Consider the following 72,089-nt stretch of genomic DNA (forward strand, 5'->3'; position numbering starts at 1 on the left):
GGATAACATCTGCTGTATGTTCTTGTATGTTTTTCCTAACTGGGCAGGCCTGTATCCTAGATGTGCTGCCAGAAAAAACATATAAGAAAATAATCCTTATGTGGCCTTAAGTTAGTCACAGCTTCTGTCCTCAACCTATCTGGTCAGTCCATCTTAAACTCAATTTTGGAGCTTATTCATTACACATTTTCTAATTCCCACACTCCCTTACTATTTGATCTGCAGGTTTTCTACTGCTTTTATCATTTTGGCTCTGGCTCATTTCCTCATCTATGATTAACATGTACTGGTTTGCAATTTTGGATTGCTTTATGTATATACGTTGAAAAGTCCATTGAGTCCCCCTGGGCCCTACACTGCAGACAGGTCTGCACACTGATGTGACTGGCTCTGTGGTCTGTGGGTCAGTCCTCTGTCTTCCACCTAAGGCACAGCATAATATTAGCTGTCTCTTAAACCTTAGAATTAAAGTGGTCCTCTAAGAAGCAATATGACAGCAAGTCACTTCTGGAAATATCTAAGACACTATCCAAAATTGTGTATGTGTGTGTGGGAAAGTGGATATTGTACATTTGGGGACACTTAATCTCTACTTTGACAACTTGGTTGTAACTTTAGAAAATAGGATTGGATTATAATGTTAATAATATAAAAAGTATCAAATACATTGTGAATTGTATGAAAGTAAAAGTCCCTGATAATGAAGTGTGACTGGTCCACATGGTAGATACTATAGAGCATGAGTTGGTGTTTAATCAACAGTACCCAAGGGAGAGAATTCGGGGACTATTTAGATCTCAAGAGTGGGCCAGGAATGCTCCAACTTGCTCATCATGAATTGAATAATCTCACAAGACTACCCATGTTCCTGAACTCCAAGTTTATGTTCCATAGAGCACTAAAGATTCTGCTCAAAAGTGATTTCATCAAAATGAGTGGTCTTGCCTGAGATGCATGGAAAGCCTATTCCAGTGTTTCTGTTGCTGTGTTCCCAAGAGAACTTCCTTTACAGCAGTGCAGCTTACCACTCCCAATGCAGCCATGGACAGAAGCTTACCATTCCTCTCAGTGGGGTTCAGTCTTAGTTCTTGGAAGAAATACTCGATTTTAAAATCTAAAATGTGTCATAGCCTTTTGATTTAAGATTTAAGCATGACTATTATACACAATGGTCTCACCTTAATTAAACTAACTCATTCCAGGATTTCAGCTCAATGAACAGCACCAGCTGCACACTGTAGACACTCTAGGCTGATGGAATTTGAAAGCTTGAGAACAGATCCATGAAACTGTGCTAGTTTTTCAGAGATTTCTTTGGAACACACACACACACACACACACACACACACACACACACACACCCTGTCTGTCTTACACACACCTTCTCACACACATGTAAATCTGCATAGCTACAAATCTGAAGTGGTTCCTGCCATACAGTTATGCCATTTACCTTTCCATCAAGAAAGATGACAGTTTAAATATTTCTTGGAGTTATTCATTAAGTGCTATTTTTCATAGTAAATTTCCATAAGACATCTGTTGTTCTGGAGAATTTTCAAAAATATTGTTTTGTTTTGTTTTGGTTTTTTTTTTTTTGAGAATGTTCCTGTATATGCCATTGTATGTAACCTTTTCCCTTTTTCATTATAAATTATTTCTCACAGGGTATTTCATTTGGCATGTGTTTTATTGCTTTTGATGGGAAAAAATATTCTCTAATTTTGAAGATTCAACACTCTGCTTTGCCTTTCCCTTGACTCCAAATGCTAAGTCAATTTTATTCATGGTGCAGACAACATTCTCTTGTGCTAGTAGGTCCCTGAGTTCATATCTGACGTTAAATCACTTGTGATATAGGCCACTGTAATAGTCCAAATATAAAAACTGTGGTGTCTGAGGTTTCCTTTAGAGCTATTCTCTGCCCATTTCTCCCCACAGATACTAAGATTACTCAAACTGGGCCACATTCCTATTACTCAGGCAGAGCAGATCTTTGTGGTCTTGGTTATTTCCTGTTCCTTCTGCCCCTGCACATGGCTGGCTCATTCTCATCCTGTTATTCTCAGCTCAAATATCATATCATCAGAGATGTCAGCTGTGCAGATTCTACCTTCAAGTGGCCATACCTACACACATCTCTGCCCCATGTCCTCTATCAATACCCTAAGGTCTAGAATGATAAAAAATCTGAAAGCAAAAACATGTATTCATAACACAATATCAACAGCAAAGAGAAAGGTTTTAACACATAGAAGATCCCAAAACTATACTTAAAAAAGCCAGCTGTATTACCGAAAAAAGTATAAAAACAAGAGACAAAGGACAAGCTTTTCTGAGAATTTAAAAGAAATACATTTGGAGTAAGGCATTTTTTTTTTACATTTTTGATATCAATTTTTCAAATTAATGAGATAACAATGAATAATCCAATAAAAAATAAACAAAAGCCACGAACTAGAGAAAGACAACAAGTAAAGATATGAAATATTCCAGCATACTAAAAATAAAAAAGATATTCAGATTAGCATAAATTAATTAAACTTAAATCACTAATCAGATTCAGCAAAAATTTAGTTTGATAAATTAAAATGAATGTGAAGAAACAGGCACAATAAAAATTTGCAAGGGCAATTTGAAGTATCTTTTAAAACTTTGATATGGTAATTTCAAAGGTAGAATCATTTTATCCCATAAATATGTTGGAATGGATATATAGCAACAGTAGTCAGCATGAATTGAGTATTTACAATGTGCAGGAGTCTGTTTTGAGCACTAAAAATCCCATTTAATCCAGCCTCAAACTCAATGATCTAGGCACTACTTCTTTTACAATATTGTACACGAGAAAAGTGAGAAGGCAGAAGGGAAGAGTCTTGCTCTAGGTACTCAACTAGTGGGCAGCACAGGTAGGATTAGAATGAGGCCATCTGGATGGATACAAGGCCTGGGTATTGAACTTCTACAGTAAACTCCATGGGCTGCTGGTAGCATGGCCAGTAACAGTACAAACCCAGAAACAATAAAAATGTTATTCATAAGAAACTAATTGAAAAACAAAGTATGGCTATGTAAACAATGGAGTACTATAGTAGCTAAAGGAATGGGGAAGATTTACATATACTTATACATACATGTCTTATACATATACTGATATGGACAGTCATCCAAGACATATTAAGGACAAAAGTGAAAGCAAATGTGTTCAGTGTAATCAACTAGTATATATACATATATGTGTATGTATACATGTACTATATATATGTACTATATATATATACACAATATACATGTGTTTATGCATAGACAAGTTTGAGTTCAGGACATTGAGGATTTTTTTTTTCAAGTATGGCCATGAGCAGATTTTATTGCTTAAAACTGACCCAAGCAACTATATTTGTATGTCAGTAAGGAAACCCTAAATCAGTGTTTCCCAACTGCTTTCTCATTTCATAGGATCCATAAAAAAATAATAATAAAAAATAATGATATGTTTAAGGCATACTGAGAAGGAGATGCTTGAGATCAGAGGCTGTGACCCAATGGCCTTGAAGCTGAAGATGATTACCTCCAATGCACATCTGTAACCCAGTCTCTGCCTGTAGGGATTTACAGCTTGCAGGGGAAGGATGGTGAACCCAGTCTCTGCCTGTAGGGATTTACAGCTTGCAGGGGAAGGATGGAGGCAGGGACTATTTCTGAATCTTGGGTATCTTGGTGCAACATCCATGCAGAATAACAGTGGGAGATCAGCAAATGTTCATGGTCCCCATATCCCCATTTGGCAAATGGGAATCAGATTTAGTAGTGGTCATTTTTCATGGCATTTTTTAGGTCCAGATTCCATGATCAACACAAACAAGGCACTGGTTGTGACCCAAGAGCACTCTGCTCTGAAAATGGTGGCATTTTAACTAGTTAGATGCTTGTTCTGCAGTTATTATTAGTGTATAAATTGCCCTCAAAAGAATCCTTTAACTTATAATAAAGTATGAACAAGCATGGATGTGCCTCAGCATTTGTAGGCAGACTGCTAAATCAAGGCATGATTGCAGCAGGATAAGTGTGACTACGCACACGCAGGCAGACAGGACCTGCCTGCCACTGGTTTTGTGACTACATTTTCATTCATGAGAAGTTATACTTAGAAAAAGAAATTTATAAAAACATGTAGAATGCCTGCTATTTCAGGCTTTTGCAAATGTTTCTTTATATAATGCTCACAAATAATTTATTTTGGAATAAAATACTGAAAACATTTTCTAAACCAACCAAACAATAAATGAAAAAGGTTTTTTGAGTCAAGGGAAAAATCAGGTGTATTTAGGGCTGTTGTATATGCTTGTGCAGATGGTGTAGCACCAAAATGCAACTGGGAGCTGAACTTTAGCCTATTTTCTCCTCTCAGCTGTATGCATGGGTGCAGAAGAGCCTCAGCTCAGCAGAAGTGGCTCAGAGGCCCAAAGTAGTAGCCCTGGATGATATCCTTGCATCAAACTTCTCCCTCTAGCAAGTGTGGAAATTGTGATACATTGAAATGGACAACAAACACTCTGCAGCCTCTCCCCTTAAGATTTTGAGTCTACTCGGCATTCCTTAAATCTGGGTCAGCCTTGTGATTTGTTTTGACAAATAGAACTCAGGGCAAGTGATATTGTGAGTCACAAGGTTAAACCCTAAGAGCCTTGAAGTACTTCATTTTCCCTTCTTAGGACCCAGATGCTTTATAAAGAAGCTTAAGCTATAGTACCCATGTGGTTGAAAGAATGTATGCAGAGAGAGGCCGGCTATAAACCAGCACCAATCTTTGGACATGGCAGTGAGACCATCTGGACCCATTCAGCTCCATTTTGGGCCACCAGATGTCTGTACCCACCATCAGTGTAATCCCAGTGGAGACTAGCAGAGGAACTGCTCAGCTGAGCCCAGACAAATAGTCAACCCACAGAACTGTGAATAAATAAATGTTGTCTTAAGACACTACGTTTTGCAATAGTTTGCCTCCTAGTACCACAAAAACCTGAAACAGATACATAGGGTGAGATTAATCAATTAGGTTTTGTAGATTACCATCCTGCTTACTTATGTACTCTGTTAAGAGTTTTATCTCATGTTAACTCTCTTTTCTGTATAATATTGATGATATCATCATCCACCACAAAGGGTAGAATTAAGTGAGAATACATATATATCTAGGGCAGTTGGGTGGCTCAGTTGGTTAAGCATCTGCTTTAGATGAGGTCATGATCCCAGGGTCCTGGGATCAAGCCCAACATCTGGCTCCCTGCTCATCAGGGAGTCTGCTTCCTCCTCTCCCTCTCCCTCTGTGTGCTGTCTCATAAACAAACCACACACAAACAAATACATATATAAAGTTTATAATACTTGACATATAGGAACATTAAAGAATTCCAATTATTTTAGACACTGATTTTGAATTTTATCCTGAACATTGAATCATATCTAACATAGCATCTTTACATCAAATACTATTTACAAAGTAATACTAGAAGAGCAAGATGCACCAAAACACAAAGCTGGAGAAGATATGGTTTTATTATTAATATAACTCATAATCATATAGCAAATGCTAAAAACAATGTAATATGGTTTAAAACATCATATCTTATAGTTCTCTATAAAAATGAGCTTTTTAATCCTACTAATACCCACCTTTATGATTCCTCAGCCTATCAGATCATTAGGTTACCTAGTAATAAATCTCCCTAAATTATTGCCTTTCTAAGATTTCATATCCAGAAGCTCCAACTCCTGATCCCATCCTCTTTTATTTCCTCATTTTATTGAATCTCACTTCTCAGTCCCCTGAGTGAGAGGACTTATCTATTGACTTTCCTTTCTTTCCTAGTCTCTGGGCCTCCCCTACCTTGTGTTATATCTTCCTGGACCTGGCCCTAGTACACAGCTTTTCTCTCCTATGTTACTGGTTCTTAGTTGGGAAAGGAGAAAATGTACTCAAACCCAAGTCTATCTGCCTGATGTACAGCAAAGCCAATCACCGAGACATGGGCAGGCCTCAAATCTGCCTCCTAGAAGAAAGAAAGAACAAGTTTTTGATAATCATGGGAGTTGAGATTACATATATTGATGGAAAAGGGCAGAGAAACATGATTATTCATGAGGAAAGATGAAGCATGCACATTGAGCAAACATATATGTAATATACATCCCCTGTTCACTTAGGGTGGAGACTTAACCTCAAAATGAGATGAAATTCAGACTCTAATATCAGGAGGTTATATTAGGCAAGGGAAATGGGTTAGGGCATGCTCTGAAAGCTAATATAACCTGAATGGGGTTTTGGGCTCATTTTCTTGGATATGGAATGTGGGGCCTTGCTTGTTCCTAGGCTGGAACCATTTCCTTGAGTTCAGGCTTCTGAAGAGACAGCAAGTGAGTTTATTAGTGGGATCTGAAAGGGAGAAACAGTTCTCTGAAAGACAAGCTTTAAACCTTTTGCTAGTTTCAACCGTATTAACCCTACCGGGCATGGTTTCAAAAGCTCAGGAACTGGCCCAAGTAAGATAAAATATAAATGGCTGGTCTTAGGCATTGAAGTCTGCAGAATCAGAATTGACAGGAGGCTCCATAACTAACACAACTAAATGGGATGCTAAGATATTGAAAGGAAATACACTGTGTTCCAATCAATTCTCTTGGTAATGGCCCTCTTTAGTGACTGTATAAGAATGGATTCTCTAACAAGTTAAGGATTGTATTCCCAGTGTGCTCTGGACTAAGCATAGTGGATGCCTAGTAGCTACCAGAGCTGTATCTGGGAAATGGAGAGCCAGCTCCATGTGATTTGGTGAAAGTTGCTTCCTCTCTTTCCACCCCAGTTTCTTCATTAATAGGCCACGGATATGGTAGTCTCCAAAGAAGATCCCTATCAATTCTTTCTCACCATAAACATACATGCTTTCTACCCAATAAGAAACATTCTATCCCCTCTCTCCCCTTCTTTAGAATCTGGGCTGGCCTTGTAACTTCTTTTGACTAGGACCAGATCCATAATTTGAGGATCCCAGTGCAAAATGAAGATGTGGGTTCCCTTGCATAAAAATTATTAAAAATATCAAGATTGCAATAACAGAGCATTAAACTAAGCTCAGAGCCTTTTTCTAAGCAAGGAGCTTTGTATTACTGCAGAGGTAATATACCTTTGACCAACAGAATTATTTGGAAGTGACAGTGTGTTGGCTCTAGGCCTTGCTTCTAAAAGTTTGCATTGACTGTAAAATGGGCTTTTATATGGGGTTAATATATGTACTAAGTGTTATCATATGTACTAGATTTATATAAAAAACATTTTTGTGAATGTTGTATGCATTTAAATTAATTCAACTACCATTTTACTTAATTGCACTTACACCTGACAGTCAAAAAACAGGGAACATTGGACTGCCTCATAGGAGAGACACTCCCTGGTGCAATACAGCTCACAGGACAAAAACAAACAAACAAACAAACAAAAAAAAAAAAACAGGAAAGGGCTTATGTGTGAGCAACAGACTTTATAATCTTCCATTGAAGTTACTGATAATGAGATAAGAAGAACTAACACAATTCAATCCAAGGTCATGCTCTAGGTTTCTGGAATGTGCTAATTATGCTACTCTGCTAATCATGCCATACTACAAATTATCTGGTGTGAAAGATTTATGGTTTTAGAAATAAATGGAATTTAACAATTTTATTATTATGATTAATTATAGATGAGTCAAAATTGTGTAAAAGGATTTATGGAACCAATTCAGGCTAGTGTTTAAGTGGCTTGGTTCAAAATTACAAACTATCACCCTGGAAAATTTGAGTCAGGCGTCAGAGTGGAGACTTTATTTTAGAAGATTTATGTGAAGATGGACAAATAGGTCAGGAGACAAGTAGAATGTGCTAGTTTAATTATGCAAATTCTCTGTCTTTAAGGTCCTTCAGGTGCAGATTGCTGTACTTGGAACTGAGCAAACTGGACACAGATATGGGATGTAGACAGAATTCCTTCATTTGACCTTTTTATAGACTAGCACAGGGGAATGCTGCCCAAATTATAGTTTAATAAATCCAGGCCAAGAAAAGTGTACTTATAGTATGTCCTCTTGATGATCAAAAAAGGCCATAAAAAGGAATATTTAAGAAAACGTTTAAGAGGATTCCTGGAAGAGAAAACTATTGTCTGGGCTTTAGCAATTCACTGTGGAATTTTGCTGCTGACTTGTCATGACTGGCTTTGGGTGACATTAGGTATTTTGGAGTTTGGATACATGGGAAAACATAATATGATTCTAGGGAGCAGGTGGATGACATCTAGAAAGATATAGGGAAAAGCATATCATTAAAACTAAAAGAAAGGACCCCAGTAGTTCCTGGGGCTCCTAAAAATTACCTTAAACACCCCAAGCAAGATCCAAATTGAAAAGCAACTCTGGAAGAAGTGAAATGCCAAGAAATCCGGACAGAAGTGCTTACTTTTTTCCACCCTTTACCCCGAGAATATGTACTGGACATCTGCCATAAAGATAGAGGTAGGATTGGAACGATAAAGAAGAATGGGACACAGTTCTTGCCTTTGAAGGTCTTGTGGCCTAATGAGCAGAGAGGCAGGGGGTTGTAGATTCTAAATATAGCAGCAGAAGTCATGTGCGGGATGCATGAATAGAGTATGTGGGAATTCAGAGAAGAGGGCGAATGCCTCCCATGGATTCACAGAAAATGTGAAAATGCAGCTCATTGCAGAAATATGAATCAGAGTTTGCCAGATGAGGGAAGAGAACTTAGGCCGTGAGCACAGGGGACAATTATGACAAGTGATGATGAAATCAGCTTTTCATAATCAACAGGAATTTATGTCACCTCTTCTGAAAGTCAAAGTCTCAACTAAAAAGAAAAATCTTCAATGTCCCACTTCTGTTATTTCTTTTATAATTCCTTTTTTTTTCAAATGTGTATGTGGATCTCCTTTCAGACACATATCTTACCTTATTCAGTGTGATGCCTCCTGCTTCCAAAATATACACTCAACTCTCTTTTCTAATACTAGCCATAGAACATCTGATCCTCCCAAAATTCCTAGGAAGGTACAGAAGTTGGAAAGGGATGGACTTTGGGTTGGAGTCATTTACACAAGGGAATAGATAATACTCCTGATATGTTAAAAGCTCAGGAGAAGCAGTAGGATGTCCACTGGCTGCTGCTCTTGTTTCTCCTGCAGAACTCGAGTGAATAAAAAACCACAACAGCATATTCCAAAATATCCAAGTCTTTGGTCTAATTTTCATAACAATGTGGTGTTGTCCTGGGAGGATCTGGAGCAAAGGGGAAAGTATACCTTAGTACTGAGATGTTTGAGTCAGGGTATTGCCCTTAATCATTTCATGGTAGACTAATAAGCCTTTCTGTCCATTAACTGTTACCATTCTCCACAGCTTTTTTTCTGTACAAACCAATGAAAGATTTTTTTGCCCATGAACTAGATTCAAAATGGAAATCCACAGAAAAAGATTGAAAAAGAGAGAAACCCCTCAGCTTAATTTATGCTAAACCGTCACAGAAACCATTGTTCTCAAAGATCACATGACATGGTATTTTCATATTATGCAAGAGGAGATAATGACTCTGACAATGATGTTATTTGCCAGCATCTGTGGCTGATTTTGTGATACAGCCAACATTTAAATCCCTGTTTATGTTCCCCCAAAGCCCATGCTCTTTAGGAAGATATATGCTCAGAACATCTATGTAGAAAAGGAGAGTAGGAGATATGCTGAGAGGGATGGGGTTCCACACTTCACCCTAGTCCAGAGACAACTCCTTCAAAGATTTTTTGATATTTTTGGAATCTTTATTACTACCCTGATTGTTGCATTTACATGTCCTTTCCTGAATAGTAATGACTATTCTAACATGCTCTATTGTGTCAGAGACAACAAATGTGGGGCAGTTTCCTGAACACTGTAGCCTATGCTAGAGGGAAAGAAATCCTAGACTAGGTGGTGGCAACTAGAATGAAGAAAGCTTCTGAAAAAAAAATTAAAAAAAAAAAAAAAGAAAGCTTCTGGGCAGATCCTGGTATGAGATACATGCCCCAAAGTCAATGAGTATTATTTTGTTTTAATGATATTATTGTGAACAGAAAAAAAAAAAAAAGAAGAAGATGGTTTTGTTTCCTCTGAGTGGAAGAAGGTCTTGCTGGGATAATTGTGTTTTAATCTGGGCACCAATTCTTCCATAGTGCATTGTCAAACTGTGGCCAAGCAGGGGATGAAAAGTTTTGATGGTGAAAGTCTGGTAGACCATCAGGCCATTGAATCAATATTAAATAAAAAGAAATGGGGAATGTTCATCCTACACAGAGGAGACAGGGGACTCCCCTGTTTGTCCTGTGGAAAAGAGAACCAACTGATTGTCTGAGATTCATGAGGGTTGAGTGCAGCTGAGGGAGACAGATTTTAGCTAGATACAAGCAGTATTTGCTAACAGAGATATTCATACATTAGAGGTTATGAATTCCTTTCCGTGAAGATGGTAGTCAAAGACTCAGGTGTTGAATGAGGTGGTAGGCATACAATTAGGCTAACAAGTGACCGATGTTTCATTAACCCTTGCTTCTATGGAATTGGAAAGATTTTGGAGTCAAAGGGTCTAGTAGTTTTCTAACCACTTTTGGAGGTCCTTCAGTGGTTGCTTGTGAAGGAATTGGGGAAACAAAGGTGTTTGGACAAAACTCTGGTCTTTCCATCCCTTCTTACCCCAGAGCCAGGTTTTCATATACTTTCATATCCTTTTATGCAAGAATTTAATTAAATAAAAGATTTCATAACTTTAAAAATTATAAAAATACTTCTCTATGGCAATTCATAATATTTGGTTTTTGCTATGCCTCCTAGTGCCTAGGAATTCTCACCGTGGTAATGAATTATTCATTTACTAATTCATTTAACAAGTATTTATTGAGCATTTGCTATATTCTAAGTACTCTTTTTAAAGGCAGGACATATAAGTTTGAAAAAAGTGGACAGTATCCTTGCACTCATGAAACATATATGATAACAGGAGGAGTAAAAACAAAGAAGCTTGATGGTTTTAGAGAGTATAAGTGCAACAAAGAAAATGAAACTATTATTTGAAGCCAGCACACATGTATAACTGATATTTAGGTCACTGAGCTCATGGTCAATTAATTTCCCCTTCTAAATAATAAATGACAAAGTTAATTGAGGCCATCTCTAATTAATTATATGATCTTAATGATGATATAATGTCAGAGCCAGAGGAACTTGTGCTGACCCCACTCATTCTTAGATAAAAAGACCCTGGCCCAAAATGGCTCAGAGAATGCTCAAGGTCTCTTGACAAATGGTGGTTGAGCTGAGTTAAATACTTGCCTTCTGATTTTCTACCATTGGAAAATCTGTCTGTCAACATAAGGGGAATTAGGGCAAAGACCCAATGACAACAATAATAGAAAAAAAAAAAAACAAGAAAAATATTTGATTTAGGAATAGCATCAGTAAGCCTTATTGGAATACCCTTGGAATGCATAAACTTTTAGATACTTGGTTTTTAGAAAAAATATGAATATCATAATGGGTCATTCAGTATGCTGAATATATCAGAAACTCCCTGTGATCTCAATTTAATATTACATGCTGATGACTTGATATTTCAAGAATGACATTATAATGGGATTTTCTACCTTATTTTTTCTCTGACCATCCATTTTCAACATGGTGCCAGGGTACACTTTTCATAGGAGAAATCAGATATCACTTTTCCACTTAAAATCCTCCAAATGTTTTTTAACAAGTTGGTCCAAAACATCTTGCCAGGGTCTAGAAGTTCCTACATGATCTGGCTCCATCAAATTTCCTATTTTTGCTATGCTTCTTCTCATGGCATTCTCCCCACACTGGTCCTCTTGTTGCTTCTGGAACATGCTAAGCATGTTCCCACCCCCATGTCTATACATAGTCAAATATTTAATATATTTAGCACTTAATCCAAAACTACCTTTCTTTAGGAGATTTCCACCAATCACAGTATCTGAAGTGGCTAAGAACCCACATACCTTCTTGTATTTTCATAATAGAACTTACCGCCATCTAAAATGAAAGTATTTCTTTGCTTAATATATATTACCTTTATCTCTACTAGAAGATAAGATCCACAAGAGTGAGATATTCTGCTATATCTTTAGCCCCAGAGTAAGTGCCTGACACAAAGGAGTGACTCAATCACACGTGCCAAAGGAATATCAGGCAGCATGAAAAATGGACTCATCAGGGATAGAGTTATCCTGGGTCCCAGATCCCCAACTAGATGTGTGCAGGGAAAATCACACTTGCCATCATGCAGCTTTGAACTGAGTGCTCTATTTTTGCTCACCCTTAATTTGTATTTTCTAAAGGAAGATACTTTACTGGAATATCTGAGCACCGTTGGATACGGAGTATTGCTATGACAAGAATTTGCACCAATGACCTTAAAAATAACTATGCTTTCTGATGTATAGTTCACATTTAGCTGCCTTCACTCCTTTCAAGACCCTGGCAAAATAATTAACTTAAAAGTAAATAAAATGAATAAAAATGCATTATTTTCCTAAAGAAAGTGACTCAATGGACAGCCATCAGGTGTTTAAGACTCCTGAAATTCTCAATAGGACTCCAGAGGTACACTTCATGGAGCACAAAAACTCATGCAATGGAAGCATACTACAAGGTAATGGCCAGCGTCTGAGCTTGCTTCAGTACAGTCCTTAAAAAGCACATTTGTAAGTCAATTTCATTTATATGCTACCTCAGAGTTTCCCTGGCTGAATCAATATTTTAATTTTGGCCTTACATCAGTGGCAGTCTCTCAGCATGCTACCTTACTGTCATGGGCATTCATCCCATGTCACATTGTTTAGTAGCTTACTAATTGGGAAATGTCATAATCAGGGTGGTATGAATATGTGGGTGGGGAATAGTGTGTGTGAGGCTGGGGAGAGAGGGGTGGGAAGAGAGGGAGGGAGGAGAAAGGACGGAAACATGAATATATTGTCTTCATTGGTAATGAAATCTATACATCCATTAAAGATTTTCTTGAAGTCTTACATGCTAAATTATAAACTTTGCTATGTACTTGCCTTTGACTATGGACAATACTGTCTTTCAGGGAGCTTAAGTGAGCTGAATGCCAGGGCCAGGAGCAGGGGAGCCTTCATGGACAGGTGAGGAACAGGTTTTTGTTTATCTTAGGCATTGTCTTCTGGGGATATGCCCCTCCTCAGGGGGCCTATCTTATTCAGGTTTGTGGTTCTTGATGTCAACTTATACATCTCTCCCTGGAATCATATTGGTTAAAAAACTAACCCTCATCCCCAGCGTTTGATTGTGCTACTCCCAGACCTGAAATGCTCCCAGGTACCATTATATGTATGGAACCCATTTCCTTCTCTCACAGCTGGGCTGGCTTGTCAAACCCCAAGACTTATGCATTCCCTGGGCAGTACTTCCTATTATTATTACCTCTCCATGGTTCTTAGTCTAAGTGGGCAAGATTAGATGATTCAGACATTAGTGCCTGGATTCAAAAGCTGGCTCACCTATGTAACCCAGTGCCAGCTATTTATTCTTTCTAGAACTCAGTTTGCAAAACTGTAAATGTATTTTATTTTATTTTTATTTTATTTTTTTGTAAATGTATTTTATAATTAGATATTCATTGAGTTAATAAGTGAAATCCACACATGTAAACCTCTTTATAAGATGCCTGGTCCATAACAAATGCTCCAAGTAAATTCATCAAACAAAGAAAAGGCTGTGTTTGAATTAACACTTGAATTTGTAAACTTCATTGGATAACCTATAAATATATAAGCCATTACAGGCTGGCACAGATTATTAGGAACAATATAATGGGATACTCAGCATGCTGAGTGCAGGGGGAACTCCCAGTGACCCCAATTTAATCCTCTTCTTGCTGATCGCTCGACATTTCCAAAAATAGCTTTAATTAACCTTACTCTAGTGGTTAACTTTAATGCTGCTCTGCATATCTTTGTAGAGTTTTTGCGGTGTATCACATTAGTCCTAGCCAATGTTGAGAGAGTTCATCATTGTTTAGTAGCTTACTAATTGGGCAATATCTGTATATGTGCATGTATAGATGGAAAACATATGTTTACATATAAAACGCACATGCATGTCATGAGTCATCACTTAGTAAACCCATGTGTAATGTGGATATATTTGACAGAAGCAACAGGACTCTTCTATGAAACTAAACTGGTATTCTCTGATGAGTAGCAAAACTTTCTTAATACAAAATCAAAAGCTGTATATGTTTGGATTTTCCTGGACCTGTCTTTCTCTCTCATTCTGTCTCCTTCTCTTTATGTCTGTCTGCCTCTCTCTCTCTCATACACACACACATACACACTCATGCATACACATATATGCTTTTGGATTTTTTTTGTATCTATATTGAGGTATCATTCTTACATAGACTGAGATATCATTGTAAAAAAAGAACATAGGAAAAAAATAAAGTATAAATTAAACTTCTATTTCTGCAACTTATAAACAGAGGACAATTACACAATAAGACTATTGTATAACAGAAGGAAAATAGATGACTCACAAGGACTTGATAGGTAATTATGTGTCAAAAATTATGCTCTGGTCACTGTATTAAATAAATGAGATAAATATGTACAAGTGTGTTTGACAGATTGAAAAGCAATATGTGTATATTACATATTAAAGTTTTTATTATAAGCATGTATGAAGTTATATGGGCAAATAAGTTAGATTTATTTTCTTTTATTATGTATATTTTTATTGGAGTTTAATTTGCCAACATATACTATAACACTCAGTGCTCATCCCATCAAGTGCCCTCCTCAGTGCCCGTCACCCCATCTCCCTGCCCACCTCCACTTCCATTACCCCTTGTTGTTTCCCAGATTTAGGAGTCTCTCATGTTTTGTCAACCTCTCTGATTTTTCCCACTCATTTTTCTCTCCTTTCCTCTATAATCCCTTTCACTATTTATTTTCTGTAGCAAAAATGAGTACATGACAGATTTAAGTTAGTAACAAAAAGTACAAACAAAAAAGTATGGCTTATTGAACGTGTGTTGTGATCGAGGCATTGTGCAATGTATTTTCATGTGTTGCCTTATATTTCTGAGAGTATGGTCTCAAGAAATAGATTGGGTTTTTATACACATTATTACACTTGAGCTTCTACTTGAACAGTCTGTTGAAGTAAACCTCAGAGTTTCCCTAGGTGGTCTGCCCTAATTATGAAAAAATCCTCCCCTTTTTAAAGCAGAATCCCATCTCTTTGTAACCCAGTTGTCCTAATTCAGAGCAAAAGTAGCTTTTCTGTCTTCCCCACGCGAGCCCTCAATGGTTCCTATGTCATGTGTACCAGCTGAGAACCTTCATTTCCTGAAGCTGTTCCCCATATGACCTGATTTCTATTCTGGAAAATCTCTTTTTGATGACCTCTCTCTTTTTCTCAATGTCCCACTTAAGGCATCACACCAGAATTAAATGCAACCAAGGGTACTGAGGGCCTATAGATTCATCCTCTATGTGGTTTGGGGTGTTATGTTTCAGATACCTCCTTTCTGCTGTATATGATTATGATCTATTTATACCTATTTATCAATATGTTTATCTATCTGTCTGTCTCTACATGTATATGGTGACCTGAGGTTTAGTTTCCATGTGGCAAAAAGAGAAAGACATCACTGTGTGTATGAATCTTACCCACTTTGTTTCTTCAAATAATATGTAACAATATAATGACTTTCATGGTTGCAGTCCTTCTTTTACTGATTTTAGAGAGTAAGGAATAGAAATCTCTATAGATAGATGACTTGCTTGAAAATTCCTTTTTATTATTATTTCTTTGCCGAAAGAAGAGTGTTACTGTCTTTTTCAAATTCAATTTCACAAACCAATTCAATAAGCAGTTATTTCTCTAGGCCAAAAGGGCTAAAAATATTCCCTAGTTTGTCTCCTCATGAAATCCTTTTGATTTTAATAAACTCAGACAGTAAGAATTAAGAAAAAAAAAGCTATTATGCATTTCATCATCTGAGTTTTGCTCAGTTAACAGTCATTCTTGGATTAAATATCTGCCACCTGATGGCTCTTATGAGAACTGTTAGGTATTACTGGAGCCACTATTGGGTTCAAAATTCATTCATTCATCCATTCATTCATTCACTCATTTAACAAATATAAGAAAGTTAACACACTTGAGTGGAATAGATGAATACTTAATTCTTTTGGAATAAAGCATTTCTATAATAAAGTTGGCTATATTTAAGCATCTCCATAGACAGGGAATACAAAGTAATTTTGGCAAGAGATCCTTGCTGTAGGTATCCAGTCATATTAAATGATCAACTTTGGTAGAATTATTTTATATCTCAGTATTTTCGATCATAAAGTTTCATCTGCCTGGATAGTTCTTTGCTGTCTATCACTTTTTCCTGTTGATACCCCCTATGTTTTTAGAAGTTGGGCCTATTTGATCTTTCCCTCATTTGTGCTTTCTCTCTACTGGATATATAATTTTTTTCCTCATAATATTTCTAACGTTTCATTGCAGTAATTTATGAAAATTTTTTACTCTGCTAGACTGTAAGCCTCTTTCAGATGGTATCACATTGTTTGCCTTGCAACTCTGAGACTCTGACTTAGTTTAAGATGATTAGTATGCCCTCAAGAATACTCAATTGAATAACAAAAACCCCAACTAGAGATACATGTGTAAAAATGTTTTTGCTAAACCATACGGGACAAAGGAACTCCCTACATGAAATAGAATTCAGGAGATCCATGGATTAAGATAGGAAAGAATGTATCTTTATTTTCACTATGTTCTAACTGATATTTGTCATTTCTTTAATTTATAAATATAAGTAACAAACCATAAAATAGTATTACCAGTACCTATAACCTTGTCATCAATAGAAATGACAGATACTTCCACATCTTATTGAAGCCATTAAAGATGTGTCAACATATTGTTTATGCTCAACATCATTTGTAATTATGTTATTTATTAGATCTGCCAGTGCATCTTATTATTTAACTCATCAATAAAAAGACTACATTACTTCTTCATCATTTTTTTAAGTATTCTGATAACTATATTTCAATGTAATTATTTTCCTTGGCAATCCTATGTATTTTACCTTATGTATTAAAAAACTTTATTTTGAAAAAGGAGTCAGTAGGCTTAAGTAGACTGAGAAATTTTTCTATTGTACAAAAAATGTTAAGGACGTCTATACATACTATTTCAACGAAAATTTAATGAGAAGGAAAATCATGATGTTAGTGAAACAAAGCTTTAACATCTGTGGCCTCTCTTTTCTATGTTTTTAGGATCTATGCTTTTGGCTTTTTTGAGATGACTTATATTCATATTTATCCATCATCCCCAAAAGAATAGGGATGAGTCTGATCTCAGTCATTAATCCTCAATGTCATATTGGTTATTCTTTAATGTATAGGAATTCCAATGTTACTCTTACCTGGAGATGAGATGCCTTTCCCTTTTATTATAGAGTGAAATATGCCTGCACTATTTACAATGTATTTTTTTAAAAAAATTCAATGGCTTCAGGGTTATGGAAATATTTTTTATTAAGGCTAAACATGAAAATATGTTTCAAGGATTCAGGATCTGCCCAGTAATATTCAAACTGGGAATTATTATTTTATTTCTAAGAAAAAAGTTTTAAGGATAAAACAACTGTTTTTACTGTTATAGTACAGGAGAGCATTTTGTAGTGATCACTGGGAGCACGCCATTGAAAATGCTTCCTCCAGGTATATACACTGTCTAAATTTATGGAATGGAATAGCAATCTAGGAACAAAATGGTACAATAGCATTTTGGAAGAATATATTTCACTCTAAAGACCAAATTAACAAATTCAGATATAAAAACTGATAGCTGGGACACCTGGGTGGCTCAGCGGTTGAGCGTCTGCCTTCAGCTCAGGGCGTGATCCCAGGGTCCCTGGGATTGAGTCCCACATCGGGCTCCCTGCATGGAGCCTGCTTCTCCCTCTGCCTGTATCTCTGTCTTTCTCTGTATGTGTCTCTCATGAATAAATAAGGTATTTTTTTAAATAAGGTATTTTAAAGAAAAACCTGGTAGCTTATTCTGACCATCAACTATGATACAGGAGAGTGAAATTTCAACATGGATAAGCATGAGATAAAGGAAATATGTACCACACAGTGATGCAGGATGGTATCCTTGTATAGGATAGACTGGAGTGTAAAGGATGTAAATGTCCAATAAATCCTAGGAGACATCATAAAGGGAATTTCCGACAGGTCTGAAATTAACACAGAGCATCAGTGGGGTCACAGTTGATGTGAAGGGTTTTGGTGAGATAATGTTATTGAAATGAAATACAACTTTAGAATCTAAATGATGGAAGATAATCAAGAAGAAAAAGAAAGACTAAAATTTTTAGTGATGTTACTTGAATTTCACCAAAACACATCTTTTAAAAAAATATTTTATTTATTTATTTGACAGAGAGAGAAAGAGAGCAAGCATGCACAAGCGAGGGGAGTGACAGGCAGAGTCCTGGCGTCATGACCTGAGCTGAAGGGCGATGCTTCACTCCTTAACTACCCCCCAGGTGCCTCACCAAAACATACTTTTTAAAAGAGATGCTTTATTCCCTGTTTGCTCATTCTGGGAAGCAGACTCTTGACTTTAGTGTCCAGTCACTAAAGAACTTGGCTCTTGGAACCCCAGAGCCAAGATTGCCAAATACAATAATAATTTTAACATGAGAATTTATGGAAGGCAGCAATAAGACATGTTAATAGTTGTCTATTTTAGTGATGAACACATAGAGTTTGCTATGCATGCATATATAACAAACTATAGAGGTTTTTATAGTAGGTTAATTCCTTATTCCTTATTACTTACACATAGGTTTTAAATATTAAATATTTTCTTGATAGGCACGATGACTGTGTCATTCTAGACTAGATCTTAATGTAGACTAGGCTTAGTCAAAGTCTAGGATGTAGCTTAGATTAAATCTTACTAGAGGCAGGAGATCAAGCAGTGTCTTCTGGGCAGCAACCACAAAAACTGGGTCATGTTAGATGTGTATACAAGTTCCTTTAGACAGAGCGAGGGTATGAGGATGGTGCCAAAGATCCATGATCTTTGGAGAGTTTTTAAGTTGGCTTCTAGATATGTATTTAATTAGATATCTGCTCCTCAGGCTGAAGCTTTTAAGATAAGCAAATAAGCCTTTTCCCAAAAGACTGGGCATGTTTCAGTTAGCTGCTCCTGTGCTGGGCCCTGGGGTGTAGCCAAGTGAGTCTGCAAAAGCCCTTGAAGAGCCATTTCTCAGTTCTGTGCTCTGTGGGTCTCATGGACACAAGCCTCACTGGCTTTCAAACCTAGACGTTTTGAGGGCCTGTCTCTTAGAAGTAGGTCTTAAAGTTGAGGTGCCAGATGTGGGATTTAAACCCTTCACTCTTCAGAAACTCTGAGTTGTGAGTTCTCTCTTGAGTGTGGGTCACTACATGAAGGGTAGGGCTTATGGTGAGATTATGTATCAGATTTTTCTACCTATTTTTATGTGGGATTTTCTCATTTGCCCTATGTGTAGGAGTCATTTAGCTAGTTTCTAGATCGTTTTCAGAGGAAATTGTCCTGTGTGTATCTGTAGATTCAGTCTCTGTGTGAAGAGGTAAGTTCAGGAGGCTTCTACATTGCCTTCTTGAACTAGAACCTCCTAGCCTGGAACTTCTGAGCACTTTCCTGTCCTGTACATCCATTTTTGTTACAGGATTGCACAATGTGTGGGTTTTCTGTATAGTTTCCCACCTCCCCCCACAGACCCCGAGTTGTTAGCAGTTGGTGAGGACTGAAGTAGAACACAGCTGTACTTCAAGCCATAATACTGTGGTATGGACAGTGTAGTCATATTCCCAATGTTGACCATAAACTAGCCTTCAAAGAGAAAGAGCCCTCAAGAGTTAAATGCCTGTGTGAATAGTGATCTCTAAATCTTTCTCCTCAAGGTCTAAATGTCCAATGACAATTTCTTTTTGCTATTCACAGACCATTCCCCACTGACTGCCTTCAAATACAATTGTGGTTTTTTTTTGTTTTGGTTTGGTTTTGGTTTGGTTTCGGTTTTGGTTTTGCTTGTTTATGCTTCTAGCCATTCCTCCAGTTCAGGTTCTAGCTGCAGTCAAAATGCAGAGGTGAGCAAGGATTCTAGGATTAAGAGGTGGGAGGTGAGAGAGACAACACCTTGTTTGTGTTGGGGACAAAGAACATGACCCTGGGACATACATTTCAAAGCCCTGCTCCCAAAAGATGTGGAAAAAGAAGTTATACCTAGACTGTATGCTATGGAAGTGTTTGTTGGTCAGCTATGACAGTAGCAGGAAGTGTGTTCCGAAGAGTTGAAAAACAGGGGCCCAAAGTAGAAAGGAGGGAGGCTCAGAGTTGGAAAGGGCAGAGAGAGACTCATCCTTCCCCCAAGAGATGCTAAAAGCTATTGGGTGTGGGCATTTAACATCAGCATCTGCTTCTGCCCCTTTAAAAAATAACTCTGTAAAGGTCTAATTGACATACAGTAAAATATATATATTTAAAATATAGTATTCTAATAAGTTTTGAAATATATGTATACCTGTAAAACCATCAGCCCCCAAAAAGTATCCTCATGATATTTTGTAACCTCTTTCTCCTGACCCTAGCTGCCACCCCCACTGTAGTTCCAGACAATCACTAATCTATTTTCTGTTACTACAGTTAGTTTGCATTTTCTAGAATTTTCTATAAAAGGAATCACATAATATGTTCACTGTTTGGTCTGTTTTTTTTCCACTTGACATAATTATTCTGAGATTCATACAACTTCTTGCATATATCAGTGGTTCATTTTTTAAATTGATGAATACTATTCCATTGCATGTCATATTACAATTTGTTTATCCATTCAGTGGTTGATGGATATTTGATTTGTTTCCAGTTCTTATTTGTTACAAATAAGGTTGTTGTGAACATTTGTGTACAAGTCTTTGTGTGGACATATGCTTTCATTCCTCTTGCGTAAATTCCCAGGGCAGTATAAATAATAGAGCTGTAGGTTTTATTTTAAAAGAAACTCTCAGATTATTTTCCAAAGTGGTTGCATAAGGACCACTGCATCCTTACTAACACCTGGTATGAGAAGTCTTTAATTTTAACCATTCTACTTGGGGTGTTTGTTTCCTATTGTGGTTTTAATTCCCATTTATCTGATGATTAACGTTGACTAAATTTTGATATTCTTATTTACGATCTGTGTATCTTTGGCAACAAAGTTTCTGTTCAAACTTCTGGTCTAGTTTTATTGGTGTTTAGTTTTACTTTTTTGTTTATTTTCTCGTTACTGATTTTTGAGGATTATTTGTATATTCTGGATACAAATCCTTATAGAAATGTATAATTTTTAATATTTTCTTCCTGTCTGTGGCTTATCTTTTTTATCCTCTCTCCAGATCTCCCTGTGCTCCATTCTACAAACTGTAGCAGACTTGTTAACCTCAGAATCTCAGCTCCAGAAATCCACCATGCTCAGTCTTGAGTTTTCCTCTGTACCATGGCTGGGAAATCCTTTTAAAGCAATAAGCTAGGCAATTGTAGGGTCCATCTCAATTGTTTTCCATTTCTCAGGGGTTACTGCCCTTCTTTGCCTGATGTCCAGTATCTTGAAAATTATTGTATCATATATTTTATCAATGTTTTAGATTTTTCAGGCAGAAGGATAAATCTGGACCCTGCTATTTCACATTAGCCAAAATCTGAAGCTTGAGTGTGGCGTCTGTTACTTCTGGGATTATGCTGGAGGCAGCCTTTTGGCAACTATCCTTCCTCTCATTATTAACAAATGGGAACCATTTTTAAAAAGAGTCAGTAAAGCCTGTCTATATGGCAGCTGAAACTGAAAAGTGATGCACTTATTGCACTATACAACATAGTTGCCTGTATAACAGAGGATTACCTGTAAAAGTGATTTACTTCTTGCACTGTGTAGTTTGCTATATAGAAAAACAGTAGCTGGTGAATTAATCAGTTATAGTCTGGAAGTGTGGGGAGGAGAAGGATATGAGATACCAAATAGAAGAGGCTTTTCTTTGTTCAGAATTTTGATGATTTATAAACTAATCAATTTTATTAGAAATCATGGAAATTTTTGTGTATGGAGAATAGGTAGCTATAGAAAACAATAATAGCATCCATATAAGGGGAATGAAGAAGTCTCAGACTAAAAGATAAGTTTAATTACAAGAGTCACTAACAGTTGAAGATATCAAGCCCAAGAAAAATAGATACTACACTAAAAAATAGGATATTATTTTTCAATGAGCAGAATTAGTTTAACATAAATAAGACTTAAAATGTAGTTATATCCTTAGAATGACTAAAAGTGAATTAATCGTTCACAAATAATAACTCAATAAAACCTTAAAAATAATATGATTCTTAAATACAAATGAGTTCAGTAGATAACAAAAACCAGAATATTGTGAGTATAATTGTTATAAGAAATGAATTATGATTTTGGATTATTAAGCCAAAAAATGATCAAATGGGGCAAATATAAAAGAAAGTAATAGGGCAGCCCAGGTGGCTCAGCGGTTTAGCGCTGCCTTCAGCCCAGAGCCTGATCCTGGAGACCCGGGATCGAGTCCCACGTTAGGCTCCCTGCATGGAACCTGCTTCTCCCTCTGCCTGTGTCTCTGACTCTCTCTCTCTCTGTGTCTCTCATGAATAAAGAAAATCTCTTTAAAAAAAAAAAAAGAAAGAATGTGAAAAGAAAGTTATAAAACATAGAAGATAGATTTAGGGTCTCTGTGTCCATGTGGTAAGAGTTTATACAAAAGAGAGATAATGGGGAGGTTGGGATATTCAAATAAATAGTTAAGGACATGAGAAAACAGCACGGAGGTTTATACTATGGATAATTAAGAGATAATTAAAATAAAAGATTAAGGAATAAAAGACACACTCCTACATGTATTTAGGTGAAAGTTCAGATCAGGAAAAAATTGAAAGCTTCCAGAAATTTAGGAAAAGGAAAAAAAAATGGACATGCATCCATTCTATATAGTAAGCAAAAAAAGCAGTATCATCAAACATTTTGAAGTACTTCAAACAACACACATATGTGTGTATAGCTAAAGTTTAAATACTCCCAGGCCCTTTTGTCCCACTCAGGTCCAGAATGCTTGCACCAAAGTTTATAGGTCTGCAGACAAGGCACTGGAAGGATTTTCCACTAGGAATCTAACCTGCCCAAAATAAAATATATCAGGTTACTAAAAACATGGTTTCCCACCAAAATGACCTAACCAGATGACACTACAGTGAAACCCATCAGGAAAGAATCCCATTGACTGGCAGAATTTCCTATCATTGCAGTGTTTCCAAATTAAATCACTTTTTTTAAATTGGAGAGTGCTGGAGAGGGGGCTTTCTGGCACTGATTGTTACATTTGAAAACTGGTTTGGAGAGTTTGAAGTACATTACCTCTCAATCCATGGATAGCTGAACAGGCATAGGGAGTGTTCTTTGGTAATTTTTCCATTTCTTCTATGGTATTTGTACATCGAAGAGTTTTTCTCTTCCAAGGTTAATTAATAATATGGTGATATTATGCAAAGTTTCAAGCATGTATACGAATAGAATAATAAAACAAATCCCCACTTACTCACCATCCATATTCATCAATTAGCAAATTTTTCACACTTCCTTCATATATTCTTTTATACATGGTAGTTCTGAAAACATCAGAATTGCATTTAAAAGAAGCACAGATATTATATGACTTTGACTATTTAAAGATCTTTCTTTTCAGTTAAATGCATGCTCCAATGATATGTATCAAAAAATAGCTGTAAAATTTTCATGTATTTAATATGAAATCCAAAATTCATAGCATTCAGCCTTTCCTACCCATACTCTATTTTCTTTTCATGGGGTTCTCCCTCAAAGAAAAGTAATTTTTGGATACTGGTTGGGGAATGGAAGAAGTAATGTCATTAAATCATCATTCCTTTCACCCTTTATTTATCATGTATTTGATTTTAGAACATTCTGACATTAGCTGCTGTCCCTTTTTAACACCTCCACTATTACTGTAAATATGCTTAAGACAGGAAAGGGTTTGGGGTAGCTTAACTAATAATACAGGAGGCTTCCACTTTGGAGGCTTTCTCTCTCTCTGAGATAATGCATCATAGGAAGTAGTGGGATGGATGAAAGGGAGAAAATTTGTTGTAAAATGGAAGGAAGATAGGTTCTCAGGAAGATCAGTTTTAGGAAAAAGCCAGGAATGTTGAAGAGCTAGAAATTGATTCCTTTAGATTATTTCTGCTCCTATAGCCCTTAGGATGATTTCATGTGCTCACATTGGTATCCACATTTGAAGAAAACTACTCTCTCTAAGGCAAAGATAGAACAATGGAAATTAGCATAGCATAAGTATATTCTTGCTCTTCTTGGGTCAGTATTTATGGGACACAAAATCTGGAGCTCTGAATTGGAAGCTGGAAGATCAGGCCCTACCTCTTCCTCAGAGAGTGGGATCTTCAACCAAACACTGTTCCTGGAGATTGCATTTCCACCCATGAAATAAAAGTACTTGAGTCTCTTCCAGCTGAATGCTCAGTGGCTCTGGGTTGATTGGTAGCATGCAGGTCAAGATTGGGAGATGGACCTTGAAGGTTAGAGAAAGATTCTAGCCTTTGGTAGGAATCATTGTCAATGATCAAGAATGGCATGTATGGGGCAGTCGGAGTGGCTCAGCAGTTCAGGGCCGCCTTCAGCCCAGGGCCTGATCCTGGAGACCCGGGATGGAGTCCCGCGTCGGGTTCCCTGCATAGAGCCTGCTTCTCCCTTTGCCTGTGTCTCTGCCTCTCTCTCTCTCATGGAATTAATAAAATCTTAAAAAAAAAAAAAAAAGAATGGCATGTATGTATCCAACCACAGGCTCAAAAGCGAAGGGATGTGAAGATTATAGGTCAGTTTCTGTTATTTAAGCTTTGGTCCAATCCACTAATGTGAGTAATTGAAATGAGATAATAATGACTAATATTTGTGCCTTGGGTATATTATTTAATATTTATCCAATAATTCTAAAAAAAGTAAGTCGATTAGTTTCATTTTACAGATTAGAAAACAGATTAGAGAGGAATGAAGTATGTTGCTCAAGGTCACAGAGTAACTAAAGGAAAGAATTAGTACTCAAACTCAGGGGTATACCTTACTCTAAAAAAACTACATTACAACTATTGCTTCAAGTATTTTGTGTTGTGAGCATGGTTACATGAATTTGAATAGGTCCTTGCTTTTTATTAAATTCCTTTAAGTGACCTTTCAGCTTTAAAATCTATGCTTTATATTTTAACCCAATGGCATTATAAATAAGGTCCAGAAAAGGTGCCTGCAGTAAGGTCCGGGAAGGAAAATAAACGGAAATAACTTTGGGAAGTCGCCCACACACAAAACACAGACTAAAGAGAAGAGTTAGAATAAATACAAGGATGGTTATGTACCAAATCATTATGTCTTTTTCTCTTTTGTAAGAGACAATACAAACAGCCTGTATTTGACAATCTTGCACCTAACTTTAAGCATTCAGAAACAGATTTCTTATTTTACCGTTTCCATGACAACACATGGCATTTCACATATGTTTTTTAAGGAAGAAAAGGTGAAAATTACTCTCAGTGTTAAATTGAATTTTTCTCCTTCTCCTCACCTACTTTATTCATAGAGACTTAGAAAGTACAACAATTTCATGTTCCTTTCAAAATTTCAGTGCCATTTTTCTACGTTAGATGCAGAATTAAATGAATTCAACTTCAGCTCCATTTTCTAAGTCAAGTATTTTGATAGAGAGAAAGTTTCCTTAAGGTTGCTTTATTCCACAAGTAAAATTAGTTTCAATAGTGCCTGTGTCTCTGCCTCTCTCTCTCTCTCTCTCTCTCATGAATAAATAAATAAAATCTTTAAAAAAAATAAGGATAGTTCCACACAATTATATTCATTTTGTGTAACTTTTAAATTTGTAATCTGTCAATATTTTAGACTGTCACCATTGCTAAATTTGGGTATGGCCCTCCATTTGCTTTACCCAGAGCTTTTCTTCCATTATGTTTACTAGTAGATGATTAAATGAGGAGTCAATAAATATTTGGGAAGGAATGAACAATTAAATATAGAAACACTTTTGAAGTAATTTTTATTTGGAAAGCAAAAAGATTCTTTTAGAGTGAAGTATTGTGAGGGCTAAAGAATATTTCATTTTGGGATTAAAAAACCATGATATTTATTAAGCATTAACAGTGGTATTAGGGGGGCGGGGCAAGACGATGGAAGAGTAGGGTCCCCAAGTCACCTGACCCCAACTTACCTAGATAACTTACAAATCATCCTGAAAACCTACCAATTTGGCCTGAGATTTAAAGAGAGAACAGCTGGAATGCTACAGTGAGGAGTTCACTCTTCTATCAAGGTAGGAAGAGGGGAAAAAATAAGTAAATAAAAAAGGACCAACGGGGAGGGGCCCCCCAGGAGCAGGGCTAAGGCTCAGCAGCGAGAGCCCCCAGGACAGGAGAGCCCAGGCCCGGAGACGCAGGAGCTGCACCAACCTTCCCCGGCGGAAAGGCGCTCGCAGCGACTCAGGCAGGATCCCAGGAAGGGCAGGGGAGCCCCCAGGTTCCCGGGTCACTAACAGAGGACCTGCGCCCCAGGGGAGAGCGCCACACACCTCGGAACAAGCTCCCTAAAGGGCTGGAGCACGTGCCCGGCGCCACCGGGAGCAGCTCGGCAGGCGGCTCGGGCGGCGGCTCCGCGCGGAGGGGGCTGCGCGGCTCCCGGGTCCCGGAGCGCGATCCCAGTGGCGCAGGCCCTGGATCCCAGGACGTCGACGGACACAGCCCGGGATCCTGCGATCCCCCCGGGACAGGCGGAGGCGGGGAGGACACAGGACAGCGAGGACGCTCCTGCCCTGGGGCGCCCCCAAGCTGTGCAGGTCGGCGCCCCCGCCCTGGGAGCATCCAGGCCTGGGAGCTGCGGGAGTTACTGGGGGAGCTGACTCCAGGGCTGGGGAGCTGCCGCCGCCACTGTGGTGGTTCCTCCGCGTGTCACCCTGTGCCTGGGACGGAGCGGGGCCACCAGGGAACAGGGGCCTCACGGGGTAAACAGCTCCCACCCAGCCGTGGGTGGAACGGGGCTACCAGGGAACAGGGGCCTCACGGGGTAAACAGCTCCCACCCAGCCGTGCACCTGGCAGGGGGCGGGGCAGCTCCCCCAGGTGCACACACCTGCGAGTCAGCACAGCAGGCCCCTCCCCCAGAAGACCAGCTGCAAGGACAGGGGAAGAGCAAGTTCTTGACCGACCAGCTGGAAAGGGGAAGTCGAGGGATTTACAGTATATAGAACCAGAGGGTACCCCTCCTTGTTTTTTGTTTGTTTCCCTTTTTCCCTCTCTTTTTCCTTCCTTTTTCCAGTACCACTTGTTTTTAGCCACTCTGCACTGAGCAAAATGACTAGAAGGATGAACTCAGCACAAAAGATTCAGAAACAGTCCTCTCTCCCGCAGAGTAGCAGTTTGGATTGCAGGGGCCGGGGGGCAGGGCGCTCCGACAGGCGCTGCAGCTGGCGGCCTGCGGCCTGGCCGGGCTCGGCCTCCGCGCTCTTCTCCCCGGTGGCGCTGGGGAAGCCCCGCGTGGGCGGGGATGCGGAGCCGCGGGTGGTCTGGCGCGGGCGTGGGCGGGGACTGCGCATCCCGGGCCGCGCTTCTGGAACCCCACCTGGGACAGGCAAGAACCACTATCCTTGGTCAACCTGTGGAAGAGGAACCTAGACTCTGGAGAAGAAGAACTGGCGTCCAGGCTGGACCACTGCAAAGCAAAGGCCACACGACACATCTTCCTCATCAGGCACTCCCAGTACCACGTGGATGCCTCCCTGGAAAAGCACCGCTAATACCCCTGGGTCGTGAACAGGCTGAACTAACTGGGCTCCGACTTGCAAGCTTGGGGTTGAAGTTTAATGAAATTGTCCATTCGTCCATGACCCGAGCCATAGAAACCACTGACATCATCAACAAGCACCTGCCAGGTGTCTGCAAGGTCAGCACAGACCTGCCGAGGGAGGGCGCCCCCATTGAGCCCAACCCTCCTGTGTCCCACTGGAAGCCAGAGGCTGTGTATTATGAAGACGGAGCCCGGATCGAGGCCGCCTTCTGGAACTACGTCCATCCTGCAGATGTCAAGCAGCAGGAGGACAGTTAGGAGATCTTCATCTGCCATGCCAATGTCATCCGCTACATCGTGTGCCGGGCACTGCAGTTCCCTCCTGAAGGCTGGCTCCGCCTGTCTCTCAACAATGGCAGCATAACCCACCTGGTGGCACGGCCAGATGGCCGAGTGGCGCTCAGGACCCTCGGGGACACAGGGTTCATGCCTCCAGACAAGATATCGCGCTCCTGAGAGCTGCTTGGAGGACCTGCTCTCCTCTAGCCCCTGTGGCTCCCATGGGTGTCACCCAGGGTGTGGTTCCTCCCCCATCTTCCCTCCACAGGCTGCATTGTGGTTTCGTTGCACTCTTCCTGGAGAGTGAGAAAGTACAAATATCTCAAGTATCTAAAATGTGGCATTTGGGTCCGTACTTGGCAGCCCAGGATAGAAAAGGGAATTGTTCTGAGCAGAGCAGCCTGACTTCCCTCTTGGGGTTTCCTGCCCTGTCTACCAGGACAGCCTCACCGATGCCGTCCACACGGTCAGTCCACACGGGTCAGTCCACACGGGTGACTTCAGTCACTCCCACAGCTGGCCACATGGGCCCTTCCCGGCTCCTTGGCACAGCCCATCCCAGCACTCAACTCCGAGGAGGGCCGCCAGCACTTCCATTCAGAACTTCTCATCCTACATTCTTTAAGAGCCTTTTACCACTTAAATATTTGTCAACTAAGGACTCTCATCTGGTTTCCTGCTTTGATAACCAGTTTCTCAGTCTGGAGTCCTGCCTGACACCATTGGGTCTGAACTCAACCACATCGCTGGATGGGGACTCAGCCACACTTGGCATGTGGGGGAGGTGGCTGGATGCTGATGGGACAGCAGGGCATCATGTTTCAATAAAATACTCAACAGCTCAATGTCAGAAAGCCAATACAGAAGCACAATTATAAAGCTACTGGTGGTTTTGGAAAAAAGCATAAAGGATTCAAGAGACTTCATGACTGCAGAATTTAGATCTAATCAGGCCGAAATTAAAAATCAATTAAATGAGATGCAATCCAAACTAGAGGTCCTAACAACAGGGTTAATGAGGTAGAAGAACGAGTGAGTGACATAGAAGACAAGTTGATGCAAGGAAGGAAGCTGAGGAAAAAAAGAGAAAAACAATGAAAAGATCATGAGGAAAGGTTAAAGGAAATAAATGAAAGCCTCAGAAGGAAAAATCTACATTTAATTGGGGTTCCAGAGGGCACCAAAAGGGACAGAGGACCAGAAAGTGTATTTGAACAAATCAAAGCTGAGAACTTCCCCTGACTTGGGGAGGGCAACAGGCATTCAGATCCAGGAGATAGAGATGTCCACCCCCCCACCCTGCCTAAAATCAATACAAGTCGTTCAACACCTCAACGTTTAATAGTGAAACTTGCAAATTCCAAAGATAAAGAGAAGATCCTTAAAGCAGCAAGAGACAAGAAATCCCTAACCTTTATGGGGGAGAACTATTAGGGTAACAGCAGACCTCTCCACAGAGACCTGGCAGGCCAGAAAGGACTGGCAGGATATATTCAGGGTCCTAAATAAGAAGAACATGAGCCAAGAATACTTTATCCAGCAAGGCTCTCATTCAGAACAGAAGGAGAGATAAAGAGCTTCCAAGGTAGGCAGAAACTGAAAGAATATATGACCACCAAACAAACTCTGCAAGAAATATTAAGGGGGACTCTAAAAGAAAGAGGAAGTACAAGGAAACAATCCACAAAAACAGGGACTGAATAGGTAACATGATGACACTAAATTCATATCTTTCAATAGTAACTCTGAATGAGAATGGGCTTACTGATCCCATCAAAAAATGCAGGGTTGCAGACTGAATAAAAAAACAAGACCCATTTATTTGCTCTACAAGAGATTCATTTTAGACCTAAAGACACCTGCAGCATGAAAATAAAAGGTTGAAGAACCATTTACCATTCAAATGGTCCTCAAAAGAAAGCAGAGGCAGCCATCCTCATATCAGCTAAATTAAAAGTTTATCCCAAAAACTATAGTAAGAGATGAAGAGGGACACTATATCATACTTAAAGGAACTATCCACAAAAGGACCTAGCAATCATCAATATTTATGCTCCTCATGTGGGAGCTACCAAGTATATCCATCAATGAATAACCAAAGTTAAGACACACTTAGATAATAATACACTAATACTGGGAGACTTGAACATGGCGCTTTCTGTAATTGATAGATCTTCTAAGCACAACATCTCCAAAGAAACAAAAGCTTTAAATGATACACTGGACCAGATGGATTTCACAGATATTTACAGAACTTTACATCCAAATGCAACTGAATACACATTCTTCTCAAGTGCACATGGAATTTTCTCCAGAAAAGACCACATACGGGGTCACAAGTCAAGTCTTAACTGATACCAAAAGATTGGGATTGTCCCCTGCATATTTTCAGACAATAATGCTTTGAAACTAGAACTAAATCACAAGAAGAAATTTGGAAGAAATTCAAACACGTGGAGGTTAAGGACCATCCTGCTAAAAGACGAAAGGGTCAACCAGGAATTTAGAGCAGCATTAAAAAGATTCATGGAAACTAATGAGAATGAAGATACAACCGTTCAAAATCTTTGGGATACAGCAAAAGCGGTCCTGAGGGGAAAATACATTGCAATATAAGCATTCATCCAAAAACTGGAAAGAACTCAAATACACAAGCTAACCTTGCACCTAAAAGAGCTGGATAAGGAACAGCAAATAAAACCTACATCCAGCAGCAAAAGAGACTTAATAAACATTTGAGCAGAACTCATGAATTAGAGACCAGAAGAACTGTGGAACAGATCAACAAAACCAGGAGTTGGTTCTTTGAAAGAATTAATAAAATAGATAAACCATTACCAGCCTTATTAAAAAGAAGAGAGAAAAGACTCAAATTAATAAAATCACGAATGAAAAAGGAGAGAATCACCACCAATACCAAGGAAATACAAACAATTTTAAAACTTATTATGAGCATCTATAAGCCAATAAATTAGGCAATCTAGAAGAAATGGATGCATTTCTGGAAAACCACAAACTACCAAAACTGGAACAGGAAGAAATAGAAAACCTGAACAGGCCAATAACTAGGGAGGAAATTGAAGCAGTCATCAAAAACCTCTCAAGACACAAAAGCCCTGGGCCAGATGACTTCCCAGGGGAATTCTATCAAACATTTAAAGAAGAAAAAATACAGATTTTACTAAAGCTGTTCTGAGAGATAGAAAGGGATAAAATACTTCCAAAATCGTTTTATGAAGCCAGCATCACCTTAATTCCAAAACCGGACAAAGACCCACCAAAAAGGAGAATTATAGACCAATATCCTTGATGAACACAGATGCAAAAATTCTCACCAGGATACTAACCATAGGATCAAACAACACATTAAGAAGATTATTCACCATGACCAAGTGGGATTTATCCCCGGGATGCAAAGCTGGTTCAATACTCATAAAGCAACCAATATGATAGATCATATCAACAAGAGAACAAACAAGGACTATATATCCTCTCAATAGATGCAGAGAAAGGCTTTGGCAAAATACAGCATCCATTCCTGATCAAAACTCTCCAGTGTGTAGGGATAGAGGGAGCATTCCTCAGCATCTTAAAAGCCATCTATGAAAAGCCCACAGCAAATATCATTCTCAATGAGGAAACACTGGGAGCCTTTCCCCTAAGATCAGGAACAAGACAGGGATGTCCACTCTCACCACTGCTATTCAACATAGTACTGGAAGTCCTAGCCTCAGCAATCAGGCAACAAGAAGAAATGAAAGGCATTCAAATTGGCAAAGAAGAAGTCAATCTCTCCCTCTTTGCAGATGACATAATACTGTACGTAGAAAACCCAAAAGACTCCACCCAAAGATTGCTAGAACTCATACAGCAATTTGGCAGCATGGCAGGATACAAAATCAATGCCCAGAAATCAGTGTCATTTCTATACACTAACAATGAGACTGAAGAAAGAGAAATTAAGGAGTCAATCCCATTTACAAATCACCCAAAAGCGTAAGATCCCTAGGAATAAACCTAACCAAAAAGGTAAAGGATCTATACCCTAAAAACTATAGAACACTTCTGAAAGAAATTGAGGAAGACACAAAGAGATGGAAAAATAGTCCATGCTCATAGATTGGAAGAATTAATATTGTGAAAATGTCAATGCTACCCTGGGCAATTTACACATTTAATGCAATCCCTATCAAAATACCACAGACTTTCTTCAAAGATTTGGAACAAATTATTTTAAGATTTGTGTGGAATCAAAAAAGACCCCAAATAGCCAGGGGAATATTGAAAAAGAAAACCAGAACTGGGGGCATCACAATGCCAGATTTCAGGTTGTACTACAAGACAGTGTGGTACTGGCACAAAAAAAAGACACATAGATCAATGGAACAGAATAGAGAATCCAGAAGTGGACCGTCAACTTTATGGTCAACTAATATTCGACAAAGCAGGAAAGACAATCCACTGGAAATAGGACAGTCTCTTCAATAAATGCTGCTGGGAAAATTGGACAGCCACGTGCAGAAGAATGAAATTGGACCATTCTCTTACACCAGACACAAAGATAAACTCAAAATGGAGGAAAGCTCTAAATGTGAGACAAGAATCCATCAAAATCCTAGAGGAGAACACAAGCAACACCCTTTTTGAACTTGGCCACAGCAACTTCTTGCAAGATACATCCATGAAGGCAAGGGAAACCATAGCAAAAATGAATTATTAGGACCTAATCAAGATAAAATGCTTCTGCACAGCAAAAGAAACAGTCAACAAAACTAAAAATAACCTACAGAATGGGAGAAGATATTTGCAAATGGCATATCGATAAAGGGCTAGTATCCAAGATCTATAAAGAACTTATTAAACTCAACAGCAAAGAAACAAACAATCCAATCATGAAATAGGCAAAAGACATGGACAGAAATTTCACCAAAGAAGACATACACATGGTCAACACGCACATGAGAAAATGCTCTGCATCACTTGCCATCAGGGAAATACAAATCCAAACCACAATGAGATACCACCTCACACCAGTGAGAATGGGGAAAATTAACAAGGCAGGAAACAACAAATGTCGGAGGGGCTGCGGAGAAAGGGAACCCTCTTGCACTGTTGGTGCAGCCAACAACTGGTGCAGCCACTCTGGAAAACTCTGTGGAGGTTCCTCAAAGAGTTAAAAATAGATCTGCCCTACGACCCAGCAATTGTACCTTTGGGGATTTACCCCAACGATATAGATACAGTGAAACACCAGAACACCTGCACCCCGATGTTTCTAGCAGCAATGTCCACAATAGCCAGACTGTGGAAGGAGCCTTGGTGTCCATTGAAAGATGAATGGATAAAGAAGATGTGGTCTATGTATACAATGGAATATTCCTCAGCCATTAGAAATGACAAATACCCACCATTTACTTCGTCGTGGATGGAACTAGAGGGTATTATGCTGAGTGAAGTAAGTCAATCAGAGAAGGACCAACATTATATGGTCTCATTCATTTGGGGAATATAAAAAATAGTGAAAGGGAATAAAGGGGAAAGGAGAGAAAATGAGTGAAAATATCAATGAGGGTTACAGAAAATGAGAGCCACCTAACTCTGGGAAAGGAACAAGGGGTAGTGGAAATGGAGTTGAGTGGGGGGTTGGGGTGACTGGGTGATGGGCACTGAGGCGAGCAGTTGTTGGGATGAGCACTGGGTGTTATGCTATATGTTAGCAAATTGAACTCCAATAAAAATTAAAAAAAAAAACAGTGGTATTAGTCAGGGTTCTTCTTAGAGAAAGAATCAATAGGATGTGTATGTATATAGAGAAACAGTTATTTTTAACATTTATATTTGAATTCTAATTCATTAATATATAGTATAATATTAGTTTCAGGTATACAATGAAATGATTCATTGCTTACACACAACACTAGGTTCTCTTCACAAGCGCACTCCTTAATTCACATCACCTATTTCACCTATCCCCCCACTCACCTCCCCTCTGGTTAGGATCAGTTTGTTCTCTATAGTTAAGAGTCTATTTCCTGGTTTGCCAAGAGAGGTTTATTTTAAGGAACTGGCTCATGTGATTGCAGAGGCTCGATTAGTCCAAAATCTGCAGGGTAGGCTAGTGGGCCAGAGACCCAGGGAAGAGTTGCATTTTGATTCCAAAGGCTCTCTGGTTCCAGAATTCCTTCATGCTCAAAGGAAGCATTTGTTCCTTTAAAGCCTTCAAGTGATTGGGTGAGGCCTACTCATTTTATGGAAGGTAATCTGCTGTACTCAGAGTCTGTTGACTTAAATGTTAATCTCATCCACAAAACACATTCACAGAAACATCTAGTATAACATTTGGCCAAATATCTTTGGACTGCGTCCCAGCCAAGATGACACATAAAATCAACCATCAGAGACACTGTGCTGGGGGCCGGTGTTTTAAAGAATTTGAGGAACCAACACAATATCATAGAATCTTTGGCCTCCAATTGCCATCGTGTGTCCAGGCATATTTCTTATTTGTTGAATTCCTAGGTTATGCCCAACATGGTTCTTGCCTGTGCAGATTAGTCTAATGGAGAATTATTATATTCTTGAGAACAAATGTGAATTATTTTATATTTGTAGAGTTTGATCCTTGCTCAACATCGAGTGACTCATTGACAACAGAGAAAATATTGCTTCAAAAGCAACACTTTATTTAGGACTTCATAGTATCCCAAGCACTTTATTATGTAATGTAGATATTACAACAATCCTTGACATAACAGGGATGATACTTCATTCTCTTTTGACAAAAGGGAAACATGAGGCAATATTGTCTGGGAAACAGTGATGTCCCAAGTCGCTCACTTCTTGACTCCAACTGAACTCCTTGTAGTGTGTGTCATTTCCTGAGAGCCATGACAGTTATAAATGAAGAAACTAGGCCTTGGATTTATTTCTGTCAAACTCTAGAGTATGTGTTCTGTCAGCTTCTGCTATTTTCACTGTGTGTGTGTGTGTGTGTTTGTGTGGATATTGTGGATATGGAGTGTGTAGGGACACACTTGGAACTCACTCTCCCCACTCCATTTACCATGGGCTGCCCTAATAGCAACTTTCATGGATTACTTCTCACTGGGTAGTTTCCAAATGTATATTTACTAAAAACAAAGATTTTATCCTGCTTCTCAGATCCATAATAGTATTTCAAAGCATGAAAATAAAGCAATGAGCAATGGGTGATTAAGAAATTTAAAGTGGATGATAAGAAAACTAAGGTGGTTGATAAAAAGAAACCAGAACAGAACTTTTACTTATACTTTTGATTTTTTCCAATGATCAGTTATACCCCCTGCTAGTGCCCACATACCTAGCACCTTCTCAGCATAGAAGATGTTCCTGAAGCTGATTTAACTCAATCCCTTCTCCAGAATGGGCACATCTTTATGCAGAGGAGGGCAATGTGGTGGAAGGAGCAGACATTCTGCAGGTAGGTATACCCCCATTTACTGCATTTATGATTACTGGACACTTGCTCAACCATTCAGAACCTTGGTTTATCTGTAAAATAGGATGATAATAACTTGTTCCCAGCATTCTTGTTAATGGTTTAAATGAAACAGTGTCTTCCTGTGTGCCTAGAGCAGGTAGTGATCAGTGGTCTTAGCCCCTTTTTACTTAACAAGAAAAATAAAGCAAATTGTAAACATTTAAAGACCCTAAAGGAAAGAAGGGAAGAATTCTGCACTGGGGCTCCATTTGTGGAGGGGACCTGTTGACCATCCTTCCCCATCACACTGCTTCACTGACCTACTTCAGGGCTGACTAGCCCATCAGCTATGCTAAATGAGTGCACCCATTAACGCAAGGCAAAGATAAGGTTTCCCCAATTATTACTGCCACAGATTACTTTGCTTTTATCTAGTGTTTATCTCAATGAAAATACTAAGCACCAGGAACTCTTACAAGTTTGAACAAAACAGCTACTTTTAAAGGGCTTCTAGTTTTTTTATGAAGTTACAAATTTGAAGACTGAGTTTTGAAGTTTCAGATATGCTCCTTACCTAGCGTATCAGTCACCCTTTTGGTTGTAGTTTCCTTGCAAATATTATGTTACATTGATAATAAAGAAACTTCACTTTATACTTTTTCTGCTCTCACATTACTAAGTTCTTCCCACTTCAAAGACATTTATTTTTTCTTCTTTCACAGAGAACTATCCCCTTTCAAGTGGTGGAAATGTTTTCTTTGTTTGTGATACAATTACAAAGCTACAGAAAAATTTCAGGAAAGTATAAGGAAATCATATACCCTTTATGCAGTTTCAGAAATTGTTCACATTTTCTTTCCCTCTCTCATCAGTTTTCTGAAACATTTGAAATTGGGTTGTAAACATAGCCATTGTTATGCCTAAATATTGCAGTGTGCCTTCTCTAATCACAAGGGCTTTGCCTTCTATAACCTATATATTCTCTTACATAGTACAATGATCAGAATCAGGAAATTTAACATTGATAACAATATTAATATCTAATCTACAGTCTATAATCAAACTTCATCACTGATAGCAACAGTATCTTGGCTTTTTTTCCCCCCTGGATCAGGATAAAGTTTAGGATAACGAATTTCATTAAAGCTTAAGTCTCTTTCATGCTCCTTAATATGGAGATTCCTCAGCCTTTCTTTGTCCTTGACCTTGATGTCTTTGCCTGCCCCCTACTTTGAGTTTGGCTGATGTCTTCTCATGAATAGGTTTAGACTAGGACTTTTTGGCAGGAATATTCCAGATATGATACCCTAACTTCTTGGTACATCACATCAAAGGGTCCATGATGTGGATTTGTCCCAATATTGGACATATTAACTATGATCCTTGGGTTGAGATAACATTTGTTGAGTTTCTCCACTGCAAAGTTACTCTTTTTCCCTTTGGCATCAATTTATGGAGAGTAATTCCATCTTTGACAGAACATCAATATTTTGTTTGTCATCAAATGTTCACCTACTAGATTTACCACCCATTTATGCTTTTCTAACTCCATAATTCCATTCATATTTGTTAGTTAACTGTCTACTGAAAAGAATTTATCTGTCATCTATCTATCTATCTATCTATCTATCTATCTATCTATCTATCTATCTATCATCTATCTTCTATCTATCCAATCAATACAGACTCATGGATTCTTATCCTATACAATGAGTTATAATTCATTACTATCTTTACTTATTTTGATGCTCAAATTATCCCATATTTAGCTATAGGAAACCCTTCATTCTAACTCCTGTGACTTTTTGGTATGTTTCCATGATTTTTTTAGCACATACTATTCCATATATCCCAGTCTCATCTTTACTTTCCCTACCCCAGCCTTGAAATCATATTTTTACCCCCAAAGCCCTGGCTCTAGGTACACTTATTGTTAATAGTGTAACATTTCTTCTGGAACCACTGAGCAACCGAGCTAGCAAATATCCATATCAATTATAAAACTTGTATTCATGTTGATTATTTTAATCCCAATCAGTATCACCATGGAATATACTCTAGTCCTTCCCTTATTCTTTTCTGTAACTCCTTATACCACCACTGAGAAACTAGGCTCTCACTGCCCCAAATATATTTATTCATTTGCCCAAGCCTAACTGTACAGAAGGTAACAGAAAGGGTAATAAAATGCCTTTAATGTCTGAGAGATCTTCAACAACTGTTGGTCATGGCTGCCTCTGATCAAATTATTGAAAGCCAAGAAGGAAATGATATCCAAATCTCTCTCATAGCCTGTTCCTCCTCTTAAAGAGAGATAATGGGGGTGTGAAATGCCATGGCAATCAATTTGACAGTCCCTATTACCACTTCACCACTGACTGGTCCTCTAGGGCCACCAATAGACATGACACTCACCACATTTCCAGCCAGAGCTATACACTTGAATGACCTTTTGAGAGTGAGAAATAGAAACCTTATACTTAGATGCACTGTTAAAAACTTTGAGAACAGTTGGATGAGGTTCATCAGAGGGTCAAGAGTCTGGTGCCCATGCATTTCAATCGAAATTTTCTTAGGTACCAGACTGTATTTCAAGAAAGGATGTGTGATATCAGAATCTATTTCTCTATCAAATCTGGATCTTATTCAAGGGGCCAACTTAGTAAACAGCCTTCTTTCCCACCAAGGAGCTGAGCTGAGACTGATGGCCCCAGAGGCTGTGTTAGAATGGACACGGTTTTTAACCAAAGTAAACAAGGAAATCTGAAGCACAGTAAGAAAAGAGTAAGGAGGTAAAAAAAAAAAATCATGTCAAGATTCTGGTTTGAAAAGCAAGGCAAAGTCAGAAACGGGAAGATAAGAAGTAAAGTTAGACATAATAGTACAGAGGAAACTCCTGAAATTCAGAGATACAGAGAGAGCAAACTGCATGGGAATGGGGTGGGGGGCTGGCTTTGAGGGCTGCTGGTTATGTGACACAGTTTTAAATAACTGGGCAGATCGCATATGCCATAATCACAGCACTTCCCTGCAAGTTGTAGACCCTTCAGATAAACCACTTTCACCGCAGCATCTCATTTTCTAGTCATTCCAAGCAACGGTTTTATAAAATCATATGTGAAGACACCTGCAGTAAATCCCTTTGCAGTGGGGAGTCACCACTCTCCTCCTGCTGCCTTGTTTTATATAAATCATTTGTCACATAGAGTGTTATATTAAAAACAAATTTTAAGCAATTGCTACAAAATACTTTGCTTTGGAGCCTGATAGTTTTATTTGAATATCTGCTTGGTTATTTGCTGTGTGTATGTATGTGTGTGTGTGTGTGTGTGTGTGTCTGTTTTACCTAATCTCAATGTGCCTCAATTTCCTCATCTGTAAAATAGGGTTGATAGAACCTAGTTACCAGTACAGTTTTGAAGATTATAAAACACTTATCATGACTGGCACATAATAAAAGCTTCCTAAGAACTAGTTATTATGTTATTTTGATTGTCATTGTTTTTACACTTTTTATAAACATTATATTATTTCCATATCCCAATATACTTATGAGCCTGTTAAGTAGATTATTACTGCAAGGTTATATGAACAGCTTGAGGATTGGGAAAAATAAAACTTTCTCAGTTTCTCAAAAATTGTTTTCTAAAATCAGAAATCATGTATTCTTCCATATATATTCTTGTCATATAATTGTAGAAGGATTTTCTTCCTCCAGCTGAGGTCCTCAAGGCCGTGTCTCTCCATAGGTCTTCAGGTAAACTGCCTATTTCTCTAAGACAGTAGTTCTACAGAATCACATGGAGGGCTCTTTAGAATATATTCCCTGGTACACCCTTAGATTTCTGATTCAATAGGTGTAGGTTAGGGCCCATGAATTTTCACTTTTAACAAGTTCCCAAGTGTTGTCAATGCTGTTGTTCCTGGACCACACTTTGAGAACCAAGCTGAGATGGAAGGGCCATCAGCTGCTCTTGTCTCAAAGCATCCCAGAGGAATTCTTGCATCAGTGTTGTATCTAGAGTCCTGAAAAAACTGGAGATCTTGAGACCCATGAATGTTACCACCTTGAAGTCTTTGCCAACACCTTTTTCTCATTCTTTTGCCAGAGTTCACATGCCTTATTCTCACATTGACCTGGGAAAATTCCATTCACAATAACAATCAACATCAAATATCCCCTGAAGCCTTTCTCAGAATTCTTCCAACTCTAGGTAAATTTAAGTGAATACTCTCTATGACCACTACCCTCTCCTATGCCTCAACTCTGTCAGAGAATTTGTGGAAAACTCTGACATGGGCAGGAAAACATTACTGTGTATCCTGTCTAGCTCACCTATCAGTTATCTCCCTCTTTCATTATTTTGGAGCTATTTTACAACTCTGAAAAATGTCGAAAGCTGTTAATGATGCAAATGATTCTTGTCCATAGAAATGAAAAATAGTTGTATCTGGTGGGATGCATTTGATTATTGTCCTATGGATATACCTATTATTTATTTGCAAACTTATTTCATATATATATATATTTGTGTGTATGCATTTATATATACATACACATGCATGTATATATATATCTTTAAATTTTTTATGTATTATTATTTAATGTATGTATCTTTGAATTCTACTTTGAATCAGCTATAATATCTTGCTGGTTCTGTCATTAATTAATGAGTGAAATATAATTTTTATTTTTTTATTTTTTTTGAAACATAATTTTTAAATCCTTGGTGCATATTCTTGTTCTGTCTGTATGAATGTTATGATTATACATTTTTTTAAAATAATACTTTAACAACTATACCAGCCATTACATTAAATGGCTCCTCTAGTGGCTCATCTTGTGTCTCTAAGCTCCTCTGTTACCACCTTGCTATAAATTCCCAGAATTCAAAGGCCTTTTTGCTTTATCTTTATATTAGATTCTAACACAGTGCTTTTTGTGAGTATTCAATAAATCTTTCTTAGGTAAATAAAAAAAAAACATGTGATTTTAGGACAGAAGATATTTTGCCATGCAGTAAAGGAGATAAAGGGTTTTCCAGGCAGATGGAGTGAGTAACAAAAAGATCCCCAAACATGAAATAGAGCTATAATATAAAGGGCTATGGTGGAAAATGAGAAAGGCAGGCATAATCTAGTTCATAAAGGTCTGTTCATAATATGTTCCTGAGGGACCACTGAAGGTCTGTTCATAATATGTTCCTGAAGGATCACTGAAGGATCTCAAATGATCAAATTTGCATTTGAAATTGGTCCCTCTTTCTGCCACAAGGAGTTTAGTTTTGAAGGACAGAAGCTTAGAGACAGACCCACTGAGACACCTTTTCTCCCAGCTGTAGGAACCTAGTTATTTTGAATGGTGTCCTAATGTTTCTCTTGGTCCCCCAGGATGGAGTAATTTGGGGTGCTAAAATCCTGGTTTCATGTCTGTGTGACTGTCCTCAAATAACTGTAGATGAGGGCCACCTGCCTATGTCTTTGCAGATGGCTTCTTTATCCTGTGCTAGATTGTCTGTTGTGAGAACATCCTGGTGTTACAGCTGGATCCCTGTGGGTGTCACTGATTGCCTGGCTGCACATCCACCAGTCATCACTTCATTTTCTGATCACTTTGTCCTGTCTACATAGCTGGCCTTATGTCCTCAGCTGAACCTGAGTTGAACAGAGATGGGACCAATGCTGAGGATAACTAGATATATTGTACTTAAATCTATTCAGTTTTATATAAGTTTAAGGTCCTATTGTTAGGAATAACATTTTAAAAACAGATGCATTGACAGCAATTTAAGTGGTGCTTAGTATATTGACTGAAAGTGTGCATCTAAAAGAGAATCAAATAAAGCAGGATAGAAAGTCACTATTTTTCCTTCTGAAAGAGAAAAATAACATAACCAAATTAGATTGGTGGCTGAAAATTGTCTTAGCAATTTTTACTTCTATTATGGGTTTATCTTCTGTGAAAGGGAAATTCTATTATTTTGCTATTATGAGCAAAAATGACAAAGTAAGAGCAAAATTTATCCAAATGCATTTAAAACTTACAAATTTTCTATTCTAGCATACTTCTCTCCCTGTCTATATCACATCACACTTATACATAAGACTGTAAATTAATATTTTCAATGACGTAGTCATGCTTTATATGGGCACTACTCCAAATTTTGTTATCATGTAGAGGATGCAAAATCATTATCTGTTCATATGTATCATATCGGTGCATTTCTTCTTAATATACGATTTTCCTTATTTTGTTTTTCATCCCTGAAATAGGGTTTTCTGAAGCTTGAGTTATACTCTTAAAATGGGTGCATAGTACTTCAAAAAAAGGTGCTATAAAAAAGAAAATGAGATTTTTTAAAATGTTGGTAAAACAGTAAGATATCTTTCAGGAAATATTCCACTAACCTTCGGTTTGTCTTGCTAAGTTACTGAAATCAATAAAACTACATTTCTGAAGAATTCATATTTCATGATGTTCAGGTAACACAACTACATTTTTTTTGGTTGAATTCAATAAAAATGTACCCCAAGTCAACCCTCCTGGCAGAAAGTTTATTGAGGAGAGGAGAGAGAAGAGGGCAGATTTGTAAATAATAAGACTTTGCTGAGAAAAGAGGAAAAGAGAGAGAGACAAAGAATAGAAATATGAATTTTACCTGAGCTAGGATAGTAATTGGCAAATTTCCATTTAATGTGAATGGAAAAATCAACATAAATTTACATGTTTCATGTAATCAGTGAAAACAGAGAACTTAAACTGTAGACTGAAATATTAAAACCAAAGAAACAGCCAGGCATATCTGGATCAGACTTGCCATTATTCAAAATGAATATTATTCTTGTGAAGATGGTTTTGGTTTTTTTCTTCAATTTAGGGGAGGGGAGAGAGGAGGTGTAGGTGGAAATGAGCAAAGATAAAAAATATCTGTAATTTAATAATGATAACTATAGAGATGAAGACAAAGCTTCATTTTTTTGGAAGCTGTTTATTTCCCTCGAATGGCGCCAGAAAGCAAGCTAAGGCACACCTATTATGGCTACATTTTGCTGATTCAGAGATTAAAGTAGAAAATAAAAAATTTCACCTCTAAAAGAGTGTGTTTTTTCGTACTGCTTGAATTTATGGTTTATGAAATACTTCAAGGTTCTCCTGAAAATTCTAAGAGATCTACAAAGCACCTCCACCTATTTTCCCATACTTTACTATTGTTGATTTGAACTTGAAGTCTACATATTACTAGATAAGAACCAGGCATTGAGGAGATACGCTGAATAATTTTATATTTTGAGATTCTGAATTTGGACGTTCTAAATTGTTTCTTTCCTAATTCAGTTTTGCCTAGGATTTGAAAAAGTTAGTTAGCTTAGTTATTATCTTGTTTACCCTCTGTCAAATAGGAAATAATGGGTAAGGTCTCTATATACATCTGGAATAATGGAGATAAAAGTCTTTAAGTTCATTTACCTTGTTGAATTCAGTTATCTGTTATGGTTGAAAATCCACATAATATGTAAAGGATAGACAATCTGCTTGCTAAAAGAGAACATTGTATTGTCTCCCCTACAAATTCCCATCTTAAATCACCATTAAAGACAGTTACAAATCCTGAAATGTACAAATATACCAACAGTGATCCACAGTGCCCTTCCATTTTTAGCAGTTCTACTTTAGTAGATTTACAAAAAAATTTAAATTGAAATAATTTTTGTTTTCTCTTAAAATGACTATTGTCATTTTATTGTCAATAAATGTCAAACTATTGTCATTTTATTGTCAATAAATGTCAAACTATTGTCAATATTTATTTATTGTCATTTTCTGTGTCAATGTGACCATTGTCACAGAAAATAGGTTCCCAAATAGCAGTCTGCAAGCCAGGAAGAGAAACCTCCCTAGAACTCAACCAGCTGGGTTACCAACATTTTGCAGAAGAGGAACTCACATTTAGAGACCAAGAAGTACTTACCAGAAATATACTAATCTTTTACTACTAATATGAGTCTGTGTCCACCTCTGCTCTTTGATTTATTTTTTATTTTTTGTATATTTTTTATTGGAGTTCGATTTGCCAACATATAGCATAACACCCAGTGCTCATTCCATCAGGTGCCCCCTGAGTGCCCATCACTCAGTCACCCCAACCCCCTGCCCACCTCCCTTTCCACCACCCTTGTTCATTTCCCGGAGTTAGGTGGCTCTCATGTTCTGTGACCCTCACTGATATTTCCCACTCATTTTCTATCCTTTCCCTTTATTCCCTTTCACTATTTTTTTATAGTCCCCAAATGAATGAGACCATATATTTGTCCTTCTCTGATTGACTTATATCACTCAGCATAATACCGTCCAGTTCCATCCACATTGAAGCAAATGGTGGGTATTTGTTGTTTCTAATGGCTGAGTAATATTCCATTGTATACGTAGACCACAACTTCTTTAAACATTCAACTTTCGATGGACACCGAGGCTCCTTCCAGTTTGGCTATTGTGGATATTGCTGCTATAAACATTGGGGTGCAGGTGTTCCAGCATTTCACTGCATCTGGGAAATCCCCAGCAGTGCAATTGCTGGGTCATAGGGCAGATCTATTTTTAACTCTTTGAGGAACCTCCACACGGTTTTCCTGAGTGGCTGTACCAGGAAAACTCACTCCCACCAGCAGTGAGGGTTCCCCTTTCTCCACATCCTGTCCAACATTTGTTCTTTCCTGTCTTGTTAATTTTCCCCATTCTCACCGGTGTGAGGTGGTATCTCATTGTCGTTTTGATTTGTATTTCCCTGATGGCAAGTGATGCAGAGCATTTTCTCATGTGCTTGCTGGCCAAGTCTATGTCTTCTTTGGTGAAATTTCTGTTCATGTCTTTTGCCTATTTCATGATTGGATTGTTTGTTTCTTTGCTGTTGAGTTTAATAAGTTCTTTATAGATCTTGGACACTAGCCCTTTATCTGATATGTCATTTGCAAATATCTTCTCCCATTCTTTAGGTTGTCTTTTAGTTTTGTTGACTGTTTCTTTTGCTGTGCAGAAACTTTTTAACTTGATTAAGTCCAATAATTCATTTTTGCTATGGTTTCCCTTGCCTTCATAGATGTATCTTGCAAGAAGTTGCTGTGGCCAAGTTCAAAAAGGGTGTTGCCTGTGTTCTCCTCTAGGATTTTGATGGATTCTCCTCTCGCATTTAGATCTTTCCTCCATTTTGAGTTTATCTTTGTGTCTGGTGTAAGAGAATGGTCCAATTTCATTCTTCTGCATGTGGATGTCCAATTTTACCAGCATCATTTATTGAAGAGACTGTCCTATTTCCAGTGTATAGTCTTTCCTGCTTTGTCGAATATTAGTTGACCATAGAGTTGAGGGTCCACTTCTGGGTTCTCTATTCTGTTCCATTGATCTATGTGTCTGTTTTTGTGCCAGTACCACACTGTCTTGATGACCACAGATTTGTAGTACAACTTGAAGTCCGGCATTGTGATGCCCCCAGCTCTGGTTTTCGTTTTCAATATTCTCCTGGCTATTTGGGGTCTTTTCTGATTCCACACAAATCTTTTTTTTTTTTTTTTTTTGGATTCCACACAAATCTTAAGATGATTTGTTCCAACTCTCTGAAGAAAGTCCATGGTATTTTGAAAAGGATTGCATTAAATGTGTGAATTGCCCTGTGTAGCATTGACATTTCCACAATATTAATTCTTCCAATCCATGAGCATGGACTATTTTTCCATCTCTTTGTGTCATCCTCAATTTCTTTCAGAAGTGTTCTGTAGTTTTTGGGGTATAAATCCTTTACCTCTTTTGTTACGTTTATTCCTAGGTATCTTATGGTTTTAGTTAAATGAGATTAACTCCTTAATTTCTCTTTCTTCAGTCTCATTGTTAGTGCATAGAAATGCCACTGATTTCTGTGCATTGATTTTGTATCCTGCCACACTGCTGAATTGCTGTATGAGTTCTAGCAATCTTGGGGTGGAGTCTTTTGGGTTTTCTTCGTACAGTATCATGTCATCTGTGAAGAGGAAGAGTTTGACTTCTTCTTTGCCAATTTGAATGCCTTTTATTTCTTTTTGTTGCCTGATTTCTGAGGCTAGGACTTCTAATAATATGTGCATAACAGTGGTGAGAGTGGACATCCCTGTTGTGTTCTTGATCTTAGGGGAAAGACTCCTGGTGTTTCCCCATTGAGAATGATATTTGCTGCAGGCTTTTTGAGATGGCTTTTAAGATGCTGAGGAAATCTCCCTCTATCCCTACACTCTGAAGAGTTTTGATCAGGAATGAATGTTGTATTTTGTCAAATGCTTTCTCTGTATCTATTGAGAGGACCATATGGTTCTTGTTTTTTCTCTTTTTGAGAAGATTATTCACCATGACCAAGTGGGATTTATCCCTGGGATGCAAGTCTGGTTCAACACTCATAAAGCAATCAACCTGATAAATAATATCACCTCTGCTCTTTTATTTTATTTATTTATTTTTTTTTTAATTTTTATTTATTTATGATAGTCACACAGAGAGAGAGAGAGAGAGAGGCAGAGACACAGGCAGAGGGAGAAGCAGGCTCCATGCACCGGGAGCCCGACGTGGGATTCGATCCCGGGTCTCCAGGATCGCGCCCTGGGCCAAAGGCAGGCGCCAAACCGCTGCGCCACCCAGGGATCCCACCTCTGCTCTTTTAATGTATTAAATTGTACCTCTGGACTTTTGAGGAAGATATATTTACAGTATTGCATAGGCAGCATTTCTCTAGTGGAAAAAAAAATAAGATCTCTACTCTGTATTTAAGTACCATTTTTCCCTTAGAAGTTATAAAATGTAGTCTGTCATGTAGTAAAAGGGCCCATCCTTGATAATTATATGTTGTAAAGTGGACCTTGCAAAAGGACAATAAGGTAGGATTATTTTGAAAGAAATATTTTAGGAATATGTAGCATACATAAAAATCTATAAAAATAAATATTTGCTTTGTGCCAAAGGCAGTAGATTTTGAAGAAAAACATATCTTCACATCCCTACATACTGAATATTTAAATGATTTCTATATTTATCATGTTTTTCTTTTCTTTATAAAATATTTTATTTAGCACCTAATTGAAATGGGTAGATATACTAGAAATTTACCAGTATTCAAAGAGAAGTAAGTAGTCAAAATGCTTTCCTTCTGAGAGTTTACAAACTAAGAAAATAATGCAGTTAAATAAATTAACTACACTATTCACTAACCACAAGACTCTGAGACATACTAATGACTAAAAAAAATTTAAAAGATTCAGAAATAAGTGAGTAATTTCTTTCCTTGGTACCCTATGCTGATTTCTCTCATAACTCAAGATTGAAATGGCCTGTGCCCTGTTGTATTAGTTCAGGTTGCTGCATCATAAGTAGAATACATTAAGTGGTTATAAATGTCAGAAATTTATATCTCACAATTTTAGAGACTAGAAGTTCAAGATCAATGTGCCAGCATGATTGAGTTCCTGTCAGGGCCCTGTGCCAGGTTTCAGATGAGCCTACTTCTTGCTGTGTCCCCACATCGTAGTAGAAGGGGTAAGGGGAGGGAGCTATCTGCAGTTTCCTTTGTAAGATCCCTAATATCCCTCAGGAGCTCTCTTCCTCTCAGAACCTAGTCAACTCCACAAGACCCACTTCCTAATACCATCACCTTGGGAGTTAGGAGTCAATTTATGAATTTTGGCGGGGCACATTCAGCCCACAATACCTGTCTCCTCTATTATACAAAGAGCCCATCACAAGGTAAAACCTAGTGCTTTCTCTTTACAATTGGTACATCATCACAAGGGTTAAATTGTTAAGATGGACTCAAGTGATTTACATACTTATCCAACAAAAACTGTTGCCAGCTATGGAAAGAATAAAGCAAAAAAGCAGCATAAACACATTCTTCTCCAGAATGACCTGAAACCATCAGACATAGCGTCTATAAAATGTTTCTTTCCCTGGGTCGAGATTTGTCTTTGCAGTAGCATTAAGTATAAAACATTGTTCTCAGGGAATCTGTCTGAGATTGGGGCTTCTCAGTATTTATTCTTTCTTAGTCAGACACAGAGAAAAAAATCTGCCTGATTGCTTCCTATTCTCCATCCAACCACAGCCCACAACTCTATAAATTCCAAGTTTATTTATCTTAACAAATCTGGATGCTTGAGTACCTACTACTAAAAAACATTTTAAAGATATGTTCCCCTGTTAACTAAATCCAATTAGACTAGTAGACTGTTTACCAAAGGTCTGGTCAGGGGTCAAACATTATAGGCACTGTAAGCCATTTCCTTCCCAGGAGGTTTTATGATTGATTTTTTTTTTTTTAAAGAAGGTCCTCTGTAAATATATATTGATTCTTGTTTGACTTCTCCTTTACTTTTTTTTCTTGCTATTTCTGCCATGAGTGTTTCTTTGCAAAAGTCTCGATGCCCCCATTTTCTTCTGATGCTATGTGGAACAGAAACATTTATTAACAGTTATTTTCCTTGGTTTACTTTAAAGTCTATGCTACTTAAGATCAGAAATAAGAATAGAGATGTTTCTCTATTGTTTGTACTCATCTATAATTTCCTTATACTGCATACTACATCCCCCAAATATTAGTGGCTTCTAAAACTTTCTTTCTTGCTCACATTACCTGACAGTTGATGGTCAGCTGAGACACTGAGGAGTTCGGAAGTAATTTGTAAGTTTTCTTTACTATTCACCTCTTCTCATTTTGGAATCCAGGCTGAGGAACTTGCCACTCTCTGGGACATGCCAAACTCATGGTAGAAATTAAGTATAAGAGGTCCCTAGTGAAGCCATACCAAGCATTTACATTTTCTGCTTGTATATGGCATATGCCATGTCTCCTCACATCTGCGTGGACAGGACCAAAGTCAGTATGGCAAGGAAGCAAATTAAGGATAGGGGAGTGAATACATATTACAAATAACCATGGTCTAATAAATATTAGAGTTTCCAACTCTTAGGATCTCTCATTTAACTTAAATTTGATTATTTCTTTTTTTTAAAAAAAAGATTTTATTCATTTATTCATGAGAGAAATAGAAAGAGAGAGAGAGAGAGAGAGAGAGAGGCAGAGACACAGGCAGAGGGAGAAGCAGACTCCGTGCAGGGAGCCTGATGTGGGACTTGATCCCGGGACTCCAAGATCATGCCCTGGGCTGAAGGCAGGCACTAAACCACTGAGCCACCCAGGGATCCCCTTAAATTTGCTTATTTCATTTCATGTGGCAAGTTATCTTTACATCTCTTCCTAAACTTTGAGCCCTACTTTTGAATATATAATACTTATTAATGTACTTTGTGAGTCAAGAGATTATCAGTGGCAGAGGCTTTGAAGTATCTGTTTATCTTCTCACAGAGAAGGTAGTAGTAGAGATATGCATTTTGCATCTCTTTTAGGAGGTATAATAGATTCAATTTTGATTTTAATATTTTCTTTCCTCTTTTTCCTTCACTGAAGACATTGCGCCAGGCACAAGTTGCTGTTCTCCCTAAAATTCTACACATTTCTTCCTGGCACCTGTGCCCTATGGCAGGAGTTTTTCAAACATCAGTGACTCCTCAGCATATGAAATGGTTAAAAGAGCAGTTCAGTTATGGGAACTCTTAGAAGGCCCCCTGCTTGCTTATCCCACCTTCCCTGTACCTGCTGCCTCTCTACTTAGAAATCAGTCCCCTTACCCCCTACCAGCAGAGTCTTTCAGACCGAGACTGACCGTGTGGTGTCCTATGGGCTTGTCCCAGTTTGCCAACTGAATGGACGACATACTAGCAATGGCCTGAGGCTTTCTAGCCTGAGCCCAGACTGTGGCAGGCTGCACTCCTGCCTCCACCAAAGGCAAAATGAAAACAGGAGTGGGCAAGATGCACTGAGGAAGTTGAGGCTGGGGATTTCCTGCCAGTATCCTCAGAGTCTGGAAGGAAACTGAAAAAGTTCGGACGGGCTCTCATGAATGAAGTACTTTCGCTGGGAATGTTTGATTCTTCAGTTCTGAAAAAGGGATTCCAAACAGAGTTGCTGAGAAACCTGAGAGCTGACTTATTGGAAGTTAGGGAACAGACTGCCCTGTCCCGAGCTGGGCCTAGACAGTTCTGTGCCAAGAGCATCTCTTAGCTGTGGATCCAACTGCTTTCTGCCCTCCCTCTGAGGATGAGGACTCTGGCATCTGACCCCCGCAGATGTTTATCTGGACCTTGGTGACACGTTACTGGCATCTACAGACAATGAAGCCTGCCCCTTAGCTCTTTCACTGTTAGTGACATCTGGGAGCCATTAGCTCTCTTTTTGGCACGGAGCCATTGGGCCCACCCAAGTAGGTACCCACAGCATCTTAGACAAATTGGAGGTGAAAGACAAGGCTTAGTCCAAGACGTGGCAGCAGGACCTCCCTACAGATTGTTCCAGATAAAATGACAAATTTCTTCAAACTCCCTCATGTCTCTAATCTAGTAGATAGCCTTACAGCCAGCGTGAGCTTGGCAGGTAGCCTGTGGCAACCTCAGAATCCCCTGCTGGCAGTGTTGGCTGTCCACATAGCTCCCCCAACTTGCTCCTGTGTAATAGCTCGGAGGGTGAATAAACAATAAAACTACTTTTTTGGATTAAAAAATAATATTTTCTTTCCTCTGTTCCCCACTGCGTATATGTGAGCAAATTATATAAGTTTTTCTCATTAAAAGAAAAGATTTATTGAGGTATGGTTGATATACAGTAAACTGAACATATTTCAGGGTACAATTTTATGAGTTTTTACATATGTGTACACACATGAAAGCACCACCACAATTGAATCAACATTTCCATCACCCCCCCAATGTGATTTCTCCTTTAAAGCCCCTCCCTTCTTTTCCTCCTTCTTTCCACCCCTTTCCCTATCACTGTCTCATTGCCCTATCCGCAACTTCAGCTTCTGTGCATCCTTGGGTCTAAAATATCTTCTTGGTTGATCCTTGGATATACTTGCTGCTAGTTCTTGTTTCTTCAATCTATTTCCATTCATAGTTCAGAACTTCCATATTAATTTAATGTGAATGTGGAGAAATGGTAGCTATGACTCAGGTGGAATCAGAAATTATGTAAACTAACTAAACAAACTTGAGATATAATCACTTAATTGGACTGTTTGGCATTATTAGATTGGGCAACATCCAATATGTAAATATTTAACAGATATGTTGGGTCTATTAATCAGGTTGCTTATGAATCCACACAGATATCAGAAAGTCATATGTATTTTCTAGCTCCAACATCCTAACATCCATGGATGAATACGTGGGTTGGCACAAAAAGATGACAACATCACTTAACTATTATTTTTAAATTATGAAAATAAAACTCATTAACACATTCATGTATTTAAGTATAATTCCCACATCAAAATTAGGTAGCAGAGAAAAAAATCCTAGCTTTATGAGGATTAAATGAAATAATATATACAAAACCCAATGACTTGCTCATAGTGAGTGTTCAATAAACGGTATCTATTTTATCCTTGGGAATAACTATATAATTATCAAATTTCTCATATATGCTAAGATGGCCTTTTTTCTGAAAATCAGATCAAATTGTTTTTAACCTCATTCAACATATCATAAGAGTCAATCAAGTCTCTTTAATGGCAGGACAGTTTATTTCATGATGGTTATGATTATAAAAGGATGAAAATCATACTTTTCCAGAATGCACTGTGATGCACTGTGTGACAGTTGTTGAAATAAGGAGTTTTATTGTCCCACTTGAAGCTAGATGAGCACCTTTTATAAGTGAATACTTACTTGTCTACCTATCCATGCAAAACGTGTGGTTATTTGGTTATTTATTCATTTCGAGTCTCAAGGCAAGTATAGTTTAAAACCAATCACTGTAAAACTGTTGGAGTATAGGTCTGGAGACACTGTGACATAATTTACTTTATTATATTAGGAGGTCTTATATGAGGTGGCACTCATAGACTTTCGTTGATTTTGTTTTATATCTTGATGACAATTTTTAATGTTTACCTTGGTTTAGAATAAGAAAACTATGAGTTTTATTTTGTAACTCATATAACTGATGTCATGTACTTTTTTTCTTTTTCCCAGACGATGACATTTCTAATGGTTGAATGTTTTCTCTCTGGAATACAAAGATATTAAATTGGGACATTGTAAAGGGGGCCTTTTCATATCTCCTTAAAATTGGTTATCCTGATTTCTACTTTATTTCTGACTTCATAGAGTACTTTGTTGGTGATAGGCAGGTCCTGGTAGGCATAAAAAGAATAAGGCCAATATATTACTTTGCCACACTAAGTTCCACAAAAAATCATGCAGATTTGGGTGATACCAAGGTCAAGGTGCTTTAGATCAGTTTGTCGCAGCTTTGAAAGACAGTCCATTCCATATCTCTTGCCTAGCTTCTGGTGGTTTGATGGCCATCTTTGGCATTTCTTAACTTGTAGAATTATCACTTCAATCTCTGTCTTCATCTTCATTCTCCCTATGCGCATGTCCATCTCCAATTTTTCCCTTTTTATAAGGGCACCAGTCATATTGGATAAAAGCCCACCCTATAACCCTATGGTAACTTGATTGAAAAAAAAATATATATATTCATATATACATATAAAATATGTACATACATATAAAATATATCTGGGTGTTAGAACATATGAATTTGGGAAAGGGGGACACAATTCAATTATAGTCATATAGTTCAGAGTTTCAAAGCCAAATTTATAGAGTAGCATCATTCTTAATTATAGAGTAGCATGAATGGGCTAATAGACTTTCTTCTTGCTTAGATGTATAGGAATGGGGATAGAAAGAGTTCGTTAAGTAATTCAAATCCCAGGATTTCTAAGCAGGATTTATATTGGGATTACAGGAAGATAATATGCTATTTATTAAATAATAGAAATGATTACTCTCAGTCCAACAGTGCCAAGAAAATGTTAACATAATTTAGGTACCAAAGGATATGTCATCCTCTGTTGACTTTTATTTTTGTCATTTCTCAAAATTTAAAAAAAAAATTCTCTTCTTGCTTTTTTCTCTTTCATTTTTTATTTTTCTGTCTCTTTTGATTATATAAAATCATTATAACAATGTGACCAGTATCAAGATAAGCATACTGATTTCTTCACTTTAAATTACTTTGAAGAATAATAAGCAAATGGAGATTGTAGATAAACATCATTTGGGGAGAAAATTCGGGAGTACATTAAAGAAAACAAATGCGCAAAACAAAACAAAGCAAAAAATTCTAGCAAACAACCTAAGTCTCTCCTACCCACATTGCATCTGTGAAAAATCTCACCATCCTCCTCAGTTGGTGGGTGTGTGAGAAGCGGGAAGAAAAGGAGAAAGGGGAGATGACATCTGTGTTTGTGTCTTTCTAGGTGTTTGCTGTTAGTTTCTGACTCATTGCTTCATGCTTTCTTAGCAGAGGCCATTTCACACTTTTCTGGATGTATTTCTACTGAGCTATGGAGTTAGTTACCATTGTAGTCCGGGCTTGTGCCCACTGTTACCTTAACAAGCAATCCAGTCAGAATTCTTGTTTTCTAAAGAAAAAACTTTATTCAGAGAAATCATCTCTGATGCTGGTTCTATTCGATAAAAACAGATGCCAACTAAGTCATGAATTATAGCGGAACATACACGTCCCTCCTCCTTGCCATCTTATCCAGAGTGAATGTGCAGGTCTAGCATTGAACACAACCTCAGGATGCTCCGTAGATTCTGTCCCTGGTAATAAAGCAGCAGCACTTTTAATAACCATGACAAGCAAAATGAACTACCTCTGCCACTATAGTCATTTCACTGGCCATTTTGCTTATGTAGGGTTCGGATGAGCCTGGTCTCTTGTATGCTCCTTCATAGGGGAGAATTGCTCTGCAACTATGGAGATTTCATATCTGATGATAATGCAGTTTTGTGTAGTATATAGTCAAGGATATGTGCATGGAGGAAGGACACTCCTCCCCATTAGAGATATCTGGTATTGTTAGATGTTGTGGCAGAAAGAAAGAGAAATAGAAATTGCTATGAAGAGAATGGGGGTCTTTTCTGATTCCACACAAATCTTAAAATAATTTGTTCTAACTCTTTGAAGAAAGTCCATGGTATTTTGATAGGGATTGCATTAAACGTGTACATTGCCTTGGGTAACATTGACATTTTCACAATATTAATTCTGCCAATCCATGAGCATAGAATATTTTTCCATCTCTTTGTGTCTTCCTCAATTTCTTTCAGAAGTGTTCTATAGTTTTTAGGGTATTCATCCTTTACCTCTTTGGTTAGGTTTATTCCTAGGTATCTTATGCTTTTGGGTGCAATTGTAAATGGGATTGACTCCTTAATTTCTCTTTCTTCAGTCTCATTGTTAGTGTATACACTGTTGGTGGGAATGTGAACTGGTGCAGCCACTCTGGAAAACTGTGTGGAGGTTCCTCATAGAGTTAAAAATAGATCTGCCCTACGACCCAGCAATTGCACTGTTGGGGATTTACCCCAAAGATACAGATGCAATGAAACGCCAGGACACCTGCACCCCAATGTTTATAGCAGCAATGGCCACAATAGCCAAACGGTGTCCATCGGAAGATGAATGGATAAAGAAGATGTGGTCTATGTATACAATGGAATATTCCTCAACCATTAGAAACGACAAATACCCGCCATTTGCTTCAACGTGGATGGAACTGGAGGGTATTATGCTGAGTGAAGTAAGTCAATCGGAGAAGGACAAACATTATATGGTCTCATTCATTTGGGGAATATAAATAATAGTGAAAGGGAATAGAAGGGAAGGGAGAAGAAATGTGTGGGAAATATCAGAAAGGGAGACAGAACATAAAGACTCCTAACTCTGGGAAACGAACTAGAGGTGGTGGAAGGGGAGGAGGGCGGGGGGTGGGGGTGAATGGGTGACGGGCACTGAGGGGGGCACTTGACGGGATGAGCACTGGGTGTTGTTCTGTATGTTGGTAAATTGAACACCAATAAAAAATAAATTTATTTAAAAAAAATAATAAAAATAAAAAATAAAAAAGAATGGGGGAATGTCTCATAGAAGCTCTTAGAAATAACTTAATCTCTACCATAATATGAGATAAAGCTACATCTCTTTTGAAATTTGGAAAGTATAGTTCAGTTTTGTTATGCCGAGATATTTATAGGTATCTATATGTCTCATATATTTCAAAATATGTATAAAAATAAGAATAGAGTGTTTAATGAAGTGTAAAATGTTTGCCCAAACTTGCAAAAACAATGAGATAACCCTGGCTAGGACAACAAAGGGGACCTAACACCTAGGATTGGGAATTAATTTATAAACAAGTTACCTCAAGGAAATATTAAAGAGGGTAAAGGTAACCTTTGTTAACTGTGAAATCAGCAGCTACTCAGGCTGTTTTAGGGTAGATGCCAGTGGACTGGGATTTCTGCTTATAATATGAGAATTTTTTAAAATTAAAAATGAATTTACATAGCAGTAATTGCTGTTATATAGAAATAAAACTAATGAACAATCAAATGGATAAAAATCTAAAAAGAATCCAGTAGAAAAGGGTTTTATAATTTCACTAAGAATACTTCAAGGGCTCACAGAGGTGTTTAGGGTCTGGGAAACTTCTGGAATTGCCTGAAATGTTATGTAGATGTGTATATATGATCCCACATCTACCACCACCTCCAATCATACTTCAAAAAACATGTAGCCAACTAGAAGTGTTGGTGAGGTATGGAGAAAAAGGATCACTTGTGCATTGTTGGTGGGAATGCAAACTAAAACAGCCAGGGTGGAAAACAGTATGAAGATTCCTCAAAAAGTTAAAAATAAAATTACTCTATGATCCAGCAATCACATTACTGGGTATTTACCCAAAGAATACAAAAATACTAATTCAGAGGAATACATGCACCCTGATGTTTATAGCAGCATTATTTATAATAACTGAGACATGGAAACAACCCATGTGTCCATCAACAGATGAATGTATAAAAAAGGTGTGGTATATACACACAATGGAGTATTAGTCATAAAACGAATGAAATTTGCCATTTGTAACAAATAGATAGGGCTAGAGAGTATTATGCTTAGTGAAATAAGTCAGTCAGAGAAACAAATACCATATGACTTCACTCATATGTGGAATTTAAGAAAAAAGACAAATGAGCAAAGGGGGAGAGAGAGAGAGAGAGAGAGAGAGAGAGAGAGACCAAGAAATATACTCTTAATTGTAGAGAAGAAGCTGATCATTACCAGAGGGGAGATGGGTGAGGGGATGGGTAAAATAGGTGGTGGGAATTAAGGAGTGCATTTGCTATGAGGACCACTGGATGATGTATGGAAGTGTTGAATCACTGTATTGTGCACTTGAAAGTAGTATAGCACTGTATATTGACTAACTGGTATTAAAATAAAAACTGAAAAAAACCGAAGTTCTACATTTTGAACAAAACAACCCCCCAAAAAAACAAAAAACAAAAAACAACCATGCAGCCAAAGTTGGGAAGAAGTTTAGCACTTAGTTTGAGAAACTCATATGTTATGATATAGCCTTTAGAGTAATATAACTGTACTTAAACCAAAGCATATTGTGAATGAATTAATAGAAATGACTCATAATGGACCCATTTATGCAGATGTCTCAAAGAGGAGAAAAACCTTAGACTATTTCTATTCTTCCCTTCCCCATTTCATTACCAAAAAAAGGAATGAGGTTTTATAGGGTTTCTCTTCTTAATTTATCACATGTATTGTCAGTCTATTGATCAACATATATGAAGAGAGGCTTTTAATCCTAAATCATTTCCTTTTATATATACTCTGTCTACTAGATACATTCACTGGTTGGCCCTTACTTCTCTCAGCTAGCTGAGATACTCTTGGTTGCTCTACTACAGAGTATCTTTTCTAGTCTAAGGAAGTTATGTGTAATTATTCAGAGATAACTTTGGAAACTTTCAAAATGGAAGCTAAATGCCACTGAGTATTGCTCAAAAAGGAAACTCAGTGGTTTCCCCTAGACCACCCCATCACCAGCATTTTATGCTGTAGACATTTAGCGTACTAACTGAATTTCATGTTTTTTTTCTTCACAACACTGAGCTTGCCCCAGTGGGGCCTTTTAGGGAATCTGACTCTATCTCATCTTAGCCAAGAACCCCAGTTTTCTCGTCCAATATTTACTCCCTGACTTTTAGGTCACATCAGCTGCCTTCTGATACATAAAAATGGTGAAAGGATGGCATCTGGTTGATTATTCTGGGAGCTTTAAAAGGTCTATTTTACTGGAAGTTCTTGTTCTCTGAGGAACTATGGCTTGAAAGGTGGACCAAGGTCCCTGCTAAGGAAAAGCCAGTGACTGATAATTCTACTCTCTTAGTAGTGAACTGACACCTGCAAAAATAATGTGCTTTAAGATGCCATTTTGTGGGATCCCTGGGTGGCGCAGTGGTTTGGCGCCTGCCTTTGGCCCAGGGTGCGATCCTGGAGACCCGGGATCAAATCCCACGTTGGGCTCCCGGTGCATGGAGCCTGCTTCTCCCTCTGCCTATGTCTCTGCCTCTCTCTCTCTCTATGACTATCATAAATAATTAAAAATTAAAAAAAAAGATGCCATTTTGTCCTCTTTCAATTAATTTCCTAATAGGTTGGCTTAATGGGGAATACGTAAATAGATCTAATCTCTCACGTCCCTTCTTTTCTAACTGAAATAAATAGTCTTACTTTAAAATAGTTAAAATATTTTCTACTCTCGGGCACTGAATGGTTTGCTCTTTGGGATTGCTGGCAGCTGTAAGAACTGTGATGTGCAAGAAGCCAATACTCAACAGGCAGATCTGCTCACTGGTGTATCATTTTTATTCTAGCTCTTTAGAGCATTTTGCATCTGTCTCATCTTTTCTTGTAGAATGTATATTCCTTGAATAGAGATCCCAAATATCAATCTCATTTATGTTGCCTCACCTTTAGTGCATAGCAGTACCTTAGGTACATAGCTTGGGTCTGCTAAGATAGTGGTTCAAAGCAAAGCCAGGGATTGTTGTGATTTGCATTTTCCTCCCATCTTCCACCTGCCTAGTCCTTTCCCACATCTCCATGATGATTTCTGTATTCCCCAGACCTCTTCCAATGTTTGAATGAGTAATAAAATACCATATATGTCATGTGGCCTCATAAAATATTGAGCATGGAGTGACCCAAAGGTGGTTATTTCAGTATGGTTATCCAAAACTTCAACTAGCAAAAAGGGTAATAGGATCCACATATTACTTAATTTAACCAAGATCTGTTTTATTTTCAAACTCCAAGCAGAAAAAGACTCTTCCAACCAAACACACTTTAAAACATCATCTCCTCTGTCAATAAGCCTCAGAACACTAACTAATCTTAGACCAGAGAGATGGCAGCCCTGAAGCGTCTGAAAAGTGTGGTGTGGTTACAGAGAGCGTCATCAGTGTGTAATCCTGAAATAGGCAAGGTCCAAGATATCTCTATGCTGAGACATTGGAACATGAAGCCAGATTCAGATATTCTGGTGCCAAAAAGAGCAGGGCAAACATTCTCAAGTAAATACAGCCTTTACAAAAGCAACACTATTCATTTTCAGGCTAGGAGCAGTTCTGAGTAAGAATCAGGAACTGCAGAACATGTAACATGTCTCGTGTCCTCCGATGTAACTTCGCATGTTAAATTCTATGCTTTTATTCCAAAGTGAGGGCTTGAATGCTCTGAATAAATCTTCTATCAGCTGAAGTCTCAAATTAAAACCACACACTCTGAAATAGACAGTTCTTCCCTGAAAATTAAAATCAAACATTTTATACTCATGGGAGGCAAAACTATATAAGCTGCCATTGGACATGTTCACATTAAGGAGATTTATTCTGGCTCTGTATTTCATTTGTCACATTTGCATAATGCCAATGTCTCAACCTGGCTGTGCATTCACCTGTGTAGTCTCTCAAACACACATGGTCATAGGCAAATCCATAGGATGAGGACCAAGCATTATTATTAATATTTTTAAAAACAACACACAATAATGAAGACCATTCCCAGATAAATGAGGGGGTTGATATGCACATTAGTGCTTAATGATTTACAGGGCCCTTTCGTATGCTTCATGCACAAACCATTACATATCATTATTATTTGTGTCATTTCTAATGTTACTAATTATAAAATGACTTCCTCATACTTTGACATTTGCCTGGTAACCATCTCAAATTTTCCTTCCCCAAATGGCTGAACAGGATCTCAAAATCTAGGTGTTTTACAAAAAGTGAATTTCAAATTTTTTGATCATGATTCACAATAGGATATTATTTTTACATTGTAAACAGGATACATTTTGATATCTAAGGTAATTTCAGGAAATTTTAGGAAATAGTACTTTATGCATTTGATATCTGCTTGTTTTATTCTGTTCTCTTCTGCACCCTATTTCATTCCACTTCATTCTTTCATTTACAAAGGTTTCTTTGAGAAATCACCAATTTCAGCTGCGACTTACAGTTTTAAAATCATTGACCTTTTCCTCTTCCCAGTGTGGTTCTCACTTCTATACACATATTAAGCGGTACTAACTGGAAGGATGAGGGAGAGCATAGTTTTAAACTACAACACATATAAAAACTCAAGCCTGGCAAATAATACCTTCTCTGGACTTATAAATGTGTTGGTGAACTAAATGCTTCCTTTTAACACTCCAGTAGATTTTAGATTTCCCTTTGGGTTATAATGACCAGACAGTAATAAACTCTATGATAAATGTGAATGGTCATTATCTCCCCAGCTGGGTAGGAGAATACATTTGGCTACTCTTTGAGGATATGATATTTAGTCTTTAGAATTATCATTGTGATTTATGTCCACCAGTTGAGGACAATGGGGTATGAGATCCTTACTAAACAGTGAGATGACAGATTGTCTTATCTGCTCAAGGACATGATAAAAGTGATTCTCTTAATGCTTTGATTCAGTCTGTTACATAGATCTCTTGTGTCTCTCTGCCTCATATCTGTTTTCCAGAATGTATACACAACAGTAAAAAGAGAACTGCATTATACCAAGCTAAGGTATATGGACAATTAATTTCAAATTGAGACTCAATATTGGACAACTGGGTAATGGGGCTTGATGCTAACACCAACTCAAATTATGAGGAAAATCATTAAGTAGGAGAAAATATCACTATATTGAGTTCTAATTGTTCCTCACTAATAATGTGGAGGAAGATGGAAAAGAGATTTTATATTGGGCTACCCCTTAATCCTTCTGTATAGCCCATGGATCACAATGTCCTATTTCATTTTATTTTTGATAATTCTCTCTCAAAATCATTCTAACACTGCATAAAATCTTTTGTGGGGGGACATCAGGGAAGATGACAGAATAGGAAGCACCAGGAATCTGTCTCTACACCTAGAAAACAATTGTTCTGGAAGAAATTATCTGAAGTAACAATTATGGATATCTGGAGTTTATTTGTATGCCTGCAACTTTCAGGAGAAAGCCTGACTAGTAAATTTCAGCTGATTATCACCAATTTCAGCCTTCTATGTGGTAGCAGTGGTACCTATCCTCCAACCTCCAGCCTCATGGCAGGCAGCCATGCTGTTTCTAGAGTGGCTTGTTGGAGCCAATATGGGCAAGAAACACCTACCTTATCCTCTGAATTTCGAAGACTGAGAGCTGCTCTAGACAACTCAGGTTTGAGGACACAGGCTGGCTGGCATTGTCTCAACTCTCACTGGCTGAGGTGTCCTCCAGGGGATTTAAAAGAAGAGCATTTATTTTCTTAATTGTCCTTTTTTCTCCTTTTGGGATCAGACATTTAAGGATTAGGACATTTTAAAGCAACAACATATCTGAGGGCATTTAGAAAACTACTTGTGGATGGCCATGAAAGAGAGAAGACTCAGAAAAGACCTGGGAAGACCTTAGTCTTTCACCTCAGACTAATCCCCAGCACAGAGGTACCCTTCAACTATCAAAAAGACAGCAACCCGGGATCCCTGGGTGGCGCTGCGGTTTAGAGCCTGCCTTTGGCCCAGGGCGCGATCCTGGAGACCCGGGATCGAATCCCACGTCGGGCTCCAGGTGCATGGAGCCTGCTTCTCCCTCTGCCTATGTCTCTGCCTCTCTCTCTCTCTCTGTGTGACTATCATAAATAATAAATAAAAATTTAAAAAAAAGAAAAAAAAAGACAGCAACCCTAGTGAAAGGGGAGAAGCTGATTTCCAGAATTAACACAAGATTAAAATGCCTAGTATTCAATGAAAAAAAAAATCACAAGGCATACATAGAAACAGGAATCTCTGACCCATTCAAAGGAGCAAATGGACAGAAAACATATATGAGGAAGTCCAGATGTTGGGCTTAATAGACAAAGACTTTGAAAAAAATATTTTAAAAATAAAAAAAACTAAATGAAGATGTGGATTAAGATAGGAAAATGATCTCTGGGCTCATCTTTATGTATTTTTTACCCTAGGGCTAGAATCAGCTGTTTCTCTAGGGAACATTAGTCCCTTAGGGAATAATGTTAGAAATCCAGTGCTCAGTATGCTACTTGATGCTGGCGTGTTGATTTTTTTTTTTAAGTCAACTCAATTGGCAGAAAAAACAACCCTAAATGTGTTTATACTAACTTGTATATATATATTTTTAAATATTTTATTTATTTATTTGAGAGAGGGCACAGAGGGCGAGTGAGAGGGAGAAGCAGACTCCCCATTGAGCAGGGAGTTCAACACTGGGCTCCATCTCAGAACCCCAAGATCATGACCTGAGCCAAAGGCAGATGCTTAACTAACTAAGCTACCCAGGCACCCCAAATTGTGTATATTCTTATTAGCTAAATGTGAGTTCATACAGATGTCTCAAACTTTAACTAATTACTGAATAGATGATTCTATACTGTTCCCCTTGCTTACCTATAAGTCCTACTTCAATAATGAGAAATCTGGCACCTATCTTTTGCCATCCATCTACTTAATTGTTCCACTAGAATACATGTAAAGCAGAATCAGAATGGCTAATCAGCACTCCCCTGGGGAACAACCGCATCAACTAGAGTATAGTACTTACGTATAGTTTCTTTGCCTTTAGTATTATACACTTCATTTATTTACAAAGTTACTTAGGTCAGCATATTTTTTCCCATTCCTTTTCAGTGAGTTTGTTGCATACTTTTGTAACATAGGTAGATTCTCTTTCTGTCATAGTCTGCATTTTTTTCCTGGGATCTCTCAACCTCCAAAATCATTGTGTTTTTTTTCAAAATTATTATATTTTATTTGTATGCATAAGGTTTGTTATTTGTGCTGTAAAGTTCTATGGATTTCATCTTGTACCTACCATTGCAATATCAAAAAGAAAAAAATTATTGCTCTAAAAATCCCCTCTTATTTACTTCTGCTTTCTCCTGAATTCCTGGAAGCCACTTACCATTTTATTGTCACTATAAGTTTTACTTTTTTCAAAATGTCATGTAATTGGAGTAATATAATTTGCAGCACTTTCCATTATTTCTTTTACTTAGCTGTATGCATCCATGTCTTTTCATGGTATGATAGCTCATTTCATTTTATTGCAGAATAATCTGTTGCATGCATATGTCATCATTTATTTAGTCATTAATCTATTAAAGAAATCTTGTTCCTTCAAGTTTTTTTTATGAGTACGGATAATGCTGCTATAAACATTTATGTGTAAGTTTTTGTGTAGACATGAATTTTCAAAGTGATTATAAATCCTGAGGAGAATAATTGCTGGATCACATGGCAAAACTATATTTAGCTTTGTAAGACCTCTCAGATTGTGTTCCAAAATGACTGCCCAGTTTGCATTTGCAATACCAATGATCTTTTCATATGCTCATTTGCCATCTGTATATCTTCTTCAGTGATGTTTTTGTTGATGTATTTTGTCTGTTTAAAAATTTTGTTTAAAATTTTTTGTGTTTTCTTGTTGAAATTTAAGATTTTTTATATATTTTGAATGCAAGTTATTTTTTAGATATATGTTTTTCAAATATTTTTCCTGGATTAAAGATTATTTTTTCATTATCTTAAAAATGTATTTCACAGGGTAAGTGGTTTGTATTTTAACAAAGTCCATCTTATCAATTTTTATTTCTTGGATCATGCTTTTAGTATTATATCTAAAAACTCACTGGCAAACCTAAGGTCACCTCAGTTTTATTCTATAAGTTCTAAATTTTGCATCTAACAATTAGGTCTAAGATCTATTTTGAGTTGATTTTTGTAGTGCCAGTCTAGATTTTTTATTTTTATTTTTTTGCATTGGGATGTCCCAACTATTCCAGCAACATTTATTGAGAAGGCTATTTTTTTCTCCATTAAATTGGCTTTGCTCATTATCAGAGATCAAATGACTATATCTGTGTGGGTCTATTACTGGAATCTCTATTTTCTTCCATTTTTGATGTGTCTATTCTTTTGTCAATGCCATGCTATTTTTATTTATATTAAGTTTTTTTAATAATAAATTTATTTTTTATTAGTTTTCAATTTGCCAACATACAGAATAACACCCAGTGCTCATCCCGTCAAGTGCTCCCCTCAGTGCCCATCACCCAGTCACCCCTACCCCCTGCCCTCCTCCCCTTCCACCATTCCTAGTTCTTTTCCCAGAGTTAGGAGTCTTCACGTTCTGTCTCCCTTTCTGATATTTCCTACCCATTTCTTCTCCCTTCCCTTCTATTCCTTTTCACTATTATTTATATTCCCCAAATGAATGAGACCATATAATGTTTGTCCTTCACCGATTGACTTATTTCACTCAGCATAATACCCTCCAGTTCCATCCACGTTGAAGCAAATGGTGGGTATTTGTCATTTCTAATGGCTGAGTAATATTCCATTGTATACATAAACCACATCTCCTTTATCCATTCATCTTTCGATGGACACCGAGGCTCCTTCCACAGTTTGGCTATTGTGGACATTGCTGCTATAAACATCAGGGTGCAGGTGTCCCGGCGTTTCATTGCATCTGTATCTTTGGGTTAAATCGCCAACAGTGCAATTGCTGGGTCGTAGGGCAGGTCTATTTTTAACTCTATGAGGAACCTCCACACCGTTTTCCAGAGTGGTTGCACCAGTTCACATCCCCACCAACAGTGGAAGAGGGTTCCCTTTTCTCCGCATCCTCTCCAACATTTGTGGTTTCCTGCCTTGTTAATTTTCCCCATTCTCACTGGTGTGAGGTGGGATCTCATTGTGGTTTTGATTTGTATTTCCCTGATGGCAAGTGATGCAGAGCATTTTCTCATGTGCATGTTGGCCATGTCTATGTCTTCCTCTGTGAGATTTCTGCTCGAGTCTTTTGCCCATTTCATGATTGGATTGTTTGTTTCTTTGGTTTTGAGTTTAATAAGTTCTTTATAGATCTTGGAAACTAGCCCTTTATCTGATAGGTCATTTGCAAATATCTTCTCCCATTCTGTAGGTTGTCTTTTAGTTTTGTTGACTGTATCCTTTGCTGTGCAAAAGCTTCTTATCTTGACGAAGTCCCAATAGTTCATTTTTGCTTTTGTTTCTCTTGCATTCATGGATGTATCTTGCAAGAAGTTACTGTGGCCGAGTTCAAAGAGGGTGTTGCCTGTGTTCTCCTCTAGGATTTTGATGGAATCTTGTCTCACATTTAGATCTTTCATCCATTTTGAGTTTATCTTTGTGTATGGTGCAAGAGAGTGGTCTAGTTTCATTCTTCTGCATGTGGATGTCCAATTTTCCCAGCACCATTTATTGAAGAGACTGTCCTATTTCCAGTGGATAGTCTTTCCTGCTTTATCGAAAATTAGTTGACCATAGAGTTGAGGGTCGACTTCTGGATTCTCTATTCTGTTCCATTGATCTATGTGTCTGTTTTTGTGCCAGTACCACACTGTCTTGATGACCACAGGTTTGTAGTACAACCTGAAAACGGGCGTTGTGATGCCACCAGCTATGATTTTCTTTTTAAAATTCCCATGGCTATTCGGGGTCTTTTCTGATTCCACACAAATCTTAAAATAATTTGCTCTAACTCTCTGAAGAAAGTCCATGGTATTTTGATAGGGATTGCATTAAACATGTAAATTGCCCTGGGTAGCATTGACATTTTCACAATATTAATTCTTCCAATCCATGAGCATGGAATGTTTTTCCATCTCTTTGTGTCTTCCTCAATTTCTTTCAGAAGTGTTCTGTAGTTTTTAGGGTATAGATCCTATACCTCTTTGGTTAGGTTTATTCTTAGGTATCTTAGGCTTTTGGGTGATTTGTAAATGGGATTGACTCCTTAATTTATCTTTCTTCAGTCTCATTGTTGGTGTATAGAAATGACACTGACTTCTGGGCATTGATTTTGTATCCTGCCACACTGCCGAATTGCTGTATGAGTTCTAGCAATCTTGGGGTGGAGTCTTTTGGATTTTCTATGTACAGTATCATGTCATCAGCGAAGAGGGAGAATTTGAATTCTTCTTTGCCAATTTGAATGCCTTAAATTTCTTCTTGTTGCCTGATGGCTGAAGCTGGGACTTCTAGTACTATGTTGAATACAGTGGTGAGAGTGGACATCCCTGTCTTGTTCCTGATCTTAGGGGAAAGGCTCCCAGTGCTTCCCTACTGAGAATTATATTTTCTGTGGGTTTTTCGTAGATGGCTTTTAAGATGTTGAGGAATGGTCCCTCTATCCCTACACTCTGAAGAGTTTTGATCAGGAATGGATGCTGTATTTTGTCAAATGCTTTCTCTGCATCCAATGAGAGGATCATATGGTTCTTGGTTTTTCTCTTGCTGATATGATGAATCACATTGATTGTTTTACGAGGGTTGAACCAGCCTTGTGTCCCAGGGATAAATCCTACTTGGTCATGGTGAATAATTTTCTTAATGTACTGTTGGATCCTATTGGCTAGTATTTTGTTGAGAATTTTTGCATCCATGTTCATCAGGGATATTGGTCTGTAATTCTCCTTTTTGGTGGGGTCTTTGTCTGGTTTTGGAATTAAGGTGATGCTGGCCTCATAGAATGTATTTGGAAGTACTCCATCTCCTTCTATCTTTCAAAACAGCTTTAGTAGAACAGGTATAGTTTCTTCTTTGAATGTTTGATAGAATTCCCCAGGGAAGCCATCTGGCCCTGGACTTTTGTGTCTTGGGAGGTTTTTGATGACTGCTTCAATTTCCTCCCTGGTTATTGCCCTGTTCAGGTTTTTTATTTCTTCCTGATCCAGTTTTGGTAATTTGTGGCTTTCCAGGAATGTGCCCATTTCTTCTAGATTGCCTAATTTATTGGCGTATAGCTGTTCATAATATGTTTTTAAAATCGTTTGTATTTCCTTGGTGTTGGTAGTGATCTCTCCTTTCTCATTCATGATTTTATTAATTTGAGTCTTCTTTCTCTTCTTTTTAATAAGGCTGGCTAATGGTTTATCTATCTTATTAATTCTTTCAAAGAACCAACTCCTGGTTTTATTAATCTGTTCCACAGTTCTTCTGGTCTCGATTTCATTGAGTTCTGCTCAAATCTTTATTAACTCTCTTCTTCTGCTGGGTGTAGGATCTATTTGCCGTTTTTTCTCTAGCTCCTTTAGGTGTCAGGTTAGCTTTTGTATTTGAGTTCTTTCCAGTTTTTGAATGGATGCTTGTATTGCGATGTATTTCCCTCTTAGGACTGCATTTGCTGCATCCCAAAGATTTTTTTTTTAAGATTTTATTTATTTATTCATAGAGACGCAGCTAGAGCGAGAGGCAGAGACATAGGCAGAGGGAGAAGCAGGCACCACGCAGGGAGCCTGATGTGGGACTTAATCCCGGGTCTCCAGGATCACACCCTGGGCTGCAGGTGGCCCTAAACCGCTGCGCCACCGGGGCTGCCCCTGTATCCCAAAGATTTTGAACAGTTGTATCTTCATTCTCATTAGTTTCCATGAATCTTTTTAATTCTTCCTTAATTTCCTGGTTGACCCTTTCGTCTTTTAGCAAGTTGGTCCTTAACCTCCATGTGTTTGAGGTCCTTCCAAACTTCTTGGTGTGATTTAGTTCTAATTTCAAGGCATTATGGTCTGAGAATATGCAGGGGATGATCCCAACCTTTTGGTATTGGTTAAGACCTGATTTGTGGCCCAGTATGTGGTCTATTCTGGAGAAAGTTCCATGTGCACTTGAGAAGAATGCGTATTCAGTTGAGTTTGGATGTAAAGTTCTGTAGATATCTGTGAAATCCATCTGGTCCAGTGTATCATTTAAAGCTCTCGTTTCTTTTGAGATGTTGTGTTTAGAAGACCTATGGAGTGTAGAAAGTGCCTGATTGAAGTCACCAAGTATAAGTGTATTATTATCTAAGTATGTCTTAATTTTGGTTATTAATTGATTTATATACTTGGCAGCTCCCACATTCGGGGCATAAATATTGATGATTGTAGGTCCTCTTGTGGATAGATCCTCTAAGTATGATATAGTATCCCTCTTCATCTCTTAGTACATCTTTGGGATAAACTTTAATTATCTGATATAAGGATGGCTACCCCTGCTTTCTTTTGAGGATCATTTGAATGGTAAATGGTTCTCCAACCTTTTATTTTCAGGCTGTAGGTGTCCTTCTGTCTTAAATGTGTCTCTTGTAGACAGCAAATAGATGGGTCCTGCTTTTTTATCCAGTCTGAAACCCTGCGCCTTTTGATGGGGTCATTAAGCCCATTCCCGTTCAGAGTTACTATTGAAAGATATGAGTTTAGTATCTTCATGATATCTATTCAGTCCCTGTTTTTGTGGATTGTTCCATTGGACTTTTTCTTAAAGGGGAATTTTGAGAGTCCCCCTTAAAATTTCTTGCAGAGCTGGTTTGGAGGTCACAAATTCTTTCAGTTCCTGCCTGTCTTGGAAGCTCTTTATCTCTCATTCCATTCTGAATGAGGCCTTGCTGGATAGAGTATTCTTGGCTGCATGTTCTTCTCATTTAGGACCCTGAATATTTCCTGCCAGCCCTTTCTGGCCTGCCAGGTCTCTGTGGAGAGGTCTGCTGTTACCCTAATACTTCTCCCCATAAAAGTCAGGGATTTCTTGTCTCTTGCTGCTTTGAGGATCTTCTCTTTATCTTTGGAATTTGCAAGCTTCACTATTAAATGTTGAGGTGTTGAACGGTTTTTATTGATTTTAGGAGGGGATCTCTCTATTTCCTGGATCTGAATGCCTGTTTTCTTTCCCAGATTAGGAAAGTTCTCAGTTATGATTTGTTCAAATACATATTCTGGACCTCTGTCCGTTTCGGCACCCTCGGGAACCCCAATTAAACGTAGGTTTTTCTTCCACAGGCTGTCATTTATTTCCCTTAATCTATCTTCATGGTCTTTTAATTGCTTGTCTCTTTTTTCCTCAGTTTCCCTCTTTGCCATCAACTTGTCTTCTATGTCACTCACTCGTTCTTCCACCTCGTTAACCCTTGTTGTTAGGGCTTCTAGTTTGGATTGCATCTCATTCAATTGATTTCTAATTTCTGCCTGATTAGCTATAAATTCTGCAGTCATGAAGTCTCTTGAGTCCTTTATGCTTTTTTCTAGAGCCACCAGTAACTTTATAATAGTGCTTCTTAACTGGCTTTCTGACATTGAATTGTAACCCAGATTTTGTAACTCTATGGGAGTGAGGACTGTTTCTGATTCTTTCTTTTTAGGTGAGGTTTTCCTTCTAGTCATTTTGCTCAGTGCAGAGTGGCCAAAAACAAGTTGTATTGGGAAAAGGAGAAAAAGAGAGGAGAGAATAAGGAAAGAAAAGAGAAGAAGGAAAAAGAAAAAAGGAAGACAAAAAGAAAAAAAAGAGAGAAGAAAAAGAGAAAGAAAAAGAAAGAAAGGAAAAAAAAAGGGTGGGGGAATCAAACAGAAATCAAAAAGCAAACAAACAAACAAACAGGGGAGTATCCTCTGATTCAGTATACTGTAAGTCCCTTGGCTTCCCCTGGAACTGGTCTAGCTGGTCTTCTGGGGGAGGGGCCTGTTGTGCTGATTTTTAGGTGTCAGCACTTGGGGGAGCTGCTCAGCCCCTGCCTGGGGAGCGTCCTTGCTGTCCTGGGCCCTTCCGGCCTCTGCCTGTCCCGGGGGAGGCCGGATCCTGGGCTGTGTCCCCGCGCCCTGTGCTCCGGGGCCTGCACTGGTGGATTCGCGCTCCCGCCCCGCAGCCCCCCCCCCTCTGCGGAGCCGCCCCCGAGCCCCCCGAGCTGCTCCCCCCCACAGCCCCCTCCGCGGAGCCGCCCCCGAGCCCCCCGAGCTGCTCCGGGTCCCGCCGTGCGCGCTGCAGCCCTTAGGGAGCTCGGCGCACTCTCCCGGGGCGCAGGTGTCTGTTAGTGTCCCCGGGAGCCCGAGGGCATCCCCGCCCTCCTGGGTCCTGCTCCAACCCCCTGTGAGCCCCTTTCCCCCGGGAAGGTCGGTGCAGCTCCTGCTCCTCCGGGACGGGGCTCTCCTGTCCTGGGGACACTCGCCCCGGCCTCAGCCCGGCTCCTCGCGGGCCCCTCCCCCTTGGAGGCCTTTTGTTTCTTTATTTCTTTTCCCCCGTCTTCCTACCTTGATAGAAGCGCGAACTCTTCTCACCTTAGCATTCCAGCTGGTCTCTCTTTAAATCTCAGGCCAAATTCGTAGATCTTCAGGATGATTTGAAGGTTATCTAGGTAATTTGGTGGGGACAGGTGACTTGGGGACCCTAGTCTTCCACCATCCTGCCCCTCCCTCTGTATTAAGTCTTGAAGTCAAATGGTGTCACTCCTCCTCTAACCTTGTTGTTCTTTAATATTATTTTGGCTATTCTGGGACTTTTGTCTTTTCCCATAAACATTGTATCAGTTTGTTGTTATTCACAAAATAATTTGCCAGAATTTTTGTTGAGATTGCACTGACTTTATAGATCAAGTTGATATAATTGATGTCTTAGTATTATCGAGTCTTCCAATCTATGAGGGATGATTTCTTCATTTATATGATTTTTTATTATACTTTTTAGTTTTATGAATATAGATCTTGTACTTATTTTGTTAGATTGGTACCTGATGGGGTTATTTTTGGTAAAACCCATGAAAATATATTAAGTGGGTAAGTGAATAAGTGGTAAGGTATAGGAGGAGGGTAATCATTCTGTAATCTAAATATTTTATTTAGTCTGTATCCCTGGGCTATGGCCTTTGTGATTACTTCTCAGTTCTCCCTTCTCCCCTGCCTTAGGTGAAACAGAAAGGCTAATAGGAGCTGACATTGGGTAATTTCCCTTCTTCCACATCAGATAAGACTCTTGGAAAGTCAAATATTTCCATTGGAGCGCTGGTCCAAGTTATGAGGAGTCTTTGGGCATATTTCAAAATAATTACTTTTCTCCTCTCCCTGTCAAAAAACCAAGAGTTTTTCTTTCCTTTTCATTATGAGAACCTATAGACAAAACCCATGAACATGTGGTTTGAACATTTGGAAAATGAAAATGTAGACCATAGTTTCTAGAAGTTTCTAACTTTATAGTAGTCTTATCTCAATCTTCAGCCATTTGTCAACACTTTTTAAATTTTCTTACCAATTTATGACTCCACTGGCTTCTGCATCCAGTAGGCTGATATTAGGTTTGGTTCTCTGTTTTTGTCCATCTCTTCAGACTTGGGGGAGGGAGGTTTGGTGTATTCTGTGACCTCAATTTTACAACAATTCCAAGAAAAGTAATTGATACTCAGTTTGCTCAGCTTTTTTTCAAGCTTAAAGAGCAGGAATGACAGCTTCCAAATTCTTTATATGTGGTAGATAAAGCAAGAATAGTAGTTTATTTTTAATGAAACATTAATGTCAAATTTAATTTGTTTAATAAAGATTTTGCTATATAGATTTTATATATCACATTATGTCAATTTTGATAAAATTTTATGATGAATTTGGCATTTCCTGTAAGTTGTGAAATTTGATGGCATAAGGTTTTCATAATATCTCCTGTTGTCTTTATAATGTCTGTAGCATCTGTAGTAATAATATTCCTTCTTTTATTCCACACATTGGTAATTTCTATTTTTGACTTTTGTTTCTTTACACACTGGTTTGTCAGTATATTTAACCTTTATTTATTTTAAGATTTTATTATTTATTTATTTATGAGAGACACACAGAGAGAGAGAGAGAGAGAGAGAGGCAGAGACACAGGCAGAGGGAGAAACAGGCTCCATGCAGGGAGCCTGACATGGGTCTCGATCCCAGGTCACCAGGATCAGGCCCTGGGCTGAAGGCAGCACTAAACCACTGAGCCACCTGGGCTGCCCATATTTAACCTTTTAAAATATTTGTTTCTTCTTTGTTGTTCAGTTCAATCATTTCCCTTTCATTTTCCTTAAGTCTTTGGTAGTATTTTGACAGCATTTGAAACGGGCACTGGGTGTTATTCTGTATGTTAGTAAATTGAACACCAATAAAAAATAAATTAAAAAAAAAAAAAAGTCCTGCTATGCTAATTATGATTTCTCTGTCATTCTTAGGTTTTATTTAATACTTTTTCTCCTTTTGGTTATGGGTCATATTTTCCAACTCTTCATATGTGTGGTAGTTAATGATTGTATACTTGACATTGTCAATGCTATATTGTTCAGAGTTTCATATTATTTATCTCCTTTAAAGAATATTGAATTCCAGACTGGAAGACAATTGTTTTACTAGTGTTTTACTTTGATCTTGTCAAGGTTTGTTTTCAGGCTATATAAGAGTAAGTCTAGAGTATTCTTTATCCCTATTTTTGGGCCAGAGTAGCTCTTCTCTTAAAGAGTGGACTTTCTGAGATCTTAACTAAATGCTCATTTAGATATCTTTACTATACTTGGATTATAACTCCAAAGTATATGGCTCTGTGTTCTTTGGGAATTTTTACTTACTTCTCCTGCAGAAGACTTTCTTTGCTAGGCTTCACAGACTCCTGTTTTGCACATATACAAATATTTTCTCAACAGCTCAAGGATGTCCCCATCAGATTTATGAGGCTTTTTCTATGTACTTCTTTATTGTCTTGTATCCTGTCCCAGAAATTCTAGCCACCATACAACTAAGTCAGATCTCTGTTTCCTATATTAGCAATATAGGAAATATACACTCAAACCGTTGCATCATACATTCTGTACTGTAAACTTTATAATAGTTTACAGTCTAAGGGGGGAAACTGTAAGGCTGATAATTTACCATGACCAGAACCAGAAAAAACAAGT

At 38.2% G+C, this 72,089-nt stretch overlaps 1 long non-coding RNA gene and 1 pseudogene across 1 annotated transcript; both read left to right on the plus strand.

Annotated features, from left to right (window-relative positions):
- The first annotated feature begins 12,981 nt into the window (after positions 1-12,981).
- LOC140614507 (uncharacterized) lies at positions 12,982-50,436 on the plus strand. The gene is made up of 5 exons (XR_012015359.1): positions 12,982-13,070; positions 13,177-13,231; positions 35,710-35,856; positions 48,505-48,545; positions 49,332-50,436. It is a non-coding gene; the product is annotated as an uncharacterized lncRNA (long non-coding RNA).
- Positions 24,768-28,832, plus strand: LOC140613735 (serine/threonine-protein phosphatase PGAM5, mitochondrial pseudogene; annotated as a pseudogene).
- Positions 50,437-72,089: the final 21,653 nt, after the last annotated feature.

This window comes from Canis lupus, chromosome 22, assembly GCF_048164855.1.
Source record: "Canis lupus baileyi chromosome 22, mCanLup2.hap1, whole genome shotgun sequence".
NCBI classification, from domain to species: domain Eukaryota; kingdom Metazoa; phylum Chordata; class Mammalia; order Carnivora; family Canidae; genus Canis; species Canis lupus.